Here is a 72,089-nt window from a genome sequence, read left to right as displayed (position 1 = left end):
CCCTCAAGATTTGGCGTCATTATCTTTATGGCATGTATGTAGATGTGTTCACAGATCATAAGAACTTGCAATATGTGTTTAGTCAGAAAGATTTGAACCCGAAACAGAAGAGATGGCTTGAGTTGCTCAAAGGACTATGGCATGAGTATTATCTTCCATCCAGGTAAAGCTAATGTTGTTGTTGATTCTCCTAGCAGGTTATCCATGGGGAGTACCACTCATGGTGAGGTTGGATAGAAAGACTTGGCCAAAATAAATGCATAAACTTGAACATTTGGAAGTACATATCATGGACTCTGATGAGGGAGGAGTTATTATTTAGAATAGGGCTAAGTCTTCACTGGTTGATGAGGTGAAAGAAAAGAAAGACCAAGACCCTATCCTCTGTCAATTGAAAGAAGATGTTCATAAGCTAAAAGTGATGGTTTTTGCCTAAGGAAGAGATGGAGTGTTGAGATATCAAGGTAGATTTTACATTCTAAGTATAGATGGTCTCCGAGAAAGGATAATAGTGAAGGCCCATATCTCAACTTATTCAATTCATTTGGGCTCTACAAAGATATACCACGACTTGAGAGAAGTCTATTGGTGGAAGGTATAAAGAGAGATATAGCAAAGTTTGTTTCCAAGTGCCCAAATCGCCGACAAGTTAAGGTTGAGCATCAAAGGCCTTGTGGTGTAGCTCAGAATATAGAGTTGCCAAAGTGGAAGTGGGAGATGACTAATATAAATTTCATAGAAAATTTACCATGGTCCCACAGGTAGCATGACTCGATTTGAGTGATTGTGAAAAGAATAACCAAATCAGCCCACCTTTTGTCTATTAAGACTATAGATTCTATCAAGAATAATGCTAGGTTGTATATTCGAGAGATAGTAAGATTTCATGGGTCCCTTTTCTATCATCTTAGTTAGAGGTACCTAATTCACTACAAAATTTTGGAAGTCATGCCAGAAAGGTTTGGGTTCAAAAGAATCTTAGTACCTCTTTCTATCTATAGACAGATAGTCAGGCAAAGCCTATAATTCAGACTCTTGAGGACATGTTGAGAGCATGTTTCATAGACTCCAAAGGTAATTGGGATGACCACTTGCCACTTATTGAGTTTGCCTATAACAACATCTTTCATTCAAGCATTCAAATGGATCCATATGAAATTCTTTATGGGCGGAGATGTAGATTGCCAATTGGTTCATTTGTAATAGGTGAAGCTGAGATAATAGGGCCAAACTTGGTTTATAAATCCATAGAAAAGGTAAATATCATTCAAGAGAGATTGAAAATAGTGAAAAGTCGTCAAAAATCCTACATTGATGTTAGGAGAAGAGACTTAGAGTTTGAGGTAAATGATCGGGTGTACCTAAAAGTTTTGTCCATGAAGGGAGTTATGCGATTTGGGAGGAAAGGAAATTTGAGTCCTCATTACATTGTTCCTTAACATATTATATAGAGAGTTCGCAAAGTCACCTATGAGTTAGAGCTTACATCAAAGTTACAAATCAGACATCCAGTGTTCCATATCTCCATGCTCAAGAAATATTTAGGAGATCTTTCACTTATTGTTCCCACAAAAAATATTAGAGTGAAAGATAGATTATCATGTGAGTAGATTCCTATTCAAATCCATGATTGTCAGGCTCGTAAGTTGAGGACCAAAGAGATCGCTTCAACAAAGTGTTATGGAAAAATCAGTTTGTTGAGGAGGCTAGATGGGAAGCCGAGGAGCATATGAAAGCCAAGTACTTGCATCTATTAGTTTCTCCAGGTGTTGATGTTGAAGGTAATATTCCTATTATTATCTCTGAGTTAATACCTTCTTAAGTTTGAGAAGTTGAATGAGTTATTCTTGAGTTTGAGTTTTAAGTTCTTACATTGTATTTGTGCTTTGATAAAATTCATAGCTTGGCCATCATTCGAGGATGAATGATCTCATAGGAGAGATATTGTAACACTCCATACTATTCAAGCCTAGATCAAGTTTGAGAACTAAGGAAAAGTTTAGATGGGTAAGCTGCCAGTGGTCTATGATCCACTCTATGGCCTATAGAAGGTTCTGCAAGCCGTAAGGAGGGGTTCGTACCCCTGGATAGTTGGTCAAACTTCATTCCTCAAGGTCCCTTCTACAACCTCACCTTATGACTCATAGAAAGAGTTACAAACCATGGCTGAGGCTCATAGGTGTAGATCACAGACTTAGAATTTCTTGTATGTAGAACGAGTTAGAAGGACAATCCGTAGATAGCATTATGAACTATAGGAAGGGTTCATTGATCCAACTTCAACAACCCAGGAAAGTGCATAGCTTTCTATGAGCATGCTTATATCACTCGTACAATGGTCTATGACCTGTAGGAGATAGTCTAGACCCACTTCCCCAATTTCTAGTGAGTCCAATAATCGTACCCCAAATTCTACAAAAGGTACCCTACAGTCAGTAGGAATGGACTTGTAGCAACCCAGACCCATATTAATGAGGGGGATTCCAATCTATTTGGCACCTTTCCCAAACTTAACCCAAGCTATTCTAGGACTAAACTTAACCCTTTATCGGTACCCAATATGCCTTTACCTTCATTATTACTTAAAATATTTTGACAGCAAGGATTGGGGAGAAAAAGAGAAGTTAGGGTTCAAGATTTTCAAATTTCTCTTAGATAACCTTCATTCCAGGTATGTAAGGCTATCATAACGTTAGACTAAGTTCGTCCTCATGCCTTACATCTTCATACATTCAAGTAAAGCTTTGAGTCTGAGTTTCAATTATGATAAAGTGAATTATTAAGTATATATATAATTCCTTATTGAATTCTAGTATGTATATTTGATTATATATAGATGAATTAAGTTTTGAAATTACGGATTCATGGTTGCATTCAAATAAACCCTAGAAAAGTTTTTCATTAAATATTCTAATGCATTGTTTTAAGTAAAGAATGATTATTTACATCATTTAATTATGGAAGGGTTTGAGAATGAGTTAAGCTAAGTTAAAGAAGTCTCTTAATTCATACTTTGAGTATAAATGAGTTGAGTTTTAATACATTTAAATATCTATTTTTGGGGTTCATTTGAAAAGTTAAAATATGCTTTTAAATGCCTTACTGAGTTGAGATTCTATCTCTCTTACAGAAAAGAGAAGAGATGAGAAAAGTTAAGTTTGAGCTAAGTCCAAAAGAGACTAAATGAGATATTGAGTAATTACACTCAAGATATGATCAGAGTAAAGATATTTTGAGAGTAGTATCGATTACCGATTAGGGAAAGAGTTTAGGTAACTCCAACCCCATAACCTATGCCGCCAGCGTAGAGAGAATCGTACCGTTCATTCAGGCAATTTCTCATAGTGCAAGAAGAGGACTTTTTAGATGGATCCATAGTTCAATTATTGTCTTATACCCTGGCAAAGTATAGGATGGATGTGGCAACTTGGGTAGAACTTTGAATCATCACGATGCTCATAGTAATGTTGTCTGTTAGAGAAACTACCCAAAAAGTAAAGTATTGTATTTTTATACATTGGGTTGCATTTGCTACTGCATATCTTCTAAAGCACTATTAAACATATGTTCCATGCTTTATTGAGTTGAGATATTTTAGAGTTGAGTATCTTGAGTAAGTTTCCTTCAACTATTTTACATATCATACACTCCATGTACTGATACCATTTGGTGCTATATATTTTCATGATGCAAACACAGATGATAGAGATCCTCAACAGAAGCACCGTTAAAGATCGGTTTTCTACTCAGCTTTGGTGAGACTTCTTTGCATTTAGAGGAGCTCTTGAGTCTTAATTTATTTAATTCAGTTATTTACTTATTAGTTTTGAGTTATTTATGGGCTTGTCTCGATATCCATTTTAGAGTCAGTCTGAGAGATTTCATAGACTAGTCAGACAGTATTCAATTTATTTATTTGAGTATGTTTGAAAATATTGAGTCATGTCTCATATTTATATATATTAGAGCTTTGAGTTTTAAACTTGATAATGTTAAGTTATTTACACTTATTGTGCCCATTGAGTATGATTTTCATGAGTAAGTTTTCTACTTAGTAAGTTAGCCATGCCAAGGGTTCCCCTGGAAATTGACAATGGTTTCTAAGTGTCAGCCACACCTAGGTTGTAAACTCAGGGTGTAACAAAGATCCTCCATGGATCCTTTTTTTAGTTTTTTTGGTGATACAGATAGTAGTAGTTGAGTATTGATAGATAGGAGAAGGTTTATGTTTTTTGCTGTGAGAGCATTTAGTATGTGTCCTTGTAGTGATGCATGATATTTAGCGAATTGAGAACACAAGAGGGTGGAAAATTCTTGGAAGAGTTGGTTACTTAGAGTCCATGGAGTGGTTATAGTACTAGGCTTGAATGTGATGTTGATGGAATGTGTATAAATACAATATGCATTAGGTGCTTCTTGATTAGGACTTGAGGTTTATTGAATGTGGTGGTAAGGAATAGTACTCTTGGGATGAAATTCCCCATAGAGGTATGGAATATGAATATTGTGGTTTATCTAACTATAATCATATTATGTGTAGCATCCTGTCACATAGAGTTAGGCTTGACCACAGTAAGAGCATGCAGTTAGACTTAGACCTTGATAGAAGTAGTCATATGTAACCTTGTGGGAGCTATGAGTTGCAGCTGATAAATTGTTGTATGTAGAAAGAAGACCGTAGTTGTCACAACCCAAAAACGAAAGTCATGATGGCACACACCCCAAACCCCAACCTAGTGTGTAAGCCTAAAAGTAAAACTTATACGAGACTCCCAAAGGGGAAGTTCGGCCCCAAAATAAACAAAAAGAAGGATAACAAAGAAAAATATCCACAAACCTGGTGTCATAACTGTAAATAACATCTAATACAAAAGTTGAATCTGACATATATCACAAGTCTTTAAGTTATAATAAAGACTGAAAATAAAGGATAGAACTAGCGGTGATTCGGATTCCAGGAGCTCGCCACAAATATGAAAATGCAAAGTCCGCTAGAGAGATCAGTTGCCGCGAAATACCCTGGGTAGGATTTGCATCAAAAAGGGACACAGGAATAGGGGTGACTACAATCCACATTTACTCAGTAGGTTGGACCAACTGAGTATAAGGAATTAATCGAACATATGCAATAAACTAAGGAACACTCCACCTGCATACAGAAAAGTGTCATTATGACATCAGTGTAGCCAATTTATATAGAATGAAGCGAGTAAAGTAATCACATAGGGATAGCTCAATATCACAAATAATAAAATAAGTCAAGTAATCCAAATAGCAATGCAATGCAATATAATAAGAAGATGATATGATGTGGTGGTATGGTGGAATCAAGATTGTTTCACAACCTATCATATACACATGTCGATCTAAGGCTTCTAGATAAAGACCCATAGAGGACTCACAATCTATATACCAAATCAAAATCTCAATATCTCATCAACTTTTTACCCAGCTTGTAGACAAGGATATAAAAAAGTGTCACATTTTCTTCTCAAAAAGAATTTCCACATTTCTCAACTTCCCAAGATCGATGCTATGATGAATGAGGATGAATGTATCACAAAATATATGGCATGTAGGCAATATTTTACTCAACATATAATATAAAGTTCAACGTTCTCAAAACTTAACCTAAACATGATATACAACCTCAATAGATAGTAATGGTAAGGAAATACATTGAAATAAGTGTTCATCTTTTTGAAAATATTTAGGAAGTCAAGTATGCTCAAAAACTCTCAACTCAATCCCTCAAGTGGGCATTGTAAGTTAAATAGTATCCTCAAACCTCTCTCATGAGAAAATCATGAATCACAAGCTCTAAAAGCAAATAAGATAGAAAATAAGGCCCTCACGGTCTACACAGTTTAAATAAGCCCCTATACGGGCATACAATACAAATAAACCCCCACACGGGCATCATAAAACAAATAATATCCCACACGGGTATCACAGTGAAATTAATAATCCGAAAGCATACTATGACCCCATCCCAACGTCTCTAATCTATGAATGACTAATTACCTAATCATAGTCTCAAAAAAGGATAGCCAAATCTACATCGAAGGTCGAAACTTCGCATGATCACTCTAATCGAAGCTCAACTTATCAACAGCAACTATAAAACGATTACCCATTATCAAGACTGGAAAGAGTTCATCAAATGGAGCCTAATGATACATAGTGCAAGGTTTTAGAATCGGGACCAAAATCGTCCAAAAATCACATCGAAAATGAAAAGGGAAAAGTTAGATTTTATTTTAAAATCATGTTCTACCCATCAAGGTGAGTTCATGTTGAAAAACCCCATTAAAATTGATCAATAATCAAGTTAGAAATCATCAAATTATTTATTTTGAAATTGGGACGAAAAACCCCAAAAGCCCATTTTAAATGTTGATTTTGAAGATGATTTGAAAGATAAAAATGAATATAATTGATTTAATAATGATAAATGAACTTACCCAAATAATTTATCACAATAAACCCCAAAAAATCCCTTCTCCTAGCCCCAAAATGAGTGAAAATCGTAGAATGGAGAAAATGGGAAGACACCCGCTATTACATTGTTTCAAGATAAATTTTACCACTAAGAATGCGGAAACTTAACTCCACGAACGTGGAGAACTTTGAGGAAATTCTCTATGAATGCGATGAACATTGTGCGAACGCGGGTCACAAAGAGGTCCTTCATTGCGAATGCGGGTGTGGTCACCGCAATCACGGAGAAGAAAGTGTCTGGCACCAGAACAACACTCCAAAATTTAGGAAAAGTTTACAAGTGGATCCTTGGAAATGTTTGGGTTCGATTAAAATAATTTGGATATGCTAATACACAAATTTGACATTACGGACTCAATATAATTGTCAAATTTTTGAAGAAGGGTTTTTATGATGAAATTACCCTGTCGGGCCTCTTTTAGGCATAAAACTCAACTTTTAGCCTATTTTTTCAAAATAAAAACAAAGGTCTCGGGGATCTAAGTCAACACTCAACTAGACCAAACTCGACGTTTTGAATGCAATGAAAATAATGAAATTCCCATATGACGCTCTGTAACATTCCTCAAAAATGCTCACAAGTGTCTTAAGAATGCCTTGGAAATAGGCCGCTCATGTAACACATTTTTCTTATTGTTTTGGAAAATCCGAATTAGGAATGTCGAGTAGGGGGTCAAAACCTGCGAAAAATGGTCTCGATGGATTTTTAGAACTCGTGTATCGAAAGATGAATTTTGTCAAAATTGCACAAAACAGAGAGGTGCGCGGCAGCTCCGCATCGCCCACTTTTTCCCGTTCAATGTAATTTTTCCGCGAGTTAAAATCTGGCCAAAATCTAATTCTCTAAAAATTGGCCTATCCGAGAGTAGCTCCGCTTCGCGGACCTGGGAGATATTTTTCATACGAATTCAGTCTTTTTAAGTAAGGCCACTTTAGACATTTTCCTAATTGTTAGTTAATAAAACTGGATATTTTTAGAGCCTAATTCTCTTCTATAAACTACCCTAAATACTTAATTCTATTCATTCTTCTATAATTCACCTACTCAAATATTTCTCTCTCCACAAGAGCTCTCAAGGATTCAATTGAAGACTTCAAAGAAATTCACTCAAGCTCTCCATCAAAACTCTCAAATTTCTCCAAATTCCTTAGTTTTCTCACTCAAGGTATGTGGTGATTGATTCATTGATTCTTTCATCCATGAAGCCCAATCAATTTCTCAAGTTATCTATTAAATTCAAGCATGGGATTTTATGAATTTATGATCTCTATTCCAATTTCATTAATTATGATTCTACTCATGGTTATGAATCTATTATAATATAAATTGATGCTTATTGCATTGAATTGAAGAGTTTTTTCATGAATTCTCCTCATTGATCTCAAGGATTCATGATTTGAATTATGGATATTTTCAATTATACTTTCAAATGATATTATCTTTATGAATTATGTATGGTAGATAGAAAGTATATGATCATGCATGTTTTTAAGTCAATTTCATGATTTCCAAGTCAAGCGATCATGTATTCATGTTTTACCTTAATTTCCAAGTATGAAATATGATTATGTATTTCAATTATGATTATAGACTATAAGTATGTTTCAATTATGATTTTCATGCAAATTAAAGAAAAAGTGACTTAGGACCCAATGTGGTGCCTTAAGGCCAAATGATATGAATTATGTATGTATGAATTGTAATATGTAAGGACAATACCCGCATTGCACTTATGTTATAAAAATGAGCTACTCTATGATTTCAAACCTATGATAATGACTATGATATATGATCATTACTATTTCTATGCTATGTATGTATTCTGTGGGATTTGACTTAGCATCGAATGTAGACTTGAGGTGGGGACTCAAAATATGGAGTCCTTATATAAAGTTTTTTATTCCAGAACTACGTACCACCATAGGTATAAAGGGATTAGAGGTGAATACCCAAATCTCTAAGAGGTGAGTACCCGAAATATCAAGGCTTGGAGGTGAGTACCCGAGTCTAAGAACTAAGATGAGTACCTGGTTCACATAACTGGTTAGTGGATCCATTTAGGCATATAGGAGTCTACCTTGGCAAGTAGTCCCCCCCTTTCCTCCGATGTAGGGATAACCTTGGAATTCCATGTTATACCTCGCATGACCTTATTGTCGGTTATGGTTCCTATCCACATATGTATCGTCCTTCTTATATTTTAAATGACTATTCCTATCCTTTACTGTATATGATACTCTTATGGTTTATTATGCATTGATCCTTCTTAAGACTACTTATGATTTTTACTACTTCTCCTATCATGCTATTTAAAATGGTTATTTGTACAAACCTGGTTTTCTATGCATTGCATTGCCTACATACTTAGTACATTCAAACGTACTAACGCATACTTTTTACCTACATTATATCACAATGTAGAGACGGATTCTCCATCCTCTTTCTATGGCTAGCTGGTGTTCCATTGAAGAATAGTGCGGCAGGTCTTCATGCTTCGAGGGCAACCCGAGTCATTCTTTCCTTTATTGTTGTTCTTAGACTATGATGATGTTCAAAGACTATTCTATGTAGTGTCATTACTTTCTTAGAGGGTGAGCTAGGAACATGTCCTAGTCCCCGCCAATGTAGTAATGTAGAGGCATGTTGGGCATCTATATAAGGAGTTTATGTTGTCATGATTCTATTTAGATGTGGTATATTCTTGGACTTTTATCAGTTTCTGCTTGTTGTTCACCTTATGTATGCTTGTTATATGCTAAGAGTTTTGGTTGGGGTTTCTTTGGGAATCCTATTTGTCGTGTCACGCTAGGCCCTAGTTCAGGTCGTGACATGCTCAGATCTCAATAGGTTGACCAAGGTCAACTATCTCAATAAAACTTCTCACTCAAGGCCTCAAATCGCCAAAATCACTTCCAATCGCATCGAAAACCATGCCAACCATCTCTATATCACAAATAAAGTATGAAAATGCTACAAGGAAGGGCAAAGGGTCATTTCTCATAGAAAATTACTTCTCCAAAATTGGGATATTACATCATTCACCACTAAAACACAAGTTCATTCTTGAAAGAAAAGTAAAGTACCTATAGGGGCAAAAATCTGAGGATATCTTCAACGCATGTCTGACTCCACCTCCCGATAGCCTCCTCAATTAGCCGATACCTCCACTACTCCTTCACTGAATCAATACGCTTTGACCTCAACTATCGATTCTACCTAATCAAGATAGCAACAAGCTCCTACTCAAATGACAAGTCCTTATCCAAAGCTATCGAGTCCCACCAAATCTCATGAGAGTCATCAGGCCAGTATATTGCCTAAACATCGATACATGAAACATAGGATGAACAACTGGAAAGTTTGGGGGTAAGGCCAATTTTTAGGCCACCTCCCCATGCTTTTCTAACACCTCAAAAGAGCTAATAAATCTCGAATTGATCTTTTCTTTTCTTCCAATTCTCATCACACCCTTAGTGAGTGAAACCTTAAGTAATACTCGCTCACCAAAAGTATATGACTCATCACAAACATGTCTATCTGCATAACTCGTCTGCTTACTCTGGGCAGTCACAAGGCGATACTGAATCAACTTCACCCTATCTAAGGCATCTCTCAACAAATAGGTACCCCAAAAGTCTCGAACCACCCCACGGGATATCTATATGTTGTCACGACCCAAGCTTTGGGTCTAAACGTGACATGGTGAATGAGGAACCCGAAAGTACCTCAAACAAGCCTCTTAGCATTCTTTTAGCCTTTCATAGGTAATGACGATAAATGAACAAGCAAAAATCATAATAGTAAATATTCAACTTACATATGTCCAACAATACCTCTAACTTTTAGATTTAACGGGGCTAAGACAAGTCCCTAGCTCACCCTTCATCATAATAGAAGAAATGCCATAGTAAAAGATCTCAATATATCATAAGCTAGAAATATAAAGGAGTATTATTCCCAGAATATGGGAACTGACCAAAAGTAGTCTTCAAACGAAATCTTAACTAGCCACCTGAAGGAGAACGAGGAGGAGCACTGGTTCCTACATGGTGATATCATGTAGGCAAAAGAGTATGCGTTAGTACTTTAAATGTACTAAGTATGTAAGGATGCATGAACATTGAAGAAACATTAAGACATTTATGTAATATAGAACATAATGTAATGCATGCATAATAAATTATATAGATATCCTTTAAAATATTCATTTTGTGGGAAAATGATCATAACTGACATTTAAGACCATGCGATCTATTACTTGGAATCCAACATAACCCCCTACGTTGGCCGGGGAGACTACTTACCGGGTAGAACTCCGTCAACTTCATTCATTTCTTTAACTTTAACTTTAAGGGATTTCATGGATCCATTAGCCTAAGCCTACAAGGGTTCCTATGTTAGCACATAGTTAATGAGACAAGGGGTTGCTATTAGGATTCTCTTACCGAATCTCACCTCAATGACCCATTCGGTGCTAAGTCAATCCCACGGAATAGTTTAATACTTTAAAATAGTCATAACATATAACTTGAGAATTCAAAACATCATATTCGGTAGAGTAGCTCATTAAAACATTTAGTAATTCAAATATGCAAGAATTGTCCTTTTGCATAAAGAATACATTATTCATATCATTTCATCATTCTTTTATTTCATAAGACTCCCTTTTTATCATAGACATTGTTTTCATAAACATTCATTTGGAGTCAAAACTTTTAAGTCAAACTTTATTGAAAATATAGTAAAACTAGGTGGGTTCAAATCACTTAAACTTGCAAACATGTATATAAATAAATATGCATAAATACTTTGAAATCCATTAATTAGAAATCTTGTTTTAACCAACCCACCATGAATTTCAAGAACCTTTAAAAAGATAAATAGATAAATTACTTGCAATCCATCAATTCATACATATGAAATCATGTTGCATCAAAATAGACCAATAATCATTAGTTTATCCATGATTCATACTATTAAGTAAAAATAAGAATTACCCATAAAAATATATTACTTGAAATCAAGAGATTTAACTGAAAGAGTTTTTAGACTACATGATAGAAGAACCCACAGATAAACACCCACATAACTTAGAGTAAAATTTAAAGAAAATAAATATAATTTATCATATAATTAAAATACTTTAGGCATGAGAGTGGAATAAATACTCTCATTGAAGCCTTACATACCTGAAATCTGAAGCGTTACTTAGAATCGAAGGACTTAATGAATGCACTTGAATCCTAGCCTTTTTTCCTTGCCGGAGCATTTTGTGTACTATCCGGAGTATATCAATCACCAAAATAATATTTCTACACTACTAAGAACTAAAACTATGTTTTGAGAATGAGTGAAAAAGTGTATAGAGAGAAGAGTTGCTTGAGAAAGCTTGATGAATAAAATGATGAATTAAGGTGGGTATTTATAGGTCTGAAAGAGGGACCTAACAATAATTAAAATAATTATAAAGAAAAATCTAAAAATTTAATGGAAGATTGTGGTGTCATGGATAATGTCAAATGGAGGACTATTGATGTCATGAATGATGTCAAATATATCTAGATCTTTCCATGGTTGGTGAGATGAACTTTCTATTAACAGAATACCCTTTTTCGGAGCTAAGTTTGGACAAGATAACTTCCTCATTACGATTTGTTGTCTTCACATGAATTGTTGCTCTAGACGTCTACTTTTATGTCGTTCAAGAATTAACTAATTTAGAAAATCCTACAGTGAGATATGATTTTTCTTCTACAAATACTCTATTTTGTCACAACACCTTATCTTTCAATAATTAATTTATTTGACCTACTTAACCTCTGAAACTTAATATATGGTCTTCACAAAAATTATAGGTAATGATGTTGGAGTTATTCAAAAATTTGAATCACCTAATTTGGACCATCCTATGAAAAGTTATGCCCAAAAAACAAAATTTATATCATTTTCATCGAGAATTGGAACATCATATACAACGTTTTTAGGGGATGTTACACATGTCCTCCCATATAAGGCCTCAAATGGCTCCATCTGAACGTTAGAATGGTAACTTTTGTTATAAGAAAACTCTGTAAGAGGAAGAGACTAATCCAAATAACCACAAAATTCCATTACACAAGCTTGGATCATATCCTCAATCACCTGAATAGTTTGCTCCAACTGACCATCGATCTAGGATGAAAATTTATGTTCAACTCAGGCTTGATACTCATATGCTCCTGCATAAAACTCCAGAAATGAAAGATAAAATGCGTACCCCTATCATACACAACAGAAATAGGCACTCCATGCAACTGAATAATCTCACAAAAATAGATCCTAGCCAACTACTCTGCATTATAGTTAGTATTTATCGGAAGCTGATTTGGTCAACTGTTCCACAATCACCCAAACTAAATCATGCTTACCCAAAGTCAAGGGTAACCCTATCATGAAGTCCATGGTAATGCACTCCCACTTCCACTCGAGAATGGGCATCCTTTGCAATAGGACCAACCGAATTTTGATGCTCATACTTCACTTGGTGGCAATTTAAACACTTGGCCACAAAATCAACAATATCTCTCTTCATGTCACCACCAATAGTGTTGTTTCAAGTCATGAAACATCTTTGCCGCTATCGGGTGAATAAAATACTTGAAACACAGAATCTCCTCTAATATCATACACACTAAATCACCAGTCTGGGGCACACAAATACGATCAACTCAAAAGCTTCCAAAAGAGAAAAACTCACAACTCACTCCTAGCTACCTCAGGAAGTGTGTCACCCACCCCCAACATATCACAAACACTGCACGGGAGCTATGAGGGCAAAATAGAAATTTTACAAAAAAGCACGCAAATGATCATGAGGGTCATTACACGCTACTATTGTTTTGGGATAATTTCAATATATATAATAAACTAATTAGTTTACAATAAATATAGCCATATTTTATTTACATTACTTATACATGAGTTATACACTGACACATTATGATACACTCAAAAGCTAAGTATAACTTGACTGTACATGAAATATACACTAACTATACATGTCTATACAGTGAATGTTCATTTTTTTGGTAATTACTTTTACCGAATGGCCATATGGCGTAATTATCCCTATTTTTTTTGGTCAATTTTTTCAAAAACGACAGCTTTTGAACGCCTTTATGCTGAACTGGAAGAGAAAGGCGGGGACAGGAAATTATTCAAGCTAGTCAAGGCCCGAGAGAGAAGGGCACGAGATGTGGATCAAGTGAAGTGCATTAAAGACGAACACGGAAAAGTATTGGTAGAGGAGACCCTTATAAAACAAAGATGGTAGTCATACTTCCATAAACTTTTGAATGACAAAGGGGACAGAGAAATTGTGTTGGGAGATTTGGAACATACAGGAAGTAGTCACGATATTGGAGGTTGTAGGAGTATTACGGGCGATGAGGTTAAAGAGGTCGTTCGTAGGATGCGCTGGGGAAGAGCGATCGGACCTGACGAGATCCCTGGAGAATTTTGGAAGAGTGCGGGCTCGGTAGGTTTGGAATGGCTGACTAGGTTATTTAATGTCATCTTTACGACGGCAACGATGCCCATAGAATGAAGGTCGAGCATCATGATCCCTCTATACAAAAACAAGGGGGATAGCCAGAGTTGCAACAACTATAGAGGTATAAAGCTTCTAAACCATACTATGAAAGTGTGGGAAAGAGTGGTGGAGATGAGGGTAAGGAGAGGCGTGTCTATTTCAGAGAATCAGTTTAGATTTATGCCGGGACGCTCAACTACGGAAGCCATCCATCTTATGAGGAGACTAATGGAGCAATATAGGGAGAGGAAGAGAGACTTGCATATGGTATTCATCGACTTAGAAAAGGCCTACGATAAAGTCCTACGAGATATACTATGGAGATGTTTGGAGGCTAAAGGTGTACCTGTAGCGTACATAAGGGTGATCAAGGACATGTACGAGGGTGCCAAAACCAGGGTAAGGATAGTAGGAGGGGATTCAGAACACTTTCCAGTTGTGATGGGGTTGCATCAATGATCATCTCTTAGTCCGTTTCTATTTGCCTTGGTGATGGATGTATTGACGCGACAAATTCAAGGAGAGGTGCCATGGTGTATGCTTTTTGCGGACGACATATTCCTCATCGATGAGACTCATAGCGGAATTAACGCTAGGCTGGAAGATTGGAGATGCACCTTGGAATCTAAAGGGTTTAAGTTGAGTAGGACCAAGACAGAGTACCTAAAGTGCCAGTTTAGTGAGACTCCTCAAGAGGTTGGCGCGGAAGTTAGGCTCGAGGACCAAGCCATCCAAAAGAGAAGTAGTTTTAAGTACCTTGGTTCTATCATACAAGGCAGCGGAGAGATCGACGAGGATGTCACACATCGTATTAGGGCAGGATAGATGAAATGGAGGCTCGCCTCCGATATGTTATGTGACAAGAAGGTGCCACCACGACTTAAGGGCAAGTTCTACAAAGTGGTGGTTAGACCAGCTATGTTATATGGGGCGGAGTGTTGGCCAGTTAAAGTCTCACACGTGCAAAAGATGAAAGTTGACGAGATGAGAATGTTGAGATGGATATGTGGGCATACCAGGAGCGACAGAATTAGAAATAAGGCTATTCGAGACAAGGTAGGAGTGGCCCCGGTGGAAGACAAGATACGTGAAATGCGACTGAGATGGTTTGGACATGTGAAGAGGAGAGTCCCAGAGGCACCAGTGCGGAGATGTGAGAGGTTGGCCATGGATGGTTTCAGAAGAGGTAGGGGTAGACCGAAGAAATATTAGGGAGAGGTGATCAGACAGGACATGGCGCATTTACGACTTACCGAGGACATGACCTTAGATAGGAGGGTGTGGAGGACACATATTAGGGTAGAAGGCTAGTACATAGGCGTATTAACGCACTATGATTTCTTGTACTCTGATTTATGTCATTTATTTTATGTATGCTATGTTATCTTATGTTATTTATAGTATTTATGCTATTATTTGACGATATCTACTGTTTTTTGGTGCTTTGATTATACTATTGTTTGGAACTCTTCCGTTATCTACTTTCCTACTTTTAATATTCTTGTCTGACCTTTTTTCTTATGCTTCTATTGAGCCGAGGGTTTTTCGGAAATAGCCGTCCTACATTGGTAGGAGTCAAGTTTGCGTACACTTTACCCTCCCCAGACCCCACGATGTGGGATTTCACTGGGTTATTGTTGTTGTTGTATCTCATTTTCATTATTAAAACATCAATACATATATGGGGTTGCAAATAGAAATATTATGGTTATGTTACATCCTTTTAGATTCCTTATTTACGAAGAAAAATTTCATACCTATTACCATTGCAAGTTTTATGATTTTATCCCTTTTAAATTCTTCATATATTACAGTAACCATTTTGTATGTTTGCTCTCCACGTTCCAAAAACACCTTCATCACTGCAAATATAACTCTTTTTAATTTCACGTAAAAAGATTTATTTATCATTATATATGTTCATCGACTGATACCTCAATAACTTCACCTCATTGCTTCTTATTCTTTGTAGAGAGAAGATGATGTAGGTAAGAAAAAATAGATATATATTCAGCATAAGATATTGTAAGTTGTAACAATTGATACGATTTGTCGGAGGTGGAGAAGTGAAGGATTGATACTTATTCAGAGATTGATGGATTTTATTTTTTATTTCTTACTCTTTTATTTTTTATCATGGTCATAGAAAACAAAACTTAACTGTTGCAAATGATTGAAATTGTATGCATTATCATATGATGCCTAAAATTGAATTATAATAAGAATTCATTGTGCTAATTCTCACGGTCCTTGCTAATTCTCATGATTCTTTAATTATGTGTATGGATAGAGTATATGCCATCATTCAAGCAAAAAAAAAATTCAAGCAAAAAAAAAGAAACCATCATTCAAATACATTGTTAATTTATTTTAGAAATTTGTGAAATTTTAAATTCTCTTATTGTTCTCCCTTTACAAATTTTAGATAAAGGCAGAGCTGAATTTGAGATTGTATTTGTGTGTTCAGATATCTTTATCCTGATAACAATCGCACCTTTAAGATTATTAGTAGTACATTTAAAGAAAATTATTATAGATGCTTGTGGAACATCTAAGCTCTTCCTTTTTTGAGTTTTAGCCATTTTCTATAAAGTATTTGTAATTAAATGATAACTAAGGGAGTCAGGTCCTCAAATTATTCACAATTTCTTTGCATGTGTATAGAATTTAATAAAAATATTGTTAGCAATAATAATGTAAAACAAATATAGTTAAGTAAGCTCAATACTTCTATTCTATTTGAATAATCATTTATGAAAAGATTCTAATGGAATATTTACTACTATAAACTCTTTTAAATTTTATTTTCGATAATAATAACTAGTCAAAAATAGTTTGTTCTCAGCAGGGCCTAATAATATCATGCTAGATGTTAGATTATAATTTTTCATATGAAATGCTTAAACCCACGTGATTAAAGAGCATTTTGATGCTTTCAATATATTTTTAGTTAGTTATCTAAAACGACAAAATTAAAAAATATATTTTTTAAAATCTCTGTCAAGTCAAATCAGACAATCAAATTGAAATAAGATATAACTCTTAATTCTCTTAACTTTTCATAAGAAAATATTCATCTCCTAAAATTTGAAATAAATTAAAGGAATTAAAGTCCCATGCGAAGTTAACAAAAAATATAATGATTTAACTTTTAGTTCGGCAAAAGATTGTGTTATTAATAAGTCATCTAATATTGGTATTTATGACAAAGCGATTTACAAAAATTGATTACTTTTTATCTCATAGAAGATTTTTATTTTCAAATACCAATTTTTTAGGAATTTTCTTTTGTACGACTTAATTCTTAATAGACCTTTTTTTAAAAAAAATCTACATGCATTTGAAATTGTGAAAACCTCAAAAAGGTTGTAGATGGAACCGAGAGCTGTAAAAAAAAGAGGAAATACGTAAAGTCTCTCCTAAATTTATATTGTATTCGTAGATACTTAAAATTTGTGGTAGCCCTATTAACCCACAAAACTATTTCAACCCATAAAAATTACACCCTTTTGATCGATTTTCAGAGCATGTGCAATCTTACGATTGAGAGGAGCGTGAATGAGTAAAAAATCACCTAAACTAGTGTGTTTGGTGCCACGTGGTATCACACTATCACCAATATGAAATTTTTTTCTTTATTAAATAGACAACTTTTCATATTCCTAAAACTTCTATTGATAGCCATTGCAAAGTTATTGTAAATCTCCGAAAGTTGAAAAGTCAAAATAGAAACGAAAAGTTCCAGCAAAGTTACTGGTGTCAATTCCCACAAGTGACCTACGGATTGTAGGAAGTCCTACGAACCATAGGAAGGTCTCGCAGGAAGGGCACTGAGGGTTTGAAATTTTACTAAGTGTTAACTCACTCTACCCTATAGACCATAGGAGGTCCTACGATTCATAGGTAGGACTCGTAGAGGAAGTTCAGAGACTGAGTATTTGGGATTTTGAGAAAGTTGGTAGGACAAGTGAACCTACAGACCATACAGGGTTCTATGGTCCATAGGAAGGGGTCATGGAAAGGCCCTGAAAGTTGGGAAATTGACTAAGTATAGGACCTTTTGATGAGGAGCGTCTATGACCCATAAACCATTCGACCACCCGTAGACTCGTACCATAGAGTCGATGTGCAATTTTCTGTAGCTACTGTTTTGGGTACCTAAGTATTACGAAGGGTTCTACGGTCCGTAAGAGTACCTACGAATCATAGGGAATGTATTGTAGGAATTTGGGTCAGTTGTGTACTTGGGTTCTACAAAAGGTTTCGACGAGTAGTAGAAGGACCTACGGACCATAGGTCTCATCCATAGGTCACTTCGGCAGTTTAAAAAAAGGGGTATTTGGAATTTTATCCTTTATTTAACTTCTAAAACTATTGTTTTGGACTATTTTGGTTGTCCTATAACTACCCAAATCCTTCAAACTCGCTCCATTTCTCACTCATTCTCGCAAAAGCACCTAAGGATTCAACGTTTACTCTCAAGTCTTCTTCCCTAAGAAAGAGCTAGGGTTTCAAGGTTTCAACCTTCAATTTCCATTGTTTTTCGGCCTTTGATAGCTAAGGTATGTTGGAATTACCAATGGATCCCTTCATCCATTGGGACCCAAAAGATCTCAATACTCCAAGTTCAATTTCACCCAATTCTATTAGATTTAATGTTAATTCCTCGTGATCATTTTTTTTTGATTCAATCAATGTTATTATTTATCATGCATGAATTTACTAAGATACATGATTTACAATTGATTCCATATGGACTCATGCATTATGCTATGACTTTCAATTATGAACATGAATTTATGATCATGGATTTGATGAAGAATTATGCATGTTTTTATCAAGATAATGAATTATGTTTCAAGCATGTTTTCAAGTATGTACCAATGAATTGTGAAAGGGATTTCCCACAATATGAAGAAATCATGATCTAGATACTTAGAAAGCTAAGTGTATATTTGAATTATATTATGATCATGATTTTCAAGGAGCTATTCTTATGATATATTTTATGATATGAATTGGTATTGATTATTGTCTTTCCTAGTGATATGAATGATAATGATTTGCTTATTCCGTTGGAATTAACTTAGCACCGAGAGGACTTCGTGGTGGAGACTTGGTAAGGAATCCTTTAGTAGAAACCCATAGTCCCAAACTACATACCCCCATAGGTTTGCCTTAACTGGCTTAGCTAGTGGAACCACATATGACACATGATGATGATTATGATATGGAGTCTACCTTGGCAAATAGCCTCTCTCTTCTCGGCGTTGGAGTTACATCGGATTCAATGTTATGGATCACATAGTTTTAAATGTCGGTTAAGGTTAATATCCCAGAAAAAGAAATGTATTTCTTACAAGCTTTCTTATGTCTTTTAAATGATACATTGACTATATATCGTATCTTATGATTTACTTTCATGCTTTAAAAGGGTTCTTGGTCTTGTATCTCATGTTTTATGCTTATTCCGGTATCATGTTTACCTTTGCAGGTTCTCACATACTTAGTGCATTCTATGTACTAACGCATACTTTTGTCTACATTATCTCATAATGTAGGTTCCGACTCTCATCCTCCCGTACGTGGCTAGTTCCAAATTACTCTTGAGTACATTGTCGGTGAGTCATCATGTTTTGAGGACACAACCCTTATGAGTTATATGCTTTCATTCATGACTTTTAGTTTCTTATGTTTGGGAGGGCTAGGGCTTGTCCTAAGCCCCGGTCGTAGTTAGTAGAGGTATTGTTAGACTATATCACAAAGTTCTGTCTATTCGGATGATATGTTTTGAGATTTTTCTTCTATTGAGATTCTATGGTAAGATTTACCTTCCACATTTATGATTGTCTTTCGATATTTCTTACTTACCTTATGTATTATATGCTAAGAGGCTTGTTTGGGGTCTCCCGGAATCCTAAGCACTGTGTCATGTCTAGGCCCTATCTTAGGTCGTGACAGCTCTCCATCTACAATCAAAAATAAATTCTCTTTTGTCAATCCGATAATTCAATCTATAAACCTCCATGAGATGTCATATGAAGTTTTGGAGTTGTCAAGTTCTCTAAAAGTCCCTTATCAACCAAAAAATATGTATAAAATTCACTGCTTATTCGCCTAAGTACCCAATAATACGATTAGCCAATTTTGGGAAAGTCAAATAGGTGAATAAATATGAATTGAATAATATATCTTGGAATACGAAGACTAATGCATGTTCGTACCACTTAGAGTTCGATAACTGATAGATCGATGAAGGTCATAAGATGCATCCATTCGTTTCCGCCTTCTTCGAGGAGGGCTTTGATCTCATTTAGTCTGTATTGCTTACTTAACTTGGTCACATTATTGTGTATCCATAAAGAAAGAATATGTCATTTCAGTTGTCAGTATAAAATTCTTCAATGAAGGAGCTTCTTCTATCAACCATTGTTAAAGTTCTACGAACATTTGGAATAGAGTTTATAAATTTCTCAGATATTGGCGAGTTTGAGTTTTACCTGACCCTTTATTAAAGTGATAGGAAATAAAATAAAATTATATTATTTTATTTGAAGTTGAGACACATACGCAGTCTATGAGATTACAAATGTTATTAAAAAGGTGTATTTCTTAGGGTTGAAAATGGTTTCGTGGGGTAATAAAACTTCTGCAAACTTTAGGTGTCTAATTAAAAATACGAAACAAATTTAGGGGGACTTTATCTATTTTCTCGAAAAATGAAGAAGAAATATCTAAAATAGAAAAGTGTCATGACCCAACTGATGTGTGACATATTTACGACACTTTCGACGCTTAAAGTGATGAATTAGTGTGTGTTGCAAGCATGTTTCTGTAGATATGATGTCTGTTTTGTTATTTTGAAAGAAAACTAAATCGCGCATGAGTTTGGATGATTTTAGAGGATATGATGTTGTTTTGCTGAGGATCAAGGATCACGAGTGCCACCACGGATACATCAATAATATATTTGAAAAAATATTAATTTAATATGATAAGATCACTAATCTAATAAAATATGAAATATATTAATTAATAATAACTTAATGTATCTAAATTATATCAAATAGTGTGTATTCAAGCAATGGGCATTGCTGTATCAAATGAGATACAAGAACGTTGTTTGTCAGAAGTAAGAGTCATTTGTTGTGTAAGCATTTAACAATTAATAAAAAGCACAAAATGGTTTTAAGACTTAAGTTTAAATATGACCGAATCAGACTTCTTAAGACTTATTTAATGGTAATTTTTTTTAATAAACAAATGCACTTAATGAGCTAAATCTGAATTAAGTGTAAATAAATGAGGCCTAAGTATGAATATGAGGACTTTTCCATCAATTCACATTAACTAAAAATAAATAAATAAAGGGGAGGGGATTAAAAGGAAAAAGAAATCGACAAAGAAAGCAAGGTCGAAAAAACGTAGTTCTTGTTATGTATGGATGTATCTATCCAAGTGGGACCCACCCACTTGGATAGTTGGATAGTTGGGCAAGTTAGACAACAAATTGACTCTTTGTGATGCCTATATAATATGCACATTCTGTGCAAATGAATGTGAGAATACATACAGAAAAACACACACAACTCCTCTCTTTTCCTCTTTCCCTCATTATCTCTCTTGTTATTATTTTCTCCTTCTTAAATTATTAATCTAGTCTATTTTACAACACGTTATCAGCACGAGGCTCCGGCTAATTTTTCAAGGTAACAAAAGTGGTAAGAGTTTTATTTAATTTTATTTTTATAAAATGACAAATATTTCCAAAATTGAATTTACTGCTCTTGATATCTCTGGAAAAGATTACTCATCATGGGCACTTGATGCCGAAATTCATTTAAAATCAATGGGTCTGGCAGACACCATTAAAGATGACAATATGGCATCCAATCAAGACCGTGCTAAAGCCATGATATTTCTCCGTCACCATCTTGACGAGGGGCTAAAATTACAATATCTCACATTAAAAGACCCTCTTAAATTGTGGAAAAATTTAAAAGAAAGATATGACCACCTGAAGTTGGTCATGCTTCCACAAGCTCGTCATGATTGGGTAATTTGAGATTAATAGATTTCAAAAATATAACTGAATATAATTCTGCTCTATTTAGAATTATAGCTCAGTTAAATTTATGCGGAGAAGAGATCACTGAGCAGGATAAACTGGAAAAAACATACTCCACATTTCCACCCGCGAATATGCTCCTACAGCAGCAATATCGCGAAAAAGAATTTAAAAAATATTCTGAATTACTTTCTTACCTTCTTATTGCTGAAAGACATAATGAACTATTAATGAAAAATCATGATAGTCGGCCAGTTGGTTCTTTGCCACTCCCTGAAGTGAATCAGGCAAATTCTAACCAACGAGAAAGAGGTCATGGCCCCAGTCGTGGTCGTGGTCGTAGTCAAAGAAGAAATTTTAATCATGATGCTCGACTGGCACCGAGAAATAACCAGCAATATAAAAGGCAGGGTAAAAAGCCAGAAGCTTTACCGAAGAATAATTCAGAAACAATATGTCATAGATGTGGAAGTGTGGGGCTCTGGTCGCGGATTTGCCGGTCATCAAAATGCCTTGTTCAGCTATATCAGGCATCTCTGAAAAGGGCAGAAAATAATCCAGAGACGAATTTTATCTCTGAAGATAATATTGAGCCCATGCATTTGGATGTAGTTGATTTCTTTAATTTTCCGGACGAAAATATGAATATTGATAAAACTAATAATATGTAAATATATTTCTTTTTATCTGTATTAAATATGATGTTTATATTTTCCTAGTCAATGTAAATAAATAAAATTTATGTAATATACCATGTATTAATACATATTTTATTTCTTATTGAAGAAAATATGGAAATGCCTCAAATCTTATTTGGATCAATGATTAATCAAGAGGATATTTGTGTAATTGATAGTGGAACAACTCATGCTATTTTTAAAGACGAGAAATATTTTTCCAATTTGCTTAGAAGAAAAGCTAATGTTAATACAATATCTGGTAATTCAAAAATCATAGAAGGCTCCGGAAGAGCTACTATAATTCTGCCTAAAGGAACAAAAATTATTATAGAAAATGCATTATTCTCTTCTAAATCTCCTAGAAACTTATTAAGTTTTAAAGATATTCGCAGAAATGGATATCATGTTGAGACACTAAATGAAATGAATACTGAATATCTTGGCATAACCAAGAGTGTCTCAGGCCATAAATATATTTTGGAAAAATTATCAACTTTGTCATCTGGCCTATATTATGCAAAAATTAGTGCAATTGAAGCAAATATGATCGTAAACCAGAAGTTTACTGATCCAAATATATTTGTGCTATGGCATGATCGAATAGGTCATCCTGGATCAATAATGATGAGACGAATTCTTGAAAATTCAACTGGACATCCGTTAAAGAACCAGAAGATTCTTACAAATGATGAATTTTCATGTGCTGCTTGTTATCAAGGCAAATTAATTGTCAGACCATCGACCCTGAAGGTGGGCATCGAATCTCCTGGCTTTTTAGAGCGTATACATGGAGATATATGTGGACCTATTCATCCACCTAGTGGATTGTTTAGATATTTTATGGTCCTAATAGATGCATCATCTAGATGGTCTCATGTGTGCTTATTATCATCTCGCAACCTGGCGTTTGCAAAGTTGTTAGCACAAATAATAAGATTAAGGGCGCAATTCCCAGATTATCCAATTAAGGTCATTCGCCTTGATAATGCTGGAGAATTTACATCCCAAGCTTTTAATGATTATTGCTTATCAATTGGGATAAAAATTGAACATCTTGTTGCTCATGTTCATACTCAAAATGGCCTTACAGAGTCATTTATAAAGCACCTACAATTGATAGCAAGACCTTTACTAATGAAAACAAAATTGTCAATTACTGTTTGGGGTCATGCTATCTTACATGCAGCAGCACTTGTACGTCTCAGACCGACTCATTATAATAAATACTCTCCGTCACAATTAGTATTTGGTCATGAACCAAATATAGCCCATTTAAGAATTTTTGGTTGTGCGGTATACGTGCCTGTAGCACCACCACAACGTACAAAAATGGACCCTCAACGAAGGTTGGGCATATATGTTGGGTTTGACTCACCCTCCATAATTCGATACCTTGAACCGTTGACTGGAGATTTATTCACTACTCGATTTGCAGATTGTCGGTTTGATGAAATAATTTTCCCGCCATTAGGGGGAGAGAAAAAGGAACCCGAAAAAGAAAAAGAAATTACGTGGAAAGTTTCATCACTATCACATTTTGATCCACGCACCCGCATATGTGAGCAGGAGGTCCAGAAGATCATCCACTTACAGAAAATAGCAAATCAAATGTCAGATGCATTTACTGATTTGAAATGGATAACTAAGTCACATATCCCTACAGTGAATGTACCTATCCGAATTGATGTCCCAAAAGGACCATCTACAAGTATCATAGCTTCTGAATCCCAAACACGCCAGAAGTGTGGTAGACCGTTGGGTTCAAAGGATAAAAATCCTAGAAAAAGAAGCGTAAGAAATAATAAAGATGATACTACACACGAACTTCCTGAAGAAAGTCAAGGTTTGAGTAATCCTGATATTCCTGAAGAAATCAGTGAACCCGAGACTCAAGTGAATGAAGAACTTTCAATAAGTTCTACCGGTGATGAGATAAATTTAGATCGATCAAAAATTACGGTGGATAATGTTTTTGCATATAATGTTGCAATTAACCTCATGCAAGATAGTGAAAGTCTTGAACCTAAATCCGTCGAAGATTGTCGACGTAGATGTGATTGGCCAGAATGGCAAAAGGCAATTCAATCAGAATTAGACTCACTTGCTAAACATGAGGTTTTTGGACCTGTAATCCAAACCCCTGAAGGTGTAAAACCAGTTGGTTATAAATGGATTTTTGTTAGAAAACGAAATGAGAGAAATGAAATTGTAAGATATAAGGCACGCCTTGTTGCACAAGGATTCTCTCAAAGACCCGGAGTCAACTATGAAGAAACATATTCACCGGTTATGGATGGAATAACATTTCGATATCTCATCAGTTTAGCTGTACATAAAAATCTTGAAATACACCTAATGGATGTGGTTACAGCTTACCTTTATGGTTCACTTGATAATGAAATTTACATGAAAATCCCAAAAGCATTAAAATTGCCTGAAGCATGTAAAAAGTCTCGGGAAGTATACTCAATAAAATTACAAAGATCATTATATGGTCTGAAATAATCAGGGCGCATGTGGTATAATCGCCTAAGTGAGGACTTAATAAATGAAGGCTATATTAATGATGTTATTTGTCCATGTGTTTTTATTAAGAAAACGGAATCAGAGTTTGTTATACTCGCCGTTTATGTTGATGACATAAATCTCGTTGGAACCCCTGAAGAGGTCCAAAAGGCAATTGAATATCTAAAGAAAGAATTTGAAATGAAAGACCCTGGAAAGACAAAACTTTGTCTAGGTCTGCAAATTGAACATTTAGCAGACGGAGTTTTTGTCCATCAATCTGCCTACACTGAGAAAATCTTAAAAAGATTTTACATGGACAAAGCACATTCATTAAGTACTTCAATGGTTGTTCGATCACTTGAAGTGGAAAAGGATCAGTTTCGACCTCCAGAAGAGGATGAAGAAATTCTTGGTCCTGAAGTACCATATCTCAGTGCTATTGGCGCACTTATGTACCTTGCTAACGCAACTAGGCCTGATATAACATTTTCTGTCAATTTGCTAGCAAGGTATAGTTCATCCCCAACGCGAAGGCATTGGAACGGTATCAAACATATTTTGCGATACCTGAAGGGTACTATTGATATGGGTTTGTTTTATACTAACAAAGGTTGCGCAGACCTTATTGGTTATGCAAATGCAGGTTATTTATCAGACCCACATAAAGCTCGATCTCAAACAGGCTATTTATTTACACACGGAGGAACTGCTATATCATGGCGATCTACAAAACAGTCCATTGTTGCTACTTCTTCAAATCATGCTGAAATAATAGCAATTCATGAAGCAAGTAGAGAATGTGTGTGGTTGAGATCGATGATACAGTTCATCAAAGAAAGATGTGGTCTGGGAAATGATGTTAAAGTACCCACAATTATATTCTAAGACAATGCCGCGTGCATAGCTCAATTGAAGAGTGACTTCATAAAAGGAGATAGAACGAAACATATTTCACCAAAATTATTCTTCACACATGATCTATAGAAGAATGGTGATATTGATGTACAACAAGTTCGTTCAAGTGATAATCTTGCAGATTTATTCACAAAGGCATTACCAACATCAACTTTTGAGAAACTAAGATATAAGATTGGAATGCGTCGTCTCCAAAATATCAAATGAAGTTTTCATCAGGGGGAGTAAAATACGCGCTGCACTCTTTTTTCCTTAATCAAGGTTTTGTCCCACTGGGTTTTCCTGGTAAGGTTTTTGATGAGGCAGCATTCAAGGCGTATTACCATATGTGTGTACTCTTTTTCTTTCACTAGGCTTTTTCCTACTGGATTTTTCCTAAGTAAGGTTTTAACGAGGCACAATATCTATGAAGACACATTACACGTGGACAAAGGGGAGTGTTATGTATGGATGTATCTATCCAAGTGGGACCCACCCACTTGGATAGTTGGGCAAGTTAGGCAACAAATTGACTCTTTGTGATGCCTATATAATATGCACATTCTGTGCAAATGACTGTGAGAATACATACAGAAAAACACACACAACTCCTTTCTTTTCCTCTTTTCCTCATTATCTCTCTTGTTATTATTTTCTTCTTCTTAAATTATTAATCTAGTCTATTTTACAACAGTTCTAGCAATTTTTTTTGGCATAGCCCATACATACCAGATTCATGTGTACAATATATATATATTAATTTTTGTCTTCTCATTTTTATCTTAGTATTGGAAAAAAAATTAGTTCACAACCGCTATATTTACAAACGCCTATGAACAAGCTTTGGTGTATGTTGAATTTTAAGTATTGAAAATCCAAAGCCGGAGAATCATCCCCAGATCTCCAACCCCATGTAATCTTCGAAGTCGAAATTGGTTCCATTGAAGCCCTGAAATCCATATGGTAATCGCACAATCATCTGTCCTATTGATTGTTCGCTCGTTGTTTTGGAATCAGTAATTGACTAGTGACCAGTTTTCCCTTCATTTTTCATCAATTTTGCTTTTTCATAAACAGAAATAGTTGCAAAGTACTGGAAGAAGAGAGTATTGATAAACCCATGGCGACGGCGACAAGGCCCGGTGTTCCCAAGTCGGAAGCTATTTCCAAAGGCTATAATTTCGCTTCTACTTGGGAACAGGTTCAGTCTCTAATCTCTATTTTCCTTTCCCCATTTTCTACTGATTTACTAGATTTGTGTGAACTCATCACCAGAATCATGTAGATCTCTGATTCTATGATAAATTTGATGACCACATTTTTATTATATGCACTCATCCTGCCGAAATTAGTGAATAGTAAAGTGCTGTTTTTGGAAAAGGCGATCAAAATATTTGCTACTGACATTGATGATGTATTGCTGGACTTCTTGGATTCCTTATAGCTTACGAGAATCCTTTCCAGCAAATCTTCTACTTTATGTCAGTAGTATCTTGGCACTGAGTTTCTCTAATAAAATTTACCAACCTTTCACTTACCAGGAAAACAAAGGAGAAAGTAAAGGGGATCAAAATTGTTTATTTGTGTATAAAGTCCTCTCATTTGATTTCAAACCTGTGTTTGTTGCCTCTTTTTAATGACAAGATTTAGCAGCTGGTAATTGTGTCATATATTCTCTATTAAACTATCTTTTCATGTTTTATTCTCATTGTTATGCGACTCTGCTTCTCTTTTTACTCGTATAACCACTGGCTAACTACCTATTTCCTTATCTGCTGACACTTCTAGTTTTAGCGATTGTGGCCCTCACCATGTCAAACTATATTGTTTGTATTGATAGAAAAGAATTGTTTGTATGTACTACATGTGTCTATTTTATGTCTATTGAAAGTTTTTCCTTTTGATTAACTAGATCAGCATTAATGGGTATCTTGATGTTTACATCTTCAATGACTTAGCGAGTTTTCTTCTTACAGAATGCTCCGTTAACAGAGCAACAGCAAGCAGCCATACAAGTACTTTCCCATGCAGTTGCTGAGAGACCTTTCCCGTCCAATTTGGTGAATTTTTCCTTCTTGGTTGGTTTCAGAATACATCTCTCTCAAACTCAATTACCTGAAATATGTTTTTATTTCAATTTCCAGGATCAAGTTTCTGGACACGATAACAGTCTCTCTGTCTCAAGAAAGCTCAGTTCTCTGGATGATTCAGGGGCCATTGAAGCAGTCCTAGTGAACACAAATCAGGTGAGTTACTTTTGAAGGAGTGGATTCAAGTTTCTCCCAGTTGAGGAGTAGTCTCCGTTCCGTTATTTTCTTTTGGTGCACACAGAGAGTACCTGGTTGTATAGATGATTGGGTGGAGTTTGTAGACAATCATATCTTGTTGTAGATGCTTTACCTTTTGGTATACCCGTTGTATACGACCAATTTTCCCATGATTATGAATGAAAAAATATTTACCTAATTTAAAAAAAACAATGTTTAGTTGGCACGTCCTTTATTTTTTACATTTCCAGGTTCAGATCTTAATATTCCATATTTCAAATAAGGGATCGTGAATGATTTATTCCCTTATCAAAAAGGTTGCATGAATAGCTAAATGTTGTACAAGGAATCAAAACTAATAAAATCTTTCAACCAATGCCAAATTATAGAGTTGTATTTGTGCAAGACTAGAAGTTGTAGTGTGTTGTAATCAGTGACTGATCAGCCACTAAACCAGTGAATATGTTTTTTATAAGGTAACTGCTAAATCGATGAGTTGAACAGAAGGCCTGATAATTGCTTATTAAAAAGTCCCATCCATTGTTTTGGCTTACTAGACAATATGCCTCTCATTTTGGTCCGGATGATTGTCATTAACTTGAGAGGAAACACCTTATGCCGGGCAAAGGATGACTGGAACTTATATTTAGTGAGAAATGACACTGATACTCAATGTCTTCTGGGGTAGAAATACCTAAATTGCATGTGATGTGTTCAGGGATGATCACCATAGTGGCTGTTTATGGGTCTTGATTCTACCTGCTTGAATGGAGCAGTATTTGTGTCTATATATCAGAAAGACATGCAAAACAATTTGTTCTAGGACTCTCTTCCATATTTGAACTTTAATAGGCCTTCAACTTTCCATGCCATGGAGTATGTTTTCGATTCTTAATTTGCATGCCTGTGAAATGATAGAGATAGCCCTAGAAGTTATTTCCTTTTTCTCCTTTTGTTTTATTCTAATATCTTTTGATAAAGAGATCTCCGATCATTATGAAATTATTTACCTTATCACCAAAAAAGAGTTCTCTTCTCTGACCTCCTTTTTTTGGAGGATCATACACTTGGAGGAGGGGGGGGGGGAATCGTAACAGTGCCTCCAGGATTGACAGATTCCTACACTCAGCTGATTGGGAGGACTCATTCCTATTGGTCAAGCAGTCTTTGTTACCAAGAATAGGATCAGATCATAATCCAATTCTTTTGACATGTGGTGACTGGAATTACCAAAAGACCTATTTCAAGTTTGAAAACTGGTGGTTAGAGGTGGAAGGTTTCAAAGACAAGATTAAGGCATGGTGGTTGTCCTTCCCTAATAGGGGAAGACCTTCCTTCATTCTGGAAAACAAGTTAAAACTCCTTAAGAAGGAGTTGATACAATGGAATAGAAACAACAGAGGAAATTGGAAACAGAAAAAAGAAGAGATCTTATAGCAATTGGGAACTTGGGAAGCCATACAGGAAAACATAAGCCTCACTGATGATGAGTTAGTCTAGAAAAATCACTTAGCTATGGAATTTGAAGAGATAGCAAAAAGGGAGGAAATTGCTTGGAGGCAGAGATCAAGAGTACAATGGTTGAAAGATGGGGATAAGAACACTAAGTTCTTCCACAAAATGGAAAATGCTCATAAAAGGTATAACTCTATAGATGCTCTTGAGGTAGAAGGACAGTCCATCACTGAAACCGTTGCAATTAAAAGTCCAATTCAAAGCTTCTACCAGAATTTATACAAGGAAACAGAAGGATGGAGACCTAATTTTAACCTTCAAGGATCAACAGTGATCCCTACAGAAGATCAGGAGTGGCTACAGTGGAGTTTTGAGGAGGAAGAAGTGTGGGAGAGCATTAAGTCTTGTGCAATCGACAAGGCTCCAGGCCTTGATGGCTACACAATGAACTTTTTTCAGACTTTTTGGGATCTGATCAAGAAGGACATCATGGGGACATTACACTATTTTCATGAACATCAAGTGTTTGAAAGGATTTTAAATGCCACTTTTGTGGCCCTTATTCCAAAAAAGGCAGAAGCAGTAGAGTTGAGAGACTTTAGGCCTATAAGCTTGATCTCTAAGGTGTACAAGAGTTTTCCCAAAGTTTTAGCAGAAAGAATGAAGAGAGTAATGGATAAACTGGTAAACAAAAATCAAATGGCTTTTGTAAAAGGGTGATAGATTAGGGATGCAGTCTTAATTGCAAGTGAATGCTTAGATAAAAGATCTAGAGGGGAAGTGGCTGGCATGATGTGCAAGTTGAACATCGAAAAAGCCTACGATCACGTTAATTAGGGCTACCTTTTAAATATCCACAAGCAGATGAGATTTGGGGACAAATGGTTGAAATGGATAGGTTTTTGCATTAAAACTGTTAGGTTTTCCATTTTTGTAAATGGAGAACCTACTGTTTTTTTTCACTTTGAGAGGGGACTCAGGCAAGGAGACCCTCTATCCCCTTATCTACTCATTTTGGCCATGGAAGGCCTCAGTAGTATGATGAGGACAGCATTACAGAATAATTGGTTGAGGGGCTTCAACATAGGTGGTGGTGGGAGAGGGGATCTGGAGATTTGCCATTTGCTCTTTGCAGATGATACTATTTTATTTTGTGAACCTAAAGGGACCAAGTTTGCTACATCAGAGTCTTGCTGGTAGTTTTTGAAGCTGTATCTGGTTTAAGGGTGAACCGGAGGAAGAGTAGCACCTACCCTGTCAAAGAAGTGCCAAATATTTAGACCCTTGCTAACATTCTTGGGTGTGGTGTAGGTAATCTGCCCACTGTATACCTAGCAATGCCTCTAGGCAGAAGACATAAGGATCTGGAGATCTGGGATAGCATTATAGAGAAAGCTAATAAGAAGTTGGCTCAGTGGAAAGCCCAGTATCTTTCACAAGAAGGAAGGGTCACACCAATCAACTCATTGTTGGACTCTCTTCCCACCTATGTGATGTCTCTATTTCCTATACCTTCAAGTGTAGTTAAGAAGCTAAACAAATTGAGGAGAGACTTCCTATGGAGAGACAACAAGGAAGGGAGGATATAATCTGGTCAAATGGGAGGTAGTACAACAGAGCAAAGGTCAAGGGGGTCTTGATATCAGAAATCTGAGGATACAGAATAATAGTCTACTGTTGAAATGGTTATGGAGATTTAGTGCGGAAGAATCTACTCTATGGAAGGAGGTCATTTTCCACAAGTTTGGCCAATCTAGTCCATGGTGCTCCAATGAAGTGATTTGCACTTATGGAATGGGGGTTTAGAGGACTATCAGATCATTATGGCCAAAGCTATAGGGAAATTTCAGAATCAGGGTTGGAGATGGCACTAATACCCTGTTCTGGAAGGATATATGGATAGGGCAAGTTCCTTTACAGGGAGTTTACCCTGATCTTATGATGCTAAGTACTAATCCTGAAGCAACCGTTGCTGAGAGCTGGTCAAACCAAGGGTGGAATCTGAATTTTAGAAGGCATCTAAATGATTGGGAGGTTGATAGGTTGACAATTTTTTCGAGCGAAGTGGAGAATTTTCCTGGCACCACTATGCAATCTGATACACTGAGATGGAATCTTTCAGAGGATGGCATTTTCTCTGTGAATCAAATGTACAAGAGGGACAATAGTGTGATGCTAGGTTTATGCTCAAGCATCTGGAAGAGCATAGCTCCCACCAAGGTTAAATGCTTCACTTCGCTAGTGGTGAAGAGAGCATGCCTGACACATGAGGTTCTACAGAAGAAGGGGAGAATAGTAGTGACAAGATGTTTTTTGTGCAATGAGACTGGGGAGACAAACAACCATCTATTTTTACATTGCAAGTTTACTTCACAACTGTGGAACCTGTTCCTCAGCCTCACAAAGACTGAGTGGACAATGCCTGAGCATACTTGATGAGCTTCTGGACGAAACGAGGGGGTAGCAAGAGTCGGAAAAAATGGTGGAGGATAATTCCTTCATGTATATGGTGGACAGTATGGAAATAAAGAAATGGGAGATGTTTTGAAGACAAGATCAAGTCCATACATGATGTGAAATGGAACTGTTTAGTGTTTTTATTCTCTTGGTGCAAAGGAAATTGATAGAGGAAGTAGATGAGCTGGTAAATTTATTAGGTTCTCTGTAAAGCTTAGAGTCTAACCTTACTACTTTGGTAAGTTTTTTTGGAGGTGGCCAGCATTCCTTAATGCTGAAGAATACAACATTACTAATTATCAAAAAAACAAAAAGAGTTCTCTGTCAAAGACATCCAACAATTTATACACACAAGAACCTTGTGGGTGCACAAAAAGTTAACTATAGGAGGTTATTTCTCAATTGTACGAAATCATTATCCACCCCTTTTGAAAGACCTCCTACGTCTCCTTCCAAAGAACCACTGGAGCTCATGGAGCTACATCCCGTGCCTACTTCTTCTCTTTGTTGTAAAGACCCCCCCCCCCCCCAAGCTAGTCACATGATGAAGGTATGGTTTTCCATATGCGTCTCTTTCCATTTCCCACACCTTTTCCTGTTCAGCAGAGTTAAATTTCTTCATGGATCTTGGCAATTTGCATGATTCTTTTATTTCAAAAATGTTAAAAGTAACTGTCACAACTGTCAGGCTATTGGGCAGTGTAGCTGGAGTTAATTAACATCCTCGGCCTCCATTTCACACATGTAGCACTTTCTGTGTATATTCAGGCCTCTTTCAATTGCTCTATTAGTATTGCTTTATATGTCACTATCCAGCAAAAGCAAACCACTTAATAAGGAGCTTCAGTTTTCCAATTTTGTTTCCATGGCAATCTTTGTGTTGCATTCTTGTATATGCTTGAATACTGAATATGCTTAGTTGTCTTTGTAAATGATGATAAAAATGGCATCTTGAGTTGACCTTTTCTCTAATGCTGCCTGAACTTGATATGAGTTTCCTCTTCCCCTTTGTGCTGTTTTGTTGATACAGTTTTACAAGTGGTTTGCGGATCTTGAAGCAGCTATGAAATCAGAGGTTTGTCTTTAGCTTGTTCATACGCCTTTCGTTTCTTCCAAAAGTTGTGAGTCATATGCTTCCTCTTTTACACTTGCTGATAAAAAATATTGCATATGCTTTCTTTCTGTACATAGACTGAAGAAAAATATCAGCATTATGTCAACACCTTAACAGAGCAGATTCAGACCTGCGATAGTATACTTCACCAGGTATTCTGAGAAGAAAAATAATGCTCTTATACTCTTCTCTTGAGCCTTTTTGTTGTTGCTGTTCATCTATCTATGTTTGCTTTTGAGTCGACATGTCCTTGCCCTTAAAAATGGCTCTGTTGCAGGTGGATGAAACACTTGACTTATTCAATGAGCTGCAATTGCAGCATCAAGCAGTGGCAACAAAGACTAGAACTCTTCATGATGCGTGTGATAGACTGGTGTGTCAACCCATTTCTCTTAGCATCTGTGGTTACTTTAGCTATAGATTGTACTTTTCTCTTTCATTCTGTTCAAAATTTTGAGGAACAGAGGAACGATTAATTGTATGATAAGAGGATAGGCTTGTAACTAATGGAGTTCAATTTTTAGATAGACATTGTTTTGCCTTACTCTATGATGTTGAAAGTCTTCATTGCCAATCTACTATATTGATGGATTAAAGTTTTATGATATCTTTAATAGTTGCCAAACATCTTCAATTGTCACCTAGTACCAAGTTAATGCATTTCTTCATTTTGCGTTTTCTTGTTTTTCTTCTATCTGAAGTTGTTGTTTGGGTTAAAGCATTGTCTAGTTACAATTCATGTCAATATTGTGTATTTCGGATGTCCAGTGGGTGGCATTTGAAATTAGGAAGTTCCCTATCAGTGTCTAGTATTAATGGACATGTGATGTACACGTAAAGAGGCAATAATTAACAACAGGAATCAGCTTTGAATAATCTTCTTGTGTAATTTCTTGTTTATTTGCAGCTTTTGGAGAAGCAGAAATTAATTGAGTTTGCAGAATCACTTCACAATAAGCTCAATTACTTTGATGAATTGGAGAATGTAAGGTCCGACTGCCATTTATGTTGATAATATTTCATTGTTACTCAATGCCTTTTGCACTAGTCTCCACAGTAGTCTATCTATGCCTATGCTGAATTGGGTATGGTTCTGCATCAACTTTATTTTGAGTGCAGAGAATTAATGCTATCCGTATTTTTTATGCTTTGATACATTGGTGAGGAAATATACCTAACTGAGAGTTTGAACTGTGGAAAACAGCTTTAAGAAATGAGAGCTTTCTTCCTCAAGAGATTCATGTTTTTTAATTAGATTTTTTTCCACACCCACAAACCGAAGGGCGGAGCTTTATCCTTTGTAAATTAAGCTTTGATTCTAGATCGTTTTCTTCCTCATGTTACAGATGAGTCATCCAAAGCTATTCTTTCTTGGCTTTTCCGATCTAGTGCTTTTGGATTATTTGATGTTTCTTGCTTAGCAAGTTACTAATTTAAGATGATTTTTTAATCTCGTCTTTTGGTCAACTCTTCTTTCTCCTATTTGTGTGCTTGGTGGTTTCTAAAGGAAGGCCTTTTCAATTGTGAGATTGAGAATGAAAGTTCCCGTTTTAAATTCCTTATAGAGGAATAGCTTTTTCACTCTCCACTGTAGATATTCTTGATTTAATCACGACCATTAGCCTAAAATTTTCTAATTCCTTGTTGTTTAATTACATCTAATTGGGGCATTGCATCAACTTGATTTATCTTGTGCTAAATTTTCTCTTCAAGTCCTGCTCTTCTTCTTCTTGAACTTCTCTAATGTCAAAATACCCAGTTTTCTGTTTTTTTTTTATTTGATTCCTCATGGTTGTCTTGCACTCCTGTTTGCAGGTTGCGACCACTTTTTATTCTCCTAGCATGAGCGTTGGTAGTACAAATTTTCTTCCATTGCTTAAAAGACTTGATGAGTGCATATCGTAAGTGACTTTACATTTCATATTACTGCATTGAAATCTATGAATATTAGAACCACTGCAATGTTGTACCATCCATAGTTTTCTTTGGTTATTTGTGAAGTTTACCATGTGGACATGTCTAGAGTCAGGTTTCTTCTAGGGATGTAAATTCTTTTATCAGGATTAAGTCCTGTTGAATAAAGCTTGCAAATCTATGCATAAGAGCACAAATAACCATTGTGTTTCTCCTCTGCGTCACTGCAGCTATGTTGAGAGTAACCCACAATATGCAGAGTGCAGCATTTATTTGGTCAAGTTTCGACAACTTCAGGTACTTAAAATAATTGACATCAACATTATGTAATCTACTATGATATATGAAATCACATTTCTTTATACAATTGGCATGGTTTTATGACATTCTTGGACATAAGAATTCTAATCCCATTGCCCATTCTCTTTCTCTCTGCCTGTTTTTCCTTTGTCCCCCTGTAACCAGTCTCGAGCTCTGGGAATGATTCGCTCTCATGTTCTTTCCGTTCTTAGAAGTACTTCTTCTCAGGTAAATCTGCTTTATGTTTCATTGCTATATGCACTACAATCTTTGACTTGCAGCTGAATGGTTGCATATCCTGAGATAAATATACCCATTTTATCAGGTTCAGGCTGCAATACGAAGCAGTGGTGGTAGCAAAACATCTTTTGCCGAGGGTATTGAGTCATCTATAATATATGTACGCTTCAAGGCTGCAGCAAATGAGGTAATGTTGGAACATCTCCTTACCTTTGAGTTAGAAACTCTATCAATTCGTTGTACGAGAGTGAGTATTACTAATCTCAAAAAAAAGAAAAAAAGAAAAAAAGAAAAGAAGAAAAGAAACTAGGACTAGCTTTTATGTGTAATCCATGAACCAAATGATCTTAGTTACCTGCAGCTTAAGCCTATCTTGGAAGAAATTGAAAGCAGAACACCCAGAAAAGAGTATATTCAACTTCTTGAAGAATGCCACAAACTCTATTGTGAACAGCGCCTATCCTTGGTGAGTAGTAAGCTGCTCCTTTTAGTTCTATAGATCAATATATATATATATATATATATATGACTTTTTTCTTCTTTTTTTTTTCTTCTCCTTGTTTCGTCATTTTAATTAGTACTCATTCTGTTTCATTTAATTCAGATAAGAGGTATAGTGCAACAGCGGATCTCTGAATTTTCCAGGAAAGAAGCATTGTCGTCTTTAACTAGATCTGGATGTGCATATTTAATGCAGGTACATTCAAATGACATCAGCTCTATTTACAACATTTTGTACTAGAAAACGGTATAATTATTACATCTTGCCTGACAAAACTTGGATGCCTGTTCTTTTTATGGTGATGGTGGTGATTTTATTTAGTGTTGGTGTTGGTGGGGGTGTCAGAAGAAGAAGATGAAAAGATACAATTCAACACTGACTACCCAGTCTTGATAGTCATATGAGCAATCCATATTCATTTTTCTTTTTATTTGACAGGATGAATTCAAAGTAATTAATTCTCATTCTCAAGAAAATCAAAGTAATTTGTTGTACATAATAGAGCCACGTCTTACGTTTTCTTTTAACGGTTAGCTCATCTTAGTGTAGATGAATGTTCCTCTATTTGGATTGAGGATAAATGAGCTAAAACTATAGCAGCCTTGGTTTCTTTGAGGAAGGAATCATGACTTCTATATGTTTTTCTGTGAATCACTATTGCCAAAGTAAATATCTGAAGTTGCTTCTAACAAAGTCTTGCTAAAGGCATATTTGGGTAAAATTGGGATATATGTCACTCCATACTTTACCTTTGACATCGTAAATGCAGGTGTGTCAGCTAGAGCATCAACTCTTCAATCACTTCTTCCCATCATCTTCAGAGGACATTTCGAGTTTGACTCCTCTTGTAGATCCTCTGTGAGTTGCCTAACTTCTCTTGTGGGGTTCTTTCTGCATTTGAACCATTTTTGCTTCTTACTCATTTCCTTTCCCACTTTTTCTTTTCTAATTTGCTTCTTTTTTCCTTTTTCTTGTCTTGGTTTGTTTGGGGTGGAGGTTTGGATTCTGTATTGTTTTTCATGCTCCTTGTAAATAAGAGCCAACATTGCAAAATTTTGGTGCCGTTCCGAAAGCTCCCTAGGCCAGAGTTTCTATCAGCGGTAAGTGGGTGTAAACGTTTTCGGACATTATTTGTGTGCTAATAAAAATCAGTGTGGACTATGAGGCTGCCCAATAGCTTAATGATTGTCACTTTAGATCTTAGGGTTTGCACAACATTAGTTCCTAGTTTGGAATTTGAAGCCATCCTGTGGGATCTACGCCTATCTATTCCTCTGAAAGAGCTGCTCAGATTTCCCTCTGGGTTAGATTTGCAGGTTGCTCCGGCCATCAGTTATGAGTATGTGCTATGTTTATGTATCAAGTTAGTGTGGTCAACATTTGCTCCTGCGAAGCTTCAACTGCTTTGACTTTGAGATTCAAATGTGGAGGTTACATGTGAAAGTTATAGTAACTTCAAGTCAAACCAGGTCCTTCAAGTATATGCTTTAAATTATTCTCCAAAACAAAAGTATAAGCTTTAACTCAAAAGGTGGGTAAACAGTTGCTTTTTGATAAAGAAGGTGGCAGAACAATTATTTAAGTGAAGGTTAAAGGGTTGGCTCATTATCTATTAAGCTCCAAACCATGTGCCAGTTGGCCCTTGAGATTTCTTGGTTAGGTGAGAAATCAGTCTTCTATGCCCGTAAAAGTAAAATCACGAAGTCTGGTGAAGCCTTATTTGTTTTCATTAAGATTAAGATATTTGTATTTAAATACACATCTGAATATTAAGATTTAGATGTCTGAATTTGAATGCACACCTGAATAACTAAGATGTGTTAATAAGATCTGAATACTAAACGATGAAGATGTTTTTTTTTTCAAAAACTGAACATATAAATGTTTTTATTTAAATATAAATATATATGAAATAAAAAAAATACTAAATTAATCTACTACCATATCTTTTAAAATTATATGGTGTTGGTGATGGCTAGCGGTGGTGGTTGTGAGTAGTAGCTAGTGGTGATGGTAGGTGGTAGTAGTGGTGGATGGTGGTAGTTGGTAATGGCGGCCAATAGTTTGCGGTGGATAATAGTGATAGCTATTGGTGGTGATGAATGATAACGGTGGTTTGACTATATATAGTGGTGATTGTCGGTAGTGCGTAGTGTTTGTTGTGGTAATGGTGGTTGGTGTTGATAATTGTAAATGTGGCTAATGGTGGTGATGATAGTTAGTGATCTATGAGAGTGTACTTAGTATCTAGATACATTTCATGCATCCTTGAAAGCTGTTTTAACATACCTGATTTTGTTATAAAGTGGTAAGGTTCATATCCCCTCTTTTTTTTGTACATTGATATTTTTAATGGACAAAGTAGGGGTCAGGCTAAACCTCCCACTTCTAGTAGAAGTAGACCACTAGAGATGGCTTAAATAAATAAATAAAAAATGGTGGTTACAATCGATTATAGTGATTGACAGTGGTGATGGTTGTGGGTGAGGATGGCGGTAATTGAACATTATGGGCGGCAACGGCAGTAGTTGATAATGGTGGATGATGGCGGTAGCGGCGAATGGATGAAATTGTTGAACTACCATCTTTGGAGAATCTTTTCAAAAGATATCTTAATGATATTAGGACTTTATTATAGATTTTAATAATTCAGATCTATTCAAACCCATTATGTGGTTGTAACATGAACAAAAACAAATGCACTTGATGATTATGATTTGAATTATTCAGATCTAAAAACCAAACTGGCTTAATGACTGAGATATGAATGGTTAAGAGTAAGACCATCATTAAGTGCAAACAAATGAGGCTAAGGAAACCTAATTGTTGTCAATTACTACGTGTGATGTGCTTCTTTGTGATTTGCTGACTCATCTCACTATATGGGACTTCCAGTCACTCCCCCTTGGGTGATATATGAAATGAGATGTCCATTACACCTGTACTTTCCTTTTGGTTCATAATCTTAACTTACATGTATGTTCTTCCTTATTGTGGGGTAGAGAGACAGAAAGCCTTGCGCTTTTATCCATCAAAATTTGACCTAGAATATAAGCTTCATCATATTTATAGTTTTTCTTGTCAAGTTAATGTGATTAGATAATATCAATGGAGGGAGTTACGGTTACTGATAGTTAATCTAATGGCAGATTTTCGATGTTGGTAAGTTTAATCAGTAGTGAAACATGTACCTTTTATATATAAAAAAGTAATGGAGCGTGTTATTTGGTTCACTTTATAACATTACTTTTTATCTTTGCTCCATTCTATTAATCGGAGATATGCAATCAGATATTCTCTGCCTCCTGCATTCTCAAGCTATATTTCTACTTGCCTCCTTTATTTATAAATAATCTTGTTTATGTAGTCCATGAGAAGTCATATTTTTGAGCTTACGTCCTCTGCATAACATGATATAAATATTCTGTGCATAGCATCTAAATCTACGTGCTCCTGACTCATCTCTCAGTTGGTCCAGTTACAGCAGTTCAATGAAGCGTTGACACGTTATACTCCCTCCGTCCCATTTTAGGTGACGGTGTTTGCTGGGCACGGAGTTTAAATAAGACTTTTGAAACTTGTGGTCTATAATAGGCCATAGACATTTGTGTGACTATAAATCATATCATTAAGGGTAGAAATATAAGTTTAAAGTTAAAATAGTTTCCAAAAAGGAAAAGGTGTCATTCTTTTTTGGATAAACTAAAAAGGAAAATGTGTTGCATAAAATGGGACAGAGGAAGTATTATCTATATGCCCCTGAAGCTGCTAGAACTCGAGCTTTGCTTTTTTGATGATAAGTAACTTGATCTCTATGTGTCTTAAGGTTACAATTTCCTCCCTACCAACTGCAGGTGTACTTTCCTCTACGATACATTGCGTCCGAAACTTATTCACGAAACAAACCTGGATGTTCTTTGTGAACTGGTTGATATCCTTAAAGTTGAAGTTCTAGGAGAACAACTGAGCATACGGGGGGAGTCATTGGCTGGGCTACGCCCAACACTGGACAGGATTCTAGCAGATGTTCATGAGCGATTAACTTTTTGTGCTCGCACCTATATCCGTGATGAGGTAACATCCCAAGTATTGCTCGGGCATTTTATTTAAATGCTGTTTGGCGGCTTATCTGTTACTCGGACATGAGATAATATTATGCGAAACTTTGCTCATATAATTGTTACACTCACTTTAATATCTTTATTTTTCTTTTCCGCTTGCCTTGATTTCATCACTCAATCAGCACCCTCATGGATAGATGAATAGTGCCAAAATTAGATACAGTATAAATTAGGCCTTTTTTCCTGTTGCATGGATTTTGGTTAAAAATAGAATGTTCATTTATACCCAAACATAAGCAGGTTGTATCTCATGGTATATACTATATACTGTTGCTCTATAGCTTAGCTTTTTATCTCTATTGTTCTCTTAGCTGCACTATTTTCCATTGTTGTGATATGTTGTACCTTCAAACAGAATCGCCCATTAGTGAAAATGAGCGATTTTTTCGTTGGAGTTTGAAGCACTTATCTTTTCCATTCTTTCTTATGATTGGCTTATCATGATAACTTACTCGAAAGTTAACTCTTGTGTGGTGGAAGGAATATGCTTTGTGGCAGACTTCTGACAATTGAACATATCCAAGAGGCTCTTGAGTGAATTATTCCAATTCATGTGATGTTGAGTAACCTTTTGGAATTTGAATCTAGTAGGTACTTCATCACTTTCTGAAATGCTTGGTTTCACGTAGTGTTGGAGATACTAAGGAAAAATGAAAATATTAGAAGGTTGTACATTACAGTTTTTCTCTTTTTTGATAGCTTAGAATAATTTTATAAAAAGGCACCAAGGTTGTGCTACCGAGGTACAAACAGAGCACAAAACATCTGATCTACACTGAAGTATGCAAACCCAAAGCCCCGAAAAGGGAGAAGATCCCAACAAAAGGCCTCACAACTCTCTGCCACTACTTATTTACAAGTTTATGGAAAAATATAGGACTATCCATCATTATGAGAAAATTCTTTCGTGTTTACTTAGTTTTCGTGCTGTTGATTTGATATTTGTTCAATGTTCATTCGGTTCCCGAGCTAATCTTTTCTCCTTTCTGCCATATTTCCATTTCTACTCTGTGCATCGTTTTTTTGGATTAATAATGCAGAGTGGTAGGAGCTTCAATGTTGTATAGCGTTCACTTTAGATGTGTTTAAATGGGAAACATGGTCAGTGATGATTCATATAGCTAGCCCCAACTAGTTCGGAGTGAAACGTAGTAGCTGTTGGTAGGAGTTTCAATGGATTTATATGCAGATGATAAATGTCGTTTATTAGGGAATATGATAAGTTGGGATTGATAAGAGAAGGATATTTGACAATATAAGTTGGGATGAGTGGAGTAATGCACATGTATTACTTCCTCACAAGTAACGAGTGGTCTACAAATAATTTGGTCTGCCTTCTTTCCCTGCTTTGTTTTCAGATTGCAAATTACCTTCCGTCAGACGAGGATCTGGATTACCCTAAAAAGTTGGAGCAATCTGTTTCAGCAGAACTGGATTCACCATCTGTAAGTGCCAAACTCTTTGTCCTGTGACAGGTATTCAGTTGACTTCTGTGACATATATCTTTAGAGGAAGCAAGAGCTAGAATATCTTTTATTTTTATCTTTTTTTTTGTTTCTTTGCAATTTTTTGGTGGAGAAGTTTGCATTCTGTTATGGAAGTTGCAGTTTAATATATGGAGGTTCTGTAAAATCAATATCTTCCTTAAGGGTGTGGACTGATTCTTCTTGACCTGTGATTCTAGTTGGATGACATTTATTGCACAGTACGAAGCAAGCTATATTAAAGTTGAAGGTGTAAAAATTGGAAATTAGAGGTCTGATGGAATTTGTTTATTAAAATTCTTTTTTCTTTTAAGAAAGAATTTTAAAATTTCTGTTAGTATAGACTATAGATCTTGAATTGGTTATTTTATTTTCAATAGGTCAAGTGTGCTGCTTTTGGCCTTTAGCAACCTTCACAAAAACTTGGTTTATATCAATAAAATTGTTTTAGAAGAAAATATGTTAATTTATGCTGATTTATGTAACTTGAAATTTGTTTGTTTACAGATACTTTTCCTGCCTCTTTGCTGTTAAACATGATTTTCTGCAATTTTGCACCATATTCTATCTCCTTATTTTTTTTTCTTTTGTTACTTTGCACCATATTCTCTGATTCCATATTTTAAATTTGGTGCAGACTGATCAAAACCACGATGTTTCCAGAACCTGGTATCCTCCCCTGGAAAAAACTATATCATGTCTATCAAAACTGTACTGTTCTCTAGAATCAGCTGTTTTTACTGGATTAGCTCAGGTAAGCAGTTACTTTTTCTATCAGTGTCCCTTCTAATCGTAGTCAGATGTTACTGGATCCTTATTTCCTCTTTTTCTTTCTCAGGAAGCTGTAGAGTTCTGTTCATTATCCATTCAAGTAAGTTTCTGTAGTTGAAGTTCATGGTATTTTGACTGTTCTGCTGATTATGCTGTTAAAATTTGTAATGTTGTATCATTTGTATTTTTTGTTCAATATGCTGTTTGTTATTGCTGAACTTATAATTCCTTCAGAAAGCTAGCAAGCTTATTGGCAAAAGATCGTCTTCAATGGATGCACAACTTTTCCTAATAAAGCATCTACTCATCCTGAGGGAGCAGGCAGGTTTCTCTTACTTGCTTATGAAATTCCTAGTTCTTTTCATCGCTGCCGGATTCTAACTTAAGATGCCTTCCAGATTGCCCCATTCGACATAGAATTTTCAGTCACGCATAAGGAACTTGATTTTTCGCATTTGCTGGTGAGTATTGAGTATCTACTATTTACGCTGGTATTCATTTCTTCATTGTCCACCACTTCGCTGCTGCAGATGTATTTTTTCTTTTTGATAATTACATTATCTGATTTGGAGAAGAGGCTCTTTTTAGATATGTTTCTAGTTTGTTATAAAGGCAGAGTTTACTCTTTTCACTATGCAATATTAGATTAAATCATCTCTTACGGAATCAAGAAGAAATGGAAAATTGACTTCAGTGAAGCACAGTAAGTAACCCCTTTGATCTCTGTTGTCAAGTTTGGAACCCTTGTCATTTTCCTTCACAATTTCACTGATTTAATCCATATGGTAACTCTGGGTGACACTGGTCATGGATGAAAGCTGCATCAGGACAGTTATGTGTTAAGAGTTAACTTTTCCCCTTGATTGTCAGTAAAATTGAAGCACAAGTCATTTCCAACCAAAATCTTATTCAATTTGGAGTCAAACTCACAAATTGCTTCCTTCAAAATTTTTGGCTGAGTCATATGGTGTGAATGCTCAAGTAACAGACTATACCATATATAAGATTCTGATCCTATCCAGGATCGTGAAGACAGTGGTGTACCTGTACGTATACCATATCAAGCTTAGACGAATAGTTCTCAGGTACCAAATGCAGGGAATATTGGATTGTAGTAGGATAAGGCCAGTCCAAACGGAGGTGCCTCCCAATCTCACTGAAGATCCTGTCACTGAAAAGGAAAATCTCTGAAGTCCAATTATGATGCTAGCTGGAATAAAGATCTTGCTCTGGTATGTCAAAAGAATTGTCTATCCTACACATAGGCTGGAGACACATTCTTGTCCAATAATATTCTCTTTCCTTCAAGCCAAATGCATCATACAATTCCAGACATTGCATTTCTCCATAAAGTTTTGCTCTTGCTAGAATATTCCAAAAACCACAAACTGATGCAAAGAATAAGCTTAGAAGACTTATCACCTGAAGAATATCTTCTCTGACACGAATTTCGAGGAATTACTTAAAACTCCCCAAAACATCTCTTTCTACACTGCAAAACAACTGTAAATCTGTGGAACATGTTTTTATGTATTCTGGGAATGTGCTGCGTAATGCCTAAGACCACTAAAGTTTGCTGATTAGTTGGAAGGAGATTGGGAGAAGAGAAGCAGATGAGGACTGGTGGGAACTGATCCCAACCTGCATTTGGTGGACTTTGTGGAAAGAAATACAAGATGCATTGAAGACAAGATTAACAACATTCAGAAAATCAAAAACTGCCTTAGTTTGCTTTACTTTTGGTGTAAACAAGATATGGTGGGGGCAAATAGAACTTTTGTTGATTTTAAAGGAAATCTGTTGAGACTCATGGATTAATGTCTATGTTTTTTGCCTTGCCCAGAAGGGGTTGAAACAAGCTTAGATGACAACAATATACATGCTGCACCCATGATGCTGAATGATCTCTACCACAATTTCCAATGTGAAAATAAACGAGAACGAGTCAAGTGTATAACCCCCATTATTGTGGAACTCATCAAAGGCTTCCATGAGCTCATCTTAAAGTATCCCAGTACGTATGAAAAAGGTCAGCCTAATGAAAAAAATGATTGTCTAAAATTCTTGCTTCCAAGGTTTTGGTCTAGTGGTAAGATGTGTAGTGTGTGATATGTGGGTTAGGCGCACACTATGGGTTCGAACCCTACTACATATGAGAACCGCCTGGTATTTAAGTATAGAAAGGTAGAGGAGCATGCTCATTATCGATTGAGCTTCAAACCGTGTGTAACTGACCCTTAGGGATTTCTTGGTTATGAAAAACATGATTGTCTAAGCTCAACTTAGAGTTGGAGATTCCACTTCTAAATCTGGACTTGATAGATTCACGGTGTTCACTGATTGGGAGGAGATGGTTCTAGATGTATTGCAAGTCCCTCTTCCTAGATTGATCTCGGATCATTTGATTGTCATGTTAGACGGGAGTAGGAGGAGCTTGCATATTCAGTTCAGGTTTGAAAATATGTGGCTCAGAGCACCAGGTCTTGTTGATAGAGTTAATACTTGGTGTAATGAGTATGAAGTTGTTGGCACACCATCTTTCTAACTTGCTTGCAAATTAAAATTGTTAAAAGGGAGATATAAGGAAGTGGAATAAGGAGGTGTTTAGGAGGGTGGAAATTAAAATGAGAGAGTTGATTAATCAAGTGGGGGAGATAGAGCATGCGGAAGGAGTGAGGGGGTTTGAAGAGAGGGAGAGAAATTGGAAGGAGGAGGCGAGGGGGGAGATTGCGTCTTCAGCGGTTGCTCAAGTGACTAGTTGGAGGCAAAAAACGAGCGCGTTGTGGTTGAAAGAGAGGGATTCTAATACAATTTTTTTTCATAGAGTTGTAGTAGCAAATAGGAGGAAGAACTTCATTGAGTCTCTTGACGTGAATGGCATAGTGTACGAGGGGGAGGAGGAAGTGAAGGGTGACATTGTAGGTTTTTATGATCATTTGCTTAAGGAAGTTATCTAGTGGAGATTGAAATTGAGCGGGGTGGGGTACGTTAGTATTTAGGTAGATATGGGAAGGAATGAGGGAGTGGTTGGAAAGGGCTATAGGCAAGAAGAGGTGAGGGTGGCGGTGAAGAGTTCTAGGGGGACAAAGCTTCGGGATCGAACGGATTCACCTTAGCTTTTTTCCAATAATGTTGATGATAGTTAAAGGTGAGTTGATGGACACCGTTGTGGAATTCAATGATACTGGGCATTTCGAGATAAGGCTTAATGCGTCTTTTAATACTATTGTGATTTGTGCCAAAGAAGGATGGAGTGACCAATATTAAGGATTTTAGACCTATTAGTTTAGTAGGAAGCATTTACAAGATTATCTCTAAGATGCTTTCAAATAGACTAAAGAAAGTTTGTATATGTCCACTTCTCAAAATGCTTTTGTGGAAGGACGACAACTATTGAATGTAGCTCTCTCTTGTGGCAAATAAAGTGGTTGATTCTAGAAAGAAGAAGGGTGAGCTAGGTATTTTGTGTAAGTTGGACCTTGAGAAAGCTTATGATCACTTGAACTAAGAATTCTTGGATCTTATTATGTCGAAGATGGGTTTTAGAAATAAGTGGAAGAGATGGATCATGTTTTGCATTTCTACTACAAGCTTCTCTGTATTGGTGAACGGGAGTCCATGCAGTTTCTTTGGGAGTTTGAGGAGCTTGAGACATGGGGATCCTTTGTCTACTATTTTATTCATCTTGCTTATGAAATCTTTGAGAAAAATGATGGATAGGGTGTTTAGTGGAGATCTTTTGAAGGGTTTTGATGATTTCTGTAAAGGGCACATCAATGTGATAGTTACACATCTTTTATTCAAAAATGATATGTTGATCTTCTGTGATGTAGAGTTGTCCCAGCTAGATCATTTGAGACAAGTTCCTATTCGGTTTCAGGTTGTGTCAAGCCTTCAGATTAATCTTAGAAAATGTGAGATCACTACGATAGGAGTAGTGAACGATATTGAGGAGATAGCACATATGTTGAAATTGCAAGGTGGGTATTATACCTATTTCTTATCTACCTTTTGATACTTCTAGTGGGTGCTTCCAGCAAAGACGTTGCAGTGTGGAATCCGATAATCGAGAGAGTAGAGAAGTTGCTAGCACGATGGCAAAAGATGTATTTGTTGAAAGAGGGGAAGGAAGTGTTGATCAAAGGCACTCTATCAAACTACATATTTCATGTCATTTTGCAGGCCCCCGACAAAGTAACTGATAGGTTATAACGTCTTCAACGTAACTCTTTATGGGACACATCGGAATACGCTACATTTTTTGAACTAGGAATTTGTCACTTCTCCAAAGGAATGGGGAAGACTTGGTGTGAAAGACCTCAAGGTGTTTAATTAAGTTGTGTTAGGGAAGTCAGGAGTGGATATGGAGATTTGGAGCGGAGGAGAATGCTTTTTGGAGGGAGATGGTAGAGGAAAAGTATTGTATGATGGAAGGGAGAGAGGACTAGAAACATTATAACTGTGTATAGGTATGGTTTGTGCCTTTGTGGAGGAGTATTATGAAGGGGTGAACAGATTTTTGTAGACATGTTTCCTTTAAGGTAGAGGACAGAAGAAAGATTAGCTTCTGGGCACATAAGTGGTGTGGGGAGAGCAAGTTAAGGGAAGTTTTTCCTTATTTATATCATGTATCTTGCCAATGAGAGAAGATAGTCCAACAAATTAGTGGGTCTCACTAGGGGGATATTCACAAGGACTTAAGATTTGGTAGGAACCTATAGCCCTCGGAGATGGAAGAATTTCACAATCTGATGGAGTTTTCACATGGGCCGACCAATCCTATAATTTATCGGATGTATCGAGATGGTGAGAGAGTGGAGATGGATTATCCATTGTTAGCTCTTGTTTATTAGAGATTACTAGTGAGAGGGGAAGATACTTTCCCTCAAGACACTATTTAGATCCCTAGAGCTTTGAGGAAGGTGTGTTTCTTTCTGTGGTTGGCGGGAAGGGTGCAATCTTAAAAGCAAAAAATTTGAGGAAGAGGAGGATCACCTATGTTAGTTGGTGCTTTATGGGTAAGAGTGCAGGAGAAAAACAACGTGGCTAATCGGTTATGGAGGGTGACCTTCAACTTGTTTAGGATGCAATAGGTGATGCCGGGCACAGTGGAGGAGGTATGACAAAGATGGATGCCGGCCACAGTGAAGGCGGCATTACTAAGTTGGACTCCTAGGAGGGGGAAGAGAAGCTCAAGGGCATGGAGTGTTGTCCCTTTAGCAATCATGTGCGCCATTTGGAAAGAGAGAAATAGGAGGGCATTCGAAGGGGTGGAACAAGACTTCGTATAATTGCAGAGTAGCGTTTTGTCTCTAGTTTCTATTTGGTGTACTTTCGAGGTCCTTATTTGCTAAAGGGTGATGCTGGGCACAATGTAGGAGGCATGACAAAGATGGATGCTGGCCACAGTGAAGGAGGCTTTGCTAAGTTGGACTCATAGGAGGGGGAGGAGAAGCTCAAGGGCATGGAGTGTTGCCCCTTTAGCAACCATATGCGCCATTTGGAAAGAGAGAAATAGGAGGGCATTCAAAGGGGTGGAGCAACACTTCGTATAATTGCAGAGTAGCGTTTTGTCTCTAGCATCCTTTGGTGTACTTTCGAGGTCCTTATTTGCATAGAGGATTGAATCTCTTTTGTTTAGAACCATATTTTGACGTAGGTTCTCGTCTTTTGATATACGGGGGTTTTCCCCATTTGTTAACAAAATGATTGACCACCTCAAAAAAAATAATTCTGTAGTGGAATGGACCATCTGTATAAGCCTTCAAATCTGAGCTTTGAACCGTGCGTAACTGATCCTCGGAGATTTCTCGGTTATAATCAAAATATTGTCTAATCTCATCTCAAGGCCGTTGACTGTCTCCTATTCTGTAGTGGAATGGACCATCAGTTTAAGCCTTCAAATCTCATGCTACATGTGCCCAATTTCTTAGCTTTAGATTGACTGTTAGATTGTAAAACTTTCTTTTTATAAATTTCCAGGAGCATCTGAGGCGGATTCTAAGGGGTCAGGCATCAGTGTTTGACTGGTCGAGATCAACTTCATTAGCTAGAACTTTATCTCCGCGAGTTTTGGAAAGTCAAATTGACGCCAAGAAGGTACCTGATCCACTTAGTTTACAGTAGTTTTCACTTGAGTATCTTTTTGTATCAATGGATTGTAGTTCATTTTATTTAGTTCTCTCGTCTCATAAAAAAAGACTAATCTTCATGCATTTTGGTTGACTCTCATGTATAAACAATTATCACTTAATTAATCAATCTACACCTAAATTTCAAACTTGTTATTATCGACAGTCATCATTATTTGACAATTCTAACTATTAACCTGCATCACACTTCTGGTTTATCCATACTTGGGACCGGTTATGCTTGCTCAAAATGTTATTTCACGTAGGTGAATTTCAGTATAGAAAAGTGTTCACAGAAATTCATAAAATCAAATATAATATTGAACCTGTTGCAAAGTCATTTCACTTTTTTGTTCTGCAATCTGTTCCTCAGTTCTTTGCTTAGTGATACCATAGATTGGTAAACAATTGGAGGGTATTGAATAAGATAATGTCGAATACCATAGTTCATTCACAATCCAAATTACAAAGAAAAAAAAGACATCTAGGAAGCATGCATTCTCAAGTTCTGAACAGTGAGTGGCAATACATTGTACACTCTAGTGAGTGTCCCTTCAAGAGCTCTGTTGATCCTTGTTTATTAGTAGCTGACTGATTCATGCTGCTAATGATTAATTATTTCCGAGAACCCTTGATTTATGCCCTTTTTAAATTGTTAGATTGTTATTCGCCACATGTTCAGAAAATTTGTGGTCCCTTGTTCTGGACTTCTGGTACCACTGTGATCTTCCCTTCCTTCCCATTTTTTCTCTGTTGGGACCCTGTTTGTAAACTAACTCCTTTAGTTAAGTTCTTTTTGATATCTGAGAATCCTTTTAGTTCTAGTTTCCGTTTTCGAGTCCCTTCCTTACATTTCACGTTTAAATCCCCAAAAAATACCTCATGAGTGTAAACTACCCTTTAAGTATTTTACACGTTTATTTGGCTAAAGGAATGATGCTTGAGAGCTTCTCCAAAGCATTGGTTCAGCATTGAAGATGTGATTCTGATGGCAGCTTCAGATTCTTTTTCTAAACAAAAGGAATTGGCGCCTAGGTCATGCTTGTTGAAAATTGCTTTTAGTTAATGCAGTAATTTTCTTTTTAGCAAAATAAGTTGCAAGTTTTAGGATGATTGTAAATTCTAAATTTCTAGTAGGTTTTGTTTAGTTGTTGAGATATTTTAGGTTGTTTGAATTTTAAATTATGCAGATATTTTGCTTAAGTTGGCTATTTAAGGCCTTACTATGCTTAATAAAATTATTGAGAGACATTTTCAACCTTTTTTGCTGCCCCATCTTTTAAGAAAAAACCAACAGTGGTATTGGAGCCTTATTGATCATACGGGATCTATGAGTTCTTCTAAAGAACTATTTTCATCCCATTTTTGATCCATCAAGGCTATTCTCAACCCACTTTTAATCTATCATGGCTATTTTCAACCCACTTTTAACGTCAGGGCTATTTTCAATCCACTTTTAATCCGTCAGGGCTATTTTTAACCCATTTTCATCCCGTGCTTATTTTCAATGCACATGCTATTTTCAACCGTGGTAAACAACTGTCTTTTCAACGCCCCATAAATTTTCACCAACAACAACAATCAAATGTGGTTTGTAAGAATGAAATCATAGTTTGAAACTTATGATTTATGGAATGTTGTAATGGAAGAACAATTCTTACAAACACTTCCTCCAAATCCTATCAATGTACACATTAAAACATTTTCAAAAAAGCTTCCCGGACAAAGACAAAGTTAGTGAGGGTATCTTTTAATTACAAAATCAAAAGAAGAAAAAAGAAGAAGAAAATAAAGTTATGTTACGAAAGTGTGCAAGTTCAAAATACTCAAAACAATCCTCAAGCACAAACAATAAAATCAAGAATTGAGGAGAATCAACTTTTTTAAATTGCAACAACTGAAGCAAAGGAGGACTGTTGAAAATTGCTTGTAGTTATTGCAGTAATTTTCTCTTTAGCAAAATAAGTTGCAAGTTTTTGGATGATTTAAATTTTTTAAATTTCTATTAGGTTTTGTTTAGTTGTTGAAATATTTTAGGTTGTTTGAATTTTAAATTACACATATATTGTGTTTTAAGTTGGCTATTTAAGGTCCTTCTATCTTGATAAAATTATTAAGAGACATTTCAACCCTCTTTTGCTACACCATTTTTTTAAAATACCAACATATAAGTGATATAGTTATTATGTTCTAGCCCTTTCCTAGAGGGATAAGATAGCCTATGAAATATGTTGTTTCTTCTAATTCACAGGTAAGTATCATTTGTTGACTTTTATGGGTCCTTTTTTCCCTATATACATCTTAACCATGGTTTTGATTCGGTGTTTTTGGGGTTTTCTTAATGATGCATGGACTTCTATTGATTCTTCCAATTCAGCAGGCGAGTATCATGTCTAACTTTATGAAAACATTTTGGGCCTCTTTTGTCCCATAGAAACCCTTACTAGTTTGATTATAGTATTATTTTATGGCAGTACTGTTCTTCTACTATCTGTTGTTTTTGTTACTATCTATTGTCACTTAAACTGTTTTTGTGTTGAGCCGATGGTATATCGGAAACAACATCTCTACCTCACCTCTAAGGTAGAAGTAAGGTTTATGTAAACACCACCCTCCAGACCCCACTTTGTGGGGCTACACTAGATATTTTGTTGTAATTTTTAAAGTTAGGTACAGGTGGAAGGGTGGTAAAACAGGTTTATGTTCTCCTCTTTGTCCAGTTATGCTTGATTATATGTTATCCTTCCTTTCTTATTTTACCATCTGCTTGCCCTCTACCTTCTTTGAAACAAGGGTATCGACACTTACATGGAAAGATGTGACTTTATCAATCCTCATCCCTGGAAATAGTTGGGCAGGGTGAAATAGATGGCTATATGAATGATGGATACAAAATTTTTAGAAGTTCAATTTGTATAAAGCTTCTTTGAATGCAGGAATTGGAGAAAAGCCTGAAAACTACATGCGAGGAGTTCATTATGTCAGTGACTAAGTTAGTTGTGGAACCATTGCTTTCTTTTGTGACAAAGGTTAGTTTTGTTTTCCATTTTCGTCTTTTGTTCTTTTCTTTATTTGTAGGAGCAATCTTTCGACATTTTTAACTTTGTTCTTTAAATAATTAACGATTTCTATCAGGGTACCTTCTCTTCTCCTTGGCTTCTTTACTTGCTATTTCTTTTTCCCTGAGCCGAAGGTCACGTATCACATTCATTATAAGTGTAACTTTGCACTATTTATAAATAATTAATCAAGTTCTCATTAAATTTTAATTGCTCAAAAGCTGTCATCTCCTTGTATACTTTCAACTTCTTTCATACATGTCTATATGATTTATTCCCCGCCATCTTTTTCTCATCTAATTTTGATATTGAATCTTACCAGCTGTGTCTATACCTTTTACATTGGAGTTTGGGACATATTACCTATGTCTCTTTTTTGTCTTATAACTTCCATTTGAAACTGTTGTAGCTTCGTAGTATTATAAGAAAACATAAACACTTTGTCTAATTAACGGATTCCAGGCTGTACAACTGACTTTTATAAACCTGGATTTTCCGTATTGTATCTCCATAACCATTTCATTATCATGCATATTTGTGTGTACCCAAATCCTTGATTCCCAAGCCCACCATGCTTTGGGAAGTAGGTTTTTTTTTTTTTTGTGAAACTGGTAACATTACTTTATATATCCACAGATATACTACAACCAAAAGTGTAGTTCCCCTTCAAAAATATTACAATCTATCAGAAGCTCAAAACTATATTTTGTTTACATGTAAGATGTCCTTCTGTTTGAGCTAATAAACTATGTTTACACCAAAAATAAAATGAATCTAGGCACTTCATTTTGACCTCCTGTAGACTGTTATATACATTCTCAAAACTCCTATTGTTTTTCTCTTTCCAGATTGACCACCAAATACAAGCTTGGACAATCTTCTATCTGAGTACCCCTCTAATGCTTCCTGGTTTCACCCACCTGATCCCCTTCAGGCTAATGAACATTCTGCATAGCCGGTCTGTTCATTTACAATGTAATTAATGATGGTTGACCATCTCAGCTTGTTCTCCACATAGATAGCACCTAGAGGCCAACTGATAGCCTTTCTTGTTCAGGTTCTCATGTGTTAGAATTGCTTCCTTTGCCAAAAGCCAAGTGAAACAGTACACTTTGTAAGGCACCTTAGGTTTCCATATCATCTTCCAGGGCAAATCGTTCTTCTGTTCCCTTGTCATGTTAAGGGCCTTATAAGCAGACTTGAAAAAGAAGACCCCTTTGTTGTCTTCCTGCCATATCAACAGGTCATTATCCTCATTAAGACTTCTGTAGACTGCTAAAGAACAGGGCAGCTCTGCCACATTTCCAATCTCCCAATCATTTAGCTGTCTTCTTAGGCCAAGAGTCCATTGCTGCCCAGTCCACATGGAAGTTACAGTGGCGTGTTGCAGTTGACATAGTGTAAACAGATCATGGTGTGCTTGTTTCAAGACCACTGTTCCATTTCACTTGTCTTCCCAGAAGGTCTTCATGCCATATCCCACCTTCACTCTGGTTCTTGCTTGTAGCATTGGCCAAAGATTTCTAATGGCCCTCCATACAGTGCAGCTATATGGAATGGTCACTTATTTTGTCATCCACTTATCCTCCATCCCATACTAAGCAGTTATCACATCCTTCCATAGCATGCCAATGGCCTTTTGCAAACTTCCATAACCATTTCAACGTCAGGCTTTGGTTTGTTTCTTCAGATTCCTGATACCCAAGCACCCTGTTTTCTTGCTCACTATTAATTCGTCCCACTTCACTAAGTGGAATTTTCCCTTGTCTTCATTGCCTTGCCATAGGAACTTTCCCCTAAGAGCATCAATGCATTTGGACACACTAGCGGGCATAGGTAATACAAACATCATGTAGGAGGGTAGTGTATCAAGTACACTATTTACTAGTCAATTTGCCTCCCAGTGGCAAGTATCTTCTCACACTTCTCCAATACTCCATTCCAGACCCCTTTTGATTTGCTTGTGGCCCTCAAAGGCATACCTAGGTAAGTAGTTGGAAGCTCACCAACCCTGCCTCCCAGTATATTGGCTAGGCCTTCAATTTCAGTCACTGTGTTGATAGGCTAATTGAACCCCCCCCCCCCCCCAGTTGATATGCAGCCCTGACACTACTTTAAATATGACAAGATCACCTTCATAGTCCTGATTTGTTCTTCTGCCTCACAAATTACCAGAGTATCATCCGCATATTGGAGGTCTGTGATCTCCCTGTTGTTTAAGTCTCCCTCTTGGAAACCCCTGATCCAGATCTTCTCCTTTGCTGTGCTAAGTTACTCATACCCAGATCTATTCAACAAGGTTGGAGAGCTATGTGGGGGATTTATTAATGTTGTTTATAGTATGCATGATACGGCCTGACTTTTCTGAAGTCACAGAACATGGAAAACACACGAAAATGAAGGGGAAGGATTGGTAGCAAATTGGAAGGGAGGCACAACCGTGGGTCTTCTTCAAGGATTAAACCCAGGCTAGGATTAAACCCAGACTGAATGGTGCTAATGTAGCCAATGGGTATGTGAACGATGCCAGACCAGCTGGAGAAGTGGAAAACAAGGAGGGGGGCTCTTTGGGTTTTTACATAAACTTAAGTGGAAAAGGAGGTTGAGGGGATTGTGGAAGTGGTGGATGGGCTGAATGGATAGTATACTAAAGCCAATAATTGGGGGCAACTGTCAAATTCACTTGTTCTGAAGGAATTGTTACATGTGGTGGCTCTAGCATTGGGCAAAGAGTTGGGAAATGGGGGATTCAAATGGAAGGGAGGAACATCCTCAACCTTTAGCAATCATTGAAGGGAGAAGAAGTTAACAAAATGAGCCAGGGATAAATATCTTAACTTTGGAAGTTCTTGACCCCTTACATGACATAGAACAAGTGTCAAGTGGAGGTGGTGGTGCAGCAAGTGTTGACACAACTTTGAGGAAGAGGAATTAGGTGGTAACATAGTGGAGGAAAACATAATGGTGTATGGAAGGAGGAATAGGGATAGGGGAAAGGAAAAGGAAGGGTAGGAGGTGAAGGTTAGGGGAAATAAAAAGATGTGGTCAGTGGATATTAGGATAGATAGTTGTAATATGAGAGGGATGAGTGAATCCGAACAAAAAGGGTCATCATCAAGATAGGCATAAGAGAATGGGGGTAAATCTACGCTTTTTTTAGAAACTGAAATGGAGGTGTCAGATAATATTGTGAGAAGTGTGTGTGTTAAGGGGTAGGGAAGAACATTGGAGGAATAATACTTATATGGGATGAGAGGAAATTAGAGATTGTGGAGGTAAAGATAAGTGAGTTTATGTTAGCAGCTCAATTTAGAAACACTGGAAATGGATGGGATGCTGTGGGGATTTCTGGGAGGGGGTTATGGTCTGTGGGAGGGGTCTAAGGAGAATTTTTGGGAAGAACTTTAGCTCTTTACCTGTCTCCTTTATTCTTAGGAATCTGGTACTACAAGGAGATGGTTAAAAACTCACGAGTCGCAAAAATATTGGACAAACTGAAAATGGTTGTTTTTTTTTTCTTATGCACGATAAATTTGTCTGGAGCCAATCCAATGGACCAACTGCAACCTTCGAAATTCAAGGATGATGGGACCACTCTCCACCCTTCCCCACTTAAATATTGGACATAGTTCACTTGGGCTAGGGCTCGACTTATACGTAAGACACAAGTCCCTCAACCTATGAGCTAACCCCTCCAAAATTTTATATAGTCATCACTATATCATGTATAACACAAGAACCACCAACGTGAAATCTATAATCAAGGTAACTAGCTACAATACCACTTGTTATCTATATTTCAGGTAACTAGCTACAAATACCATCAGTTATTTAATCAGATCATGCTGATTCCTTAGTAGACAACATAAAATCCTTGTAAAATGAAATAAGACATACTTTTGCTTTTTTCGAATGTGTAAATATGGTACCGTCGTAGCCCTTTTGCTGATTTTCAATACAATGCGACCCTCTTTTGTACAAAAACCAGAAGTGATTTAATTAGCGCAATTGTACTCGACAATGTCGGTTTTTGCATTGGGTGGTGGTGGTGGTATGGCCCCACACTGTCTCTATTGTGAATCAATTTCATTGGTATTTTACCTGAGATGTTTTACTTATGGACATGGGAAGCAGTAATAGGACTTTTATTCAGAGGTCTGAATGCAGCTGTGAGCTCAAGTGTTGGAATCGAAATCTGATGTTTTTACGACCTTGCAGATTTGTTCATTTCCTTATGGATTTATTTTTTTAAGAGTTTAACTATTCGGTATGAAATGTCTATAGGTTACGGCTGTTAAAGTTGCATTATCTGGTAGTCAAAATCAAAAACTGGAGTCTGGGATTGCAAAGCCACTCAAGGATCATGCTTTTGCTTCACCAGAAAAGATTGCGGAGCTCCTTCAGAAGGTAAACATATAGATAAGCTTATTTTTTGTTGAATTAAAGAAAAAACCTTTGTGCAACACTGATTTTGTTTTACACAAATTGCTGAATGAACCAAAATAACCAAACCAATCAATTTTTGCTGGTTTTTAATCAACAAACATCATGCCTGCTGATCTTTTGTTATTCAATCAGTGTTTCCCTCTCTTTCGACTTACATGCTGATCCATTTATTCGGCACAGGTCAACACAGCAATAGATGAAGATTTGCCTAGGGTGTTGGTAAAAATGAGGCTCTATCTGCAGAATTCATCGACCCGTGCAATACTTTTCAAACCCATTAAGTAAGATCTTTTGTACAGTTATAGCGTGATAAAACTTGTTTAATTTGTTAATCTTTTAAATCTTTGTACTTGTGAGAAGTAAAGGCACAAGAAAATATTATTAAATTGTGTAAATCACATTACTACAATGAACCCATACATTACAATCCTTTTACATGTAAGACAATATATACCGAGATTGTTATAGATTTAACTAATATGAGGACCAATGAGGGACTAGGTGAAAACACGTGCAAGCTGATTATTTGATTTCACAAACTTGTAACAGTATCTCCCAAGAGCTAAGTTGCTCGGACTTGGTTGCGGGTGTCCGATACGGGTGTAGATCTAGAAGTCGGATCCTTCATGACTTTAATTTTAAGATTCGGGGGTATGAATTCAATTATGGATACAAGTGCGAGGATTTTACTAAAAATAATTCAAATATCTTTAAGTAGAGTTGCGAAAATATGTCTGAATTATGGTGGACTATTTGGAAGTAAAGGAATGCACCAACTTTTGAGTGCAAGTTTGAATATGATTATTATTAAGTAATGCGTCTCCTTACTATTTTTAGGTGTAACATGACTATTACAAATCATATAGAAACCATTATAGACTTCTTGAGTTAATTGCACATTCAACACTGCTATTGATCTGGAAATATCTTTAAAGCACCTTCTGGTTGCAAACTTATTAGTACAAATATCTTTTGATGATAAAAAAAGATTAACCTGAATTATGATTTCACCTTATCTTTTGTTTTGATTTTAGAAATCAGTGTATCTGTGTCAAATTTCTCTATCTATTTTGGTGAAAGTATCCAAAATTGATTGATCATATCTGGTACAGATCCCACATGCACACCGTGTCGTGCCGGCACAGGTATGACACCAAAAGTGAAGAGTTTGTGCAACTTATTTTTTTCTCTGATGAAGTGACATTCAATCTTAATGTGTTTAGTCCTCCAACGGAACATCAGATTTGGAGCAATATTAAAGGCAGTTTGATTATCACAACCAAGTTCCATTTGATTGATTTCTTCAAATTTCAATTCTCTGAGCAACTGTTTCATCCAAACTAGATTGAGTAACCATACTTAGGTTCTTGCTTTTCCAAGACATAATTTTACTCGGAAAATATCTAAAACATACTTCCGTTGTTATATAACAATATGTGATCTAGACAGAGAGACCTCGATACTCAGAAAAGCTTCAATCTTCCTAAATCCTTAGTCTGGAAGTGTTGAAAGAGATGTTGCTTCAGACTAGTGATACTATCCTGATCATTGCCATTAATAACAATATCGTTAACATAAACCACCAACTAAATACACTGATTGAGAGTCGAATGTAGATAAAACACAGAGTAATCAGCTTCACTACAAGTCATGCCGAACACTTGAATAAATGTGTTTAGACTTGCCAAACTAGGCTTGTGGAGACAGTTTGAGACGATATACAAGAGCACTAGATCCTCCCTAAGAAACAAAACCAGGTGGTTACTCCATATAAATCTCATCTTCAAGGTCGCTGTGGAGAAAAAACATTTTTAATGTCTAGATGATAAAGAGTCAATGACAAACAACTATGGAAAGAAACAAACAAACCTATTCTATCTCAACCATGAGGAAGAAGTAACACTGTAATCAAAGCTCAAATATCCAAGTACACCGTGACAACAAGTGAGAAAGTGCTTCACCTGTAGATTTAGGGATGAAAATAGATGACAAAAATGATACAAAGGCATAATGGGGTGATGACACACGATGATAACTTAAAAATGTATAGTGGGGGTTGATTGTATACCTTTTTGAAGTGTAATCGATTGACTAGGAGGAGACAAGTCCGTGGTAGGTGCAGGGTCTGTCGCACGATGTGAATCATCTTGATCTTGGTGCTTGACGTGGACGACAATGATAAGTTGGGAAAAGTCGATATAGGTAAGACCTTAGAGATATGAGGATGATCTAAAGAAGATGTAAAGGCTGAGACTTAAAAAGTATGGCTGTTAGGATTCTTAGAGAAGGATCGAGTCATAGGATGATGAACAACATAATCTGAATCATTTGACTTTGACTTTCCCTTGCCTTTGTTTGAATTCCTAGATTGACTTATTTTGTATATAACTTTAGCTCGTTGAAGGGAGGCTGAAATCTTAGAGTTCAATAGAAGAGAGAACTCAGATCTCTTGTTTTTATTAAAATACGACTTAATGATTTATTCATCAGAAACCCCTTTAAATAGGAGTCTTATTACAACAATGTGAAGTCAAATCCTTGTGCAAGTAGGAAACCTAAATGCTATTCGAAACTAATAAATTTAGCTTAAACTAATCCTTATGAAGTTATGAAACATAAATCCTATTCTAGAATAAAAAAGAAAGCTGCAACAACAACAACAACATACCTAGTGAAATCCCACGAGTGGGGTCTGAGGAGGGTAGATGTACGCAGACCTTACCACGAGAGGCTGTTTTCGAAAGACCCTCGGTTCAAAAGTACCTGTCCCGAGAAAGAGAGAACAACAATATATATATACATACACACCATATCGGCTAAAACAAGAAGCGCTGCAAATTCTACAAGACAAAGAACAAAACCAATATCAAAAAGTGCCAGTCAGGGGGCACTAACAAGACAACTAAGCAGGCCTGCCTAGACCTAACACCCACCCTAAACCATCACAGGGAAATACAACATTCTACCCCTGCTAGCCTTCTACCCTTACTACTAAAAATATAATTAAATACTTAATTTAATTGGCTTCTAACACAGCCACAACATTACCCCCTCATGTTGAAAGAGCTTGTCCTCAAGTTCGAATTTCACGGCAATCATCTGGAACTTCTAGAATAGTGTTGTCAGCCGGATCATCCAATTCCTGCCAGAAAAGTCGTTTGCACCGCTGAATGGTTGAATATTGTTTGTTACAATTATAGCATAATCCCTTAGCTCTTCTCTGCCATTTCTGCACGAGTTAATCGCTTGACACAAAGGGTTTGGTTGCTGGTTTGGGTATTACTCGAGGTAAATGAGTCGACTAAACTAGTAGCAGATTTTACCGAGTTTATTGTGCTGCCAAGACTTGTCCGAGATTGCTGCCATGCCCCCTTGCTAATATTATTTACTTGTTGCAGTTGATGATTTTGTTCTAAAGACCTAGATACACTCATGGCCATCGATAAGTCAGGTGGTTTGAGCAACTGCACATTCATTTTGATTGAATCATCCAATCCCACCACAAATATTCCCACGTGCAAGTGTTCTGGAATAAGCTCATCAGCCCTAGCAAGCTTTTCATGAAACTGACATCGATAAATTTCAACTATACCAGCTTGTCAAAGCGTGACCAATTTTCCACCGGGTTACTACTTTCAGGAGGTCCAAATCGTTAGAAACAACGTTTCTGAAATTCTTCCCAACTCATTGGGCCCTTTACTTGTTTAAGTTGATGATACCATAATTGTGCTTCTCCCAACATGTGAAACCTAGCCACTCCAACCTTTTCCACTTCTGTTGTATGTTGATTTTTAAAATAATTGTTCACAGCGATACACCCACATTAATGGGTCGTTGGAGCCTTCATAAGTAGGAAAATCCATCCTTGCATACCTTGGTACTATCGAATGGGAATTACCACTTGGTGGATGATTCTGATCGGCTAGTTGAATAGGTTGTGTATTGCCTCTACTTTCAAACCCTCATGCTTAAGAAGATCCTTGTTTCAGTAAGAGAATTTATGTAATAGCTAACTTAGGCTATAAATAATGGAGAATAGCTCCTTTAGAGTTGGACTATTTTGATATTTGAGTGTAACTCTTGAGAGAGTTTGAGGCTAAGGCCATAGTTGTTATATGTAGGACGTAATTACATTAATATTCTAACTATACTTTGTGTCTTGATGTGTCCTCTGGTGGGTTTAAGTATCCAAAATTAGATTGATAAATCCATGCTGTTCAGACATAAAGAAACAATAGTTCTCCTTTCTGATGTTCATTCCCAGCATAATCTTGTTCATTCCCTAATGAGAGACAACATGTTGAAATTTTTGTCCCGGTTTCCTTTTCATTATGTATTTATGGTCACAATAAGCTACAGCCTATGCATAGGGGGTGTGCCAGAAAATTTAACTGAAGACGATGGCTTCCTAAAAGAATGACATAATTGTTTAGGAAATATAAAAACAACACATTTATTTAAAGTCTCTGGGTTAAGGTCAAAGCATTAAGGAAATATACAAACTACACATTTATTTAATCTTTGTGTGTTAAAGTCATGCTTTGTATTGTTGCAAATTCTGTATTTTGTACTTCTTTATCATTTAAAGGATTCTGAGACTCTAAATCAGTTTTCATATTTGTGCAGGACTAATATATTGGAAGCACACGTTCAAGTGCTATCCCTTCTGAAAAAAGAATATACACCTGAGGATAGACAAGACCTTGTCAAGATGGTTTCAATGCAGGATTTGGAAGCTAAACTAGATAAGCTTCTATAATGAGCTTCCGTTATAGAAATATCATTTAGTAGTTATCATAAAGCTTCTACGATGAGCTCCCAAAGCAGTACTTTCTTCAATTTCGACTTCTGTGATACAAGAATTTATCGTGGTGGAGGTTCCCGGAACTTTTTGGTATGGGGGAAGGTTTTAAACCCAGTGCAATTCATATACATCGATCCTATGGTGATTATAGATCATACATGTAAAGCTTTACTGAAGGAACAACTTAAAGAGTTGGCTTCCGGATTTGTCATTATCAGAAGAATTTTCCATCGATTCCCTCAGGCTGTGAACAGAACTCCAATGCATCACTCTTTTTGCTGTGGTAACATTCAATTCACAGTAGTATCTAGTAAGTAAATTTGAACTTTAGGCTTTGCGCTATTGGTGTCATATTTGGGGTTTTCATTACCTTCGTATTTGAAAATTCTTCTTGTATGCCATGTAAACATCTCACTGTAGATGCAGATCCAAGATTTTACCGCCACTTGGTTAATTTTACTACTACCCTCTGTTCCGCTTTACTTTGATTGTCATAGTTTGACTTGATACAATTTAATTAAAAAATGAAAACATTTGAGACATGATCGTAAACATATTATAAAATTTGTTGGTGTTATAATTTTTTTGAAACTTTGATATTTAAACATGTCAGTAATATTTGTCTAGCTATAAAATAAGCTTCGATAAGCTGGGACATGGAAGTGAAAACCCTCAACTTTAAGCCCTACCTTTCTTTTGTAATGAGATTAAAGCATTTTGTGATATTGGATAATCGAGTCTGGATGTTAAAAGGGCAATATTATTTTATCAAAATTTTCAAAGGAGTAACAAAAATTTCTAAGAAACCATGAGGAAACAAGATCCAATTTTCCCTCTTCTTCCCTGCATGGTCTCATAAACAGATTTGAGTGCATTTAACTATTCTATATCTTCACTCTTCTAGCTCTACTAATAAGCTTTAGTAGCAATAGTAGCCCTTGTGTAATAGTAAGTAGTAGTGAGAACAGAAAGGTATAATTGCATCAGGCCTTCTAATTAAGAAAGTGACCAACGATTACCATAAAAAAACGATTGCCATCAAAACAAGCTTCTTGTTACGAAAAAATATGAATCTTTTTTTTTTATCAAAAGGAAATATTGCCAAATACTCTTTAGGTTCACTTTTATGTGTCATATTTTGATTTAGTACAATCATTAAGAAAATAATAATTGACATGACTATTTTACTATACCATCCCTATTAATTTAGTATTAGATCTTGGAAAATGATTGGGGAAGAAGCAATTAATGATAAGTGTAAAATATGAAAAAATAATTATCTTTTTTTAATATGTTAAAAGTAATAAGTTAAAGTAAATATCTATTTTTAAAATAATGGACAAATAAAAGTGAATTTATTTTTTAAAAAATGAACAAATAAAAAATGAACCAAGGGAGTAGGACTAAATGATGCAAATATTGTTCTCCGCGGTGCCTTATGTAGTAGTTTTGCCTGGACTGGGAGATCGCTACTCGCTTTGCACACATTTCAACAATCGAATAAAGGATTAGTAAGCAACAACTTTACCACCAAAGGAAAAAAAAAAACAGACATCTTCTCTTTCTATCGCATAAGTTATGTTTTTTTTTTTTTTTGCTACTATGAGAAATGTTTAGAACGTACTACTAGGATGATTGAAGCTTAATAATTGACTCTTAGGTTCTGAAATATGAAAATATTATTAATGTGGGTAAGTAAAAGATTTGATTATTATTGTTGGACATGAAATTTGAATTTTAAGTTGTATTTATTGCTCATAAACATAAAATTTCTGTAAGTTTTGAAAACTATCAAAATTATCTCAATTTTTGTATCCAATTTTATCAAATAAGCAAAACTTCATAACAAAAGTATAATACATTATCACAAACCTATCATAAAAAAATACAATATTTATTAATCAAACTTTACTTCAATAAAAAAGTAAAATTGAGCATGAGTTGTAGTTTACTATATTTTATTGAGTCATTTTGTGGGTCAATATCATTAGTAACTATATCATCATGTTTATATTCAGTGAGTATTTATCACTTGTTAGGTATTCTGGCAAAATATTATGTAAAAATAAAATGGTGGATTTCGATAAAATATAGACTTGTGAGTCAATTTTTGTATTTGTAAATATGAAATCATAATATAAAATTTTTAAATCAAGCGTTTTGAAAATTTTGGAATTTCAAATCATAAAATGAAATCACATATTTAAACGTTAATTTCATCTTATAATTTCAAATCATGAGATGAAATCGTATATTCAAACAGATGCGAAGTGTTACCAATAAAAATTGGGAAAGGTGTTTGTCGGAGAGATAAAGCGCACCAGTACAAGCTACGTGTAGTCATCAGGAGCTAAAAATGTCATAAGCATAAGAGTTCATTAATTGATAAGATCAAAGGTTGTGATTAAAGCCAGCGGCAATTATTAAATTAGATGGTAGAAAATAATTCAATTGATTATAACGAAGAAAGATAAAATAAATGCCCTCCCAAATAACCCTATTTTTTTTTTTACCTAAACGTCATCGGATATGTTCAATCCGACCAGTTGACCTTGCTACATGAAGCTAGTTTCCCACCTCTATCATACCATAAGACTTCTGATACTACCCTCTCAAATAGCCCTAGTTTGTCTATCAAGCCTACTGTTTTGCCTACCGATCATAATATCAACATTGCTCGACCTCTCCATGCTAAGTACGCACATGTTCTTAAAGCTCCTATCCATACTCAGGCTCCAACTTCGAGGGTGGAATCTATACCAGTGAAGAAAATCTTCTACAATAATAGAATTTTCAAGATACTATGGATGAAGGATGAAGTTGATAGAATGAACACCATTGATAATCTTTATCATTTTGATGTCTAAGAACATATACTAGAATCTGATGAGTAATTATAGCATGTAATTTCTCCATTGGAACTGATTTTTTCCCAATTTGTAGAGGAATGTGGTATTGGGCTTCAGCCAATTCCTTCATCAATATCTGGTCCCTGTCATCTTCATCCCTTCTTTCTCTTCCCACCATATCCATAGCTGTTACATCTTGATCAATGGTAAGAATACTTGCATTGATATTCGATTCCTTCAACTGTATCTCACCACGAGTAATTTTCTATTTCTCTACAAGTGCATTGGATACTTGATTCAACACCTCAATATCACCTACCACTTCATGGTGTCCCAGATGAATGTCTTCATTACCAGATGCTTGATTATTATTTCCCGCAAACTGTCCCCTTGAGTTGTTTGTAATAAAATTAATATCCTTGCTGTAAGTTGTTATTTTTCTCTAAACCCTTTTCTTGACAATTAACAAAAGCCTGAGTGATCCATTATTTTGTGGAGGAATGACGTTGTCCTGCATGACCAACATGTGCTATTCCTGCTGATACCTTAGTCCGATTGTCCCTCTCAAACTCATGTGTCTTTCCCCTTCATCTAATACTAAGGTCTTGCTATCGACTTTCTCTTGTCTCTCCCCAATTTTGTCCGGTGTTAGTGCAGCAAAGGTATTACCAGTACTCACTCATTTCTCAAGAGTATATGCCTTATTACTCAAAAATTCGTCTGAGTTTCTCTCAATTGTGAATAATCTACTTATGGGATGCCAATATCTCCGTACCACCCTTTTCCTTCCCGTCTCAATGATGTCACTTTCATTATCTTTGTATGGATTCTCTATTTTACCTTGTTGTACCTCTTTTGCATTTATATCTTCTTTAGTTATAATGCCAACTTTCCTTAATTCAGGATGCAAAACTCTACACTCTTCTTTATCATGAACTTGTGTCTTGCAATGTTGCAATATTTAGGAAGCATATCATAATGAATTTTGACCTGTTCTACCCTTGACTCTTGAGTAACTTCATTGACAACCTCCATCTCCACATATTTAAGAAAATCAAATACGAGGTCCACTTGGACTCTGACTTTCGCACAACTCAGCCTAGTATTGTTTTATAATAGCAATATTTAAATTTAATGGCTTTCCAACTGCAAAAGCAATAGTAAAGAGTTCTTCCTTTTTAAAATTATGTAGGTTTAAGATCGAGGAAGGAAATCCAAGCCATAGCTTGTGTAGTCTCCTCGTCTACTTTGAATTTGACATCATATAAAAGAGGTCTCGTGAAATAAGAATATTCATCCTTAGCCAATATGCCTGACACAGAGCATGCACAAGTCTTTCCAAAGAGAATCACAAACACGAAGGATTCCTTAAGGATCCAGTATAACGAACTGGCTCCTATCTTTTCTGATGAGTCTAGTTGTCTTTTGTCTCAATGGCTTTGCCTATCCCTGACATAATCTCATATTATCTGCAAAAGCAATAGTAAAGAGTTCTTCCTTTTTAAAATTATGTAGGTTTAAGATCGAGGAAGGAAATCCAAGCCATAGCTTGTGTAGTCTCCTCGTCTACTTTGAATTTGACATCATATAAAAGAGGTCTCGTGAAATAAGAATATTCATCCTTAGCCAATATGCCTGACACAGAGCATGCACAAGTCTTTCCAAAGAGAATCACAAACACGAAGGATTCCTTAAGGATCCAGTATAACGAACTGGCTCCTATCTTTTCTGATGAGTCTAGTTGTCTTTTGTCTCAATGGCTTTGCCTATCCCTGACATAATCTCATATTATCTGCAAATTCCATCAATTTGTGGTCCGAACTACGTCTGACCTTGTTCTTGTTCCAGCAAGATACGTACGCAAGCAATCCTATATAAGAATTCGATTTTTCCACTATTTCAAACTTCGAACCCCTAGAATGGATGTGGGGTATATTTTGATTCAGTCAACTTTTTAAATATTCATTCTTCAGACTATTTTGAACCAAGTACCCTCGGACTAGAAACTGAGATAACTTTCTAAAAATAATTCAATGACCCTTCAAAAGTCTTCGCTCAAACTTCAAGTGTTTCAATCTGACACATCTGTCAATAACAAATCCATCTTTCATCAAACGACTTTCCTTTCTAAGCGAAATAGGACACACCTTATGTGAAATCTCTAAATAGGCCATTAGTCCTTCCAAATTTGCTCTCAGAATATCTATCATGAGTCATATACCTTTCATCTCATTATGGTTCAATATAATTGATTATCTGATGTGTTGATATTAAACGACACATTTGATGCTTTTAACTATAAATTAATGTTAGTTTTTAAGAAACGATAGTATCTTTTAATAACTTTTCTACTGTGTTAGACAGGAAATTAGTCAAAGTGGAAAAGAAAGCAAAATGAATCTAAGTGTGGCAAAAGACAGCCATGACGACAGGACTGACAAACCGTCACACATGCGACGGATCATGAACTCCATCGTCAGTGGCTAACATACGAAGTGCAAAAAGACTATTAGTGACGGTCCACTCACACCTGTGATAGACCGTCAAGCAAACCGTCACTAAGGGTTTTCCTAGACAGCTTTTGGCAAGGCATGCATCACAACACTAGTGACAGACTGTCGGCGAATCATCAGACGCACTTCGGAGGAATAACTTTCTTATTTTAAATTTAAATTTCTTGAGACTATATATAGTATTTTTAGGTTTTATTTTATTATTTTATTTTTGAGCGACGAACAATGTACGCTTGAACGAGTCTTTATCGATAGTTTTCATCGGTATTTAAAATCAAAGCTTGTGATTTCCTTAACTCTTGTAAGTCAATCCTTATTTAATGAATACAATTATATTCATTACTTTTTTTTAAACAGACCTAACCCAAGGATATCATCCCTCGTGGTGGTCAGGGATTGAGCCACACACCCTCAAGCCTTATCATAAATAAAAATAAAAGTGCAAGGAGGGGGACATAAACCTTACCTCCGTCTTATGGTGGTTCATAAGTCGGTCATCCTACTAAGGATAACCAACTCATACCCAATACTATAAAGAAACAAACCTAGAAACTAAGTACCTAATGAGAGGACTCCTCTTAATACAAAGAAACTAGAAAAGCAATAAACAAAGGAGATTGCCACGACCCGAATCCGGGCCATGATAGTGTCTACTATAATCCCCAAATAGGCAAGCCAAATCCAAGTTAAGCGAAAGTCAAATCTCAATCTAATTAAATAATTAATAACATAAGAAGGCGGAATCCAAAAGAATAACAACAAAAGAAAAGTCGGTTCAGGGTATAGATACGTAAATACAATACAAAATATACAAAATGCCCGATATTGACCAAAAATGATGAACTGACACAAGACCAGACCCCGGACCTAGTGTTACCTATACATGAGCTACTAAGTACAAAAGATGACAATATATATAAAGATGCAACACAGAACTGACTGTCCAAAATACAAAATACAAGTCAGAGCAAAAGAAAGAATGTAGCAAGTCTCTAAACGCCGGAAGCACACCACAATACGGATCTGACAAGCCTACGGATGATCAGGCGTGCGCTGAGAGTGACTCAAATTGGGAGATGCATCAAAAAGATGCAGAAGGGCAGTATAAGTACCAAACCACGGGGTACTCAGTAGGTATCATAGGCCGACCGAGATCAGAAAGAATAAATATATAATAAGCAGCACTATGATACTTATAATAACAAGAGAGAAGCATAACACTATGACTGCAGGGAAAGAGGGTGCATTAAGATCATACAGTAGTCAAGTAAATCCAACCAATCATGTAATCACATCAATAACCTTAACTCATAAAAATACTGGAAGAATGCATAAATGTAAACTCGTAGTTATGGCCCAATATCCTCCAAAAGTATCATAAAGCACCCGTAATTCACACCTCGAGCTTCTCAATAATACTAATAATAATAATAGTAACCCAAATATGTATCAACTGGCCGCCCAGAATTCACACCTCGAGCTTCTCAATAATAATATTAATAATAATAATAATAATCCAAAATATGTATCAACGGGCTGCTTGAAATTCATGCCTCGAGCTTCTCAATATGAAATGCCATAAATAAAATATCAACGGTATTTCTTTAATAAAATCCTTACCCTTATTCATCAACAAAAAGTCTTAAACTCATCATTTTGTTCTTTCTTTAAAAAGAGTTTTAACACCGGCAAGGCAAATCAATACAAGTAGTATATGAAAATTATATATCACTCAAACCGAGTAAAATCCCTTCAAAGGCACCAAATCACTAACACGAGACTCTAGTGTACCGAAAGCAAGTTCTCGTGCCCAACATTTAAATATCATGAGTAAACAAGACATAAACATAAGACAAAATCATAATGAGTGACTAACCGAAACCAAACAAGTCAAACAAATGGCATCCTGAATTCAAAACACCTAGAAGCAATGTCTAAGGATTCTAAATGATATAAACAAGATATCACCTAGACTAAGGATCCAACAACTAAAACCCCAAACTAGTCACTAACGATGATCATCGACTCCAAATTGCTTAAGGGAATATCAACACTTAAATTACCAACCTAATCATGCGTTACTACTCAAAATATACCAATCCTAACCAAGTCAAGTCTAACAAAAGTAAGCCATAACCTACCTCAAAGTCGAAACTGCACATGAACCGTTAAAACTAAGCGTTTCCCTTCTGAGCTGCCTCCGAATGATGCTACTCTATCAAATTATCGAAGAACACATCAAAACAAAGCCAACGATACCCATATTACTATAATTAAAAATAAAACTAAAAGCATGTCAAAAATTCAATATTGAAACCCACGCATGGAATCAAAAAACTAAGTCCATCACAAGGTTTCAAGTAGCTCAAGGAACTTGTACCCCAAAATGGACATATTCCGAGCACCAAAAAAGCTCAAACAACCTCACCAAATTCAAGCCCTAGAATAGTAAAAAATGTAAGGGTACAACAAAATTATGCAAAACTTATAACATTTTTAGGATGTGGAAAGGTCTCGAATGTTTCCACAAGAATTTTTGACACACCAAAATGAGAATGATTGCAAAATGATCAAGATCTGCTCCCAAAATTTGTGTTTTAATATGTTGAAAATGGGGGAAAAGGGGCTGGCAACAAGTCTTAAAAGACCTTACTGCCAAGCCCTGTTTGGCCTTCGCGAACGCGGAGACAAGCTTCGCAACCGCGGAGAATAAACACTTAAACCTCTGCAAATGCAGAGAACAAAACGCCATACCTCCGGTAATGAGTCCAAGGGCCTGCGGACGTGGAGAGTAAATTTCAGGTGCACCAGCAGCTGTGCTTGTGCATTTCACTAAGGGGATAAAGTCTCTTAATGGGGACTCAGAGCTCGTTCGAAATCTTATTGACGTAAACAAACTATGCTATCCAAGTGGAAACTATATTCTAGACTCAATGAATCAACGGACTTTCAACGGAGCTCGTTTCGACAAAAAGTTGACCAAAGTCAAAGTTTTTCAAATAAAACACTTAAAATTCACAAATAGCCAAAAAAATCATTTTGATCACCTTAGGAACCAAACCAAAGGTCGTTATAGACCAAACTTGGCATTTTAGAGCTAACCGTACTGGCGAAATTTTCATCCAAGCACGTTTACTTAAAATGTTGACTGAAGTTAACCTTTGGCCAAAACTTAAAGTTAAAACAGCAAAACCACCTAAACTCAAAATAAAGACTCCAAAACCCAAACCAACCTTCCTTCTAGACCAAAATGGACCTTTCGGAGCTGATGGAACCATCGAAGTTCTCATACGATGTCCGAATCTCCAGATGTTGACTAAACTCAACTCTTTCAAGCCTTAAACCTCAAAAGTGGCCAAACCACCTCAAAACTCAACCAAACCCCTTGGGGAGCGTGCCACCCATCCCAAAATTACATTAGAGCTATAAAGAAGCTATGAGAAGGATTAAAATGGTAAAATTATGCAAAAGCACGAAAATGACCGTAGAAGTCATTACAAAGATTCTCCCCTTTACAACAAAATCCTAACTAGAAAAAAGGATAAGCATATGGAAGAACTCATGGTAGTTTTTTGATTATCTTGAGTTTTCTTTTTCTGAAGTTGGCCATTTCCATCTTGTCAAGTTCAAAACATGCTCTAGCATCTTTTGGAAGTTGTTGTTTGGTGAAATAGAGTTGACTAGTAGTACACTTATGACTGTGCTTGGATAACACATCAGCTATATAATTAGCTTCCCTGTAGATATGATTGCATATGAAGATTTGGAATTAGTTTGTAATGTTCTTGAGCTTGTCCAGTAGGTGTTGGATTTGAAATGGAGGTTTGGCACTTTGCTTGATCCACTTAGTGAGCAGTTCAGAGTCTACCTCAAGGAGCACTTTAGAATAACCAAGCTATAGACACCATGAAACACCAAAAATAGAAGCTTTAACCTTGGCTTGATTGTTGGTTTCTTCCCCTATAGGTGTAGTAAAAAGCATAGATGAATTTTCCATCTCTGTCCTTGAGAATTCCTCTAGCACTTATTCTGCCAGGGTTGTCAATTGCACTGCTATCAGTGTTTAATTTGACCATGTTTTGAGGAGGTTTAGTCCAGCTAACAATGATCACCTTAGTAATATGGGTGCATTTTTCCAACAAAAGGAACATGTCCTCCTTCCAATGTGCAGACCACAAAATATAAGGGTAGGTAGTTGAGAGTACATTGAATGTGTCCTTCTGCACTGAGTATATAACTCTTGTTGTGTTAGATTTCTTTTGTCCATACTTTATTGCACACCTATTTTTCCACAAGTTTCAACAAATAAAAATAGGAATAGAGTGTAATATTAGATTATGAGCATCATTATTATACTTAGCAGTCCATTACCTCATAATCATGTTTCTTAGGGGTGTGTAATCAGTAGTAATGCCAAGTGAATTTGCAAAGAACTTCCAACTGAACCTAAAAGAATGACCTATCAAGAATATGTGCTCAATAGTGTCTTGTCTAGGGTTATAGCAGTAGTAGCAATTAGAGGGGCTGTGCCCAAACTAGTGATCTTCTCATTTGTAGGCAATTCCTTCTAAGGGTTCTCCACAATTGAAAAAAACACTTGAATGGGATGAATTTATGCCAAGTGTGAGAGTTGATCATAGTTTTACTCCTCTTGTCTCTTATCAGATTCCATGTAGTAGAACAACTGAAGTTCCCGTCACCGTTGAGCTTCCAAATATGTTGATCAAGGGTCTGAGGTTGGAACTGAAAATGAGTGGCTAGAATAATAGGAACCAGTTATATTGGTGTTGTTGGAGTGATCCTAATCCACTTTCCACTGTCTATTGTTCAAAAAATCTATAACTTTAATGTTGTTTGCTCTAATGGAATCACTCATGTACCTTGATAGATGACCTGTTCCCAACCAATCATCCCACCAAAAAAAGACTAGTGCCTGAGTGAAGCTGCTACTGAATATAAGGCTTCATTTTCTGCTTGCTATATATCATGTGGTTCCAAGTTAAAGACTGACCAGTATGCCACTTATTAGATATGAGATTGGATATTTGACAATATTTAGCCCTAAAAAAATCATCCCATAGTATGTTCTTTGTTCTAAAACCCACCATTGTTTATATTGTATGGAGGTAGCCACATCAATAATTTGCTTAACTCCAATACCTCCTTCATCACATGGAAAACTCAGAATCTTCCAAGAGGACCAGTGGTACTTCTTCCTATCACTTTTCCATCCCCAAATAAAATCAGTAGTGAGGGTTTGGATCTGCTTGATGGTGGTTTTAGGAGGAGAATGGATGAAAAAAGGTGGATGGAAAGGGATTGAATCACATGCTTTACCAATGTAGCTTTTCCTCCATAACTCAGAATTCTAGATTGCCATCCTATGATCCTAGCTATGACTTTGGACACCAAATTAGAGTAGTAAATTACATTTTATCTT

General features: G+C 36.2%; 1 protein-coding gene across 2 annotated transcripts; it reads left to right on the top strand.

The window, feature by feature from the left end:
* Positions 1-26,991: 26,991 nt before the first annotated feature.
* Positions 26,992-61,769, top strand: LOC129891188 (conserved oligomeric Golgi complex subunit 3-like). Of its 2 annotated transcripts, XM_055966465.1 has the most exons (27): positions 26,992-27,185; positions 27,300-27,423; positions 28,199-28,282; positions 28,367-28,468; positions 33,432-33,476; positions 33,593-33,667; positions 33,793-33,888; positions 34,423-34,500; positions 35,331-35,416; positions 35,660-35,726; positions 35,895-35,957; positions 36,055-36,156; positions 36,331-36,435; positions 36,574-36,666; positions 37,241-37,329; positions 40,326-40,545; positions 41,951-42,037; positions 42,714-42,830; positions 42,915-42,947; positions 43,082-43,168; positions 43,246-43,308; positions 48,830-48,946; positions 51,915-52,007; positions 56,322-56,444; positions 56,664-56,764; positions 57,596-57,628; positions 61,110-61,769. In XM_055966465.1, the coding sequence occupies exons 2-27, from the start codon at positions 27,343-27,345 to the stop codon at positions 61,240-61,242; spliced, it is 2,373 nt and encodes a 790-aa protein (XP_055822440.1). In that variant the 5' UTR covers positions 26,992-27,185; positions 27,300-27,342; the 3' UTR covers positions 61,243-61,769. The 2 variants fall into 2 exon arrangements, with proteins under 2 accessions (XP_055822440.1, XP_055822439.1); XM_055966464.1 differs by lacking the exon at positions 57,596-57,628 and having other exon boundaries at positions 26,993-27,185; positions 28,199-28,468.
* The last annotated feature ends 10,320 nt before the right edge of the window (positions 61,770-72,089 follow it).

The sequence above is a fragment of the Solanum dulcamara genome, chromosome 6 (assembly GCF_947179165.1).
Source record: "Solanum dulcamara chromosome 6, daSolDulc1.2, whole genome shotgun sequence".
Lineage (NCBI taxonomy): Eukaryota > Viridiplantae > Streptophyta > Magnoliopsida > Solanales > Solanaceae > Solanum > Solanum dulcamara.
Note: the sequence above shows the minus strand (reverse complement) of the source record. Positions and strands in the feature narration are given on the sequence as shown.

Bases quoted from the DNA above. Each gene is read 5' to 3' on its own strand.
- LOC129891188 (XM_055966464.1), top strand. From the start codon at position 27,343: ATGGCGACGGCGACAAGGCCCGGTGTTCCCAAGTCGGAAGCTATTTCC. The intron at 35,417-35,659 runs GTAAGTGACTTT...GCGTCACTGCAG, and splicing joins AGACTTGATGAGTGCATATC to CTATGTTGAGAGTAACCCAC. The intron at 48,947-51,914 runs GTACCTGATCCA...CTTTGAATGCAG, and splicing joins GTCAAATTGACGCCAAGAAG to GAATTGGAGAAAAGCCTGAA.